Here is a 72,089-nt window from a genome sequence, read left to right as displayed (position 1 = left end):
GGCACCAATTCTACTACTGTGTTTAAGTGACCCAAACTGCAACCTCATGAAGCACATGCTCTTCCCTAGATTAGTCGATTATTTTCTTCTGTGCCTTGTTCCTGCTGATACTTCTTCCTTGAAGTCTTTTCCTTCACGGCTCCCACTATCCTGTTCTTTTTATCCAAATCACATGCATTTTTTTTTAAGTTGTAGGTCAAATACCATTTCTTCAATAAAATCTTCCCTAATTCCTTCAATTGGAATAAATCTTTCTCTAACACCTAATCACACATTTGTTCCTGTCTTTATTTCAAATGAGTAAACATATGTTGAATTCCTATCGTATATATGAATATACCAGGTCTGAACACAATGGACAAAAAATAAAATAAATAAATAAAAACAGACAAGATACCTATCTTTGTGTATTTAACAATCTAATATGAATCATTTTCCAACTTGTACAGTCTCCCCTATCCATGCATTCTGCATTCACATATGCAACCTACCATGAATCAAAAATATTTGGAAAAAAACTTAAATGTGTACAGAACATGTACTAACCCTTTTCCTTGTCATTATTCCCTAAAAAATATAGTATTACAGCTATTTACCTTGTATTAGATATTATAGAGATGATTTAATATATATGAAAAAATGTGAATATATGCAAGTACTATACCATTTTAATTCTCAGATTTTTATGTTCTCTGGAACCAATCCCCCATGGACACCAAGGGGGATTCTTTATGCATAAATCATACTTTTCCTTCTAATTATTTGTTTTTATATTTTGGCACTGGAGATCAAATCCAAGGATGCCTCCTACAACAAAGTATCAATAGTCTGTCAAGACAAAGAATTCCTAATCCAGAATGAAAGTATTATGAAGTACCATACAAATATAAACACAAATACATTGTTTAGGAAAGAATTTTTGTAATGAAATTAACATGATCACAGTAATTGTTTAATATTGAGCTACATCGTCAGTCCTTTTTATTTTTTTCGACAGTACCTTGCTAATTGCTGAGACTGGCCTTGAATTTGTGATCCTCCTGCCTCAGCCTCCCAAATTGCTGGGATTACAGGTGTGCATCACTGCACCCAAAATACACTTTTCCTTATAGACTAAAAATTTTATTTCAAAATTTCATAAATGCACTATGAAATTTTGTACTTATATGCACTTAATTCATTTTTGTGCTCCATAATTCATTAAGGATCCAGTGCTAAATTAAAAGGTAAATAAACCAGCCAGACACAGTGGTGCATGCCTGTAATCTCAGCAACTCAGGAGGCTGGGGCAGGAAGATTGCAAGTTTAATGCCAGCCTCAGCAATGTATCAACTCTTGCCAACTTAGTGAGAACCTGTCTCAAAATTTTAAAACAAAAAGTATGAGGGATGCAGCTCAGTGGTAAAACACCCCTGGGTTCAATCCCTAGTAACAAAAAGCAAAAGCAAAAAAAAAAAAAAAGGCATGGGGCTCGCATTCTAGTGAAGGAAACAGATGGTAAACAAAGAAATAAAATTTCAAACAGTGGTACATGGTAACATAGTAATGAGACGGAGTGTGATTGTGAGATGTCCTCTCTGAGGAAGTTGCAGTTTAACCTTGGTGAATGATAAAAAGAGAACCAGTCATGCAAAGGTTAAGAACGTTCTGGGCAGAGAAAACAATACACAAAGGCTATGAGGCAGAAGCAAATGTGATGTATCAGAGAAACAGAAAGAAAGCCAGTCCTCTTGAGGCTTGAGTAAGGCGAAGCACAGCAGGAGATGAAGTTAGAAAGGCAGTGGTAGGATCACATTTGATATTGCTGGCATGATACCAAATCTAAACTCACCGGAAGTTTTTAGAGATGTCATGCAGTGGGGGACCTGTCAGTGATCACCTGAATTGTGAGTAAATATTGATGAGCATATGTGGGACACTTCCTGGTGTATGTGGAAAGCAGGTGTGTGTGGAGTGCTGTTTCAAGAAACTGGAGAGTAAATCAGTGAGCAGCCAGAGATAAGAATGAGAATTTGACCTATTTTTATTACTATATCCACGGACAATACTTAGAGACAACTAACAAATTCTAATGAAATTTAGAGGTACATTTCTAATTGAAGGAGAAAGGAGGAGGCCTTTCAACATTTCTTTTTTCTCACAATCATCTACTTTCCTAGAATGTTGTTTCTCTAGATTGCTGGAAGTTATCTTGATAGGAAAAAAAACTGAAAACAGAGCATCTCCTCCTCCTTCTTCTTAATGATTACACCAGCATTGGGGGTCTCTGAAGCAGAGGGCAACCTATGAAGACTACAGGGCATTTTTCCTTAATGTTATATATCTAGAGGCAGGCTGGTTTGGACACCAGTGTTACCTGACAAATCTGGGTATGTAGGTCATTTCTAAAATTGTAATTGCCTCTTAATTTTCTTTAAGATTACAAAGGACAAGGATTTACAAAGCAAAAGACAATAGCTACACATTATTCAAGGTCTGTAAATTTATATCTAAGAAAAAAATAATTATAATACTTATTCATCCAACAAATTCATTGTGCAAGAAGCACATGGTATACACAATTCAAATCTGTTAAATCATCCATATTCCTAACATTACACATCAAACCCAGGGTCTCAGGAAAACATTGCTTGATTGGAATTCCAAATTTAAAAAAAGAATAAGATACTGATCTTTCTGGGAAGCAGAGAAATACTGTAGAGTACAGAAGTTTCTACAGCATTTTTGTGCATGCTCTGATAAATTGGGTTGTGAGGTCTTGGGAAGTTATTGGTGCGTAGTGGGAAAGAAGATCAACAAAACCCAGGAATGCTTCCTAGTACAGCCTAATCTAAGCAATTTTTTGGTTTTGTTTTGTTACAGGTAAACCCTAATACCTTTAGAAATGAAATTTCACACCTAATTTCTACTAAGAGTGATTTTACCTCCCAGGGAATATTTGGTAATGTCTAGAAATATTTTTGATTGTCACAACTGCTACATGCTACTGACTCTATGCAGTAGGGGCTGGGGATGTTGCTAAACATCCTATAATGCACAGTATAGCCTCCTACAACAAAGTATCAATAGTCTGTCAAGCCAAAGAATTCCTCATCCAGAATGAAAGTATTATGAAGTACCATATAAATATAAACACAAATACATTGTTTAGGAAAGAATTTCTGTAATGAAATTAACATGATCACAGTAATTGTTTAATTAGCTGCTTCAACTATAAGTCAATTTAAGTACCAATAAAATAATCAATTAAAATTTTGTGATGACTATGAAAAACATGTAAGTTTCATGGCATGTACAACTCAAATACATTAATCAGTCATATTTATAACTTTACATATCAAACCCAGTGTCTCAGGAAAACATTGCTTCATTAGAATTCCAAACTGAAAAATATCATACTTAAATGGAAATTGTGAGGTTTTTTTTTTATAGCTTTCAGCTTGTAGTATAGAAAAGGCTTAGACCATTCTTTTTGAGTTTAAAATTATATTACATAGTCATATGGTCAGCATCCTGTAGCTGGATACATTCGTTCCCTATAGGAAGTTTATAACTTGTAAAAGGAGTTTTATGCAGAATACAAATTGGGAGTATTACATGACTACCTCTTGAGGACACTGAGTTGTGCAAACAACATCACTTTATCTGACGTAGTGGCTTTCCATTGGTCTATCTGTTCACCCCAGGGCTGTCTGGAATTATAGATCAGGGACATCACTGTCGTACCCCAGCTGCTGCAGAAAGCTACTGGAAGAAAGGGAGATTTATGAGTATTTTGGTTATACTGAACCAAGGATACAAGAGCTATACAACAGGGAGCCTGGTGGCTTTAAATTGTAGGCATTATGCAAAAAGAAAATGCAGAGTAGGGTGTCAAGGGAGTCCTCCAGAAGCAATAGGACATCTTTTGTAAAATCTCTGAAGAATAAATTTAACAGTTATTAAAGAATACCACCCTGTTGTTTCAGACACTGAACTTTATTTCAGCAGAAGGGATACAAGGGATTTGCAGGAAAACATCTGTCATTTAACAGTGACCTCAGCACTGACAATTCAAATCCCAGTTGAGTAGAGTGACTTAACCCTTTGGGGGTGACTAATTTGGGAGCTCTAAGATTAGCAGTTTATTGATATATTCTTGTCAATTGAGGACCTTTGATGCCAAAGGGGAAAAAATCGTTAATGATGAATTCTCTTATGTGAGACATTTGTGAATTATTTCCCTTCAACTATATTAAATCATCGGGTCTAAATTTTGCTAATTTTGACCAAAACCCTATGTAAACTTTAAAGAGAAATGAGCTGATGGTAATCTTCAAAATAAGTCATGAAAACCAAAACTGAGTCAAAATGAACATTTAAAAATTTTAAAAATTTTTGTTTTTTACATTTTCCTGTAGCTTTACATAATGACTTACCAAGCCAATATTGTTTTTTTTATCTCTAATTAAAAATAAAGAAGTTCTGATTTTTAGGTAACAGTAGGAAAACTAAAAATTAAATGTTGAAAGCCAGCTAAACATGTCAGACAGTACCACCTGCTTACTTACATTTGTTTAATCTTTATAACAACTTTAGAAAGAAAGTAACTATCTTCATTTATAGATGACAAAAAATGAGGCTTTTCTTTATTTAAATGTTTTTCTTAAGGTGGACAAAATTTAAAAAATGGTACGGCTGGGGAATAGCAAGAAAGGAACATCTACTAAATCCCAAGGCTAATAAATTATTTTATACTATATTGCCATGAAAAAATACATTTTTATGTCAGACACAAAAATACTAAAATTCATCACTTGTAAGAGAAAGCATTAATACTATAAGTTGATCATGAGCTCCCTCCCTCCAATTAATATACTCATACATCCAACTGTTTACTTGATAATACCATTTAAGTGTCCCTCAGACAGCACCAACTTATGCCCCAAAATCAAATTATCACCTAAACTTGGCTCTTCTTCTCATTGTTCTTTCCTGAAGAAACAGGGTCAACATTGCATAGACTAAGGAAATATACAAAAGATAAGGAAACAAAAAATGTTAGCATTATTATCTGGATGATTGGATTCTAATTTTTATTTTATTCTTTAAATTTCTCTGTATTTCCAAGACTTTTTAAAACATTTGCACTATAATATGACCCATACTAAATAATCTTATTGTGTTGAAAATAAAAATAAAAAACAACAACCCATACCTTTCAATGAGACTTCTCTCTTCATGAGTAAACACTATTTGTATATCTGCTAGGTTTTTTGTATTTTTTTGTTTGTTTTTTTTTTTTGTCAACATATTTTTACACATTGCTGTACAAATAGATAGCTTGGAATTTGTATATTTACATATATATAGCTTTTCCTAAGTGGAATTCAAATATATGCATTATATTGTAACTTGCTTTTTCCTCTTTAACAACATATATTGGAGATTTTTCCAAGCCAAAACATACAGGTTTCTCATCATTACTAACAATATTCAATTGTGAAACCTATACCATAATTTAATTATTCCCTTTACTGCTGAATATTTAGGATATTTTCAATTTTTCATTACTACAAATAATGGTGCAAAGACCATTCTTATATACTCGGTTTTATTAATTCTTAGACAAAAAGTAAATCCCCTACATTTTGTCATTTCTGATGCTTGGATGCATCTTATCATGCTGATGGCAAGTTACCATTACTGTCAGCCAGGTCAGCCAGATGGATTTGCTGTCTTAAGTTTTTGTTTATTTTTACATTTTCCTGGAAGAATAAAAAAAAAAAAAACTCTAACCTCAATACCTTTTAGATTAGCTAGGTATCTTCCATTCATATATACTTCCAGGCATTTACAATTTCAGGCAAATACATGGCTATTTATAGGTAAGATTGATGGACTTTTATGTACATTTTAAATTTTGCTAGATGTACCCAATTTGCCCTCAAAATAGGGAATCAATCTATACAGCCATCAATCTTGGAAAGGGCTTATTTTCATCTTAAAATAGTTATTATAAATTTCCAAATATTTATCAACATAAGAGTTGCTAAATTGAAGAAACCAACTTTATTCTTTAGTCTCTTATATATTAAATATTTTCTCTCCTTGTTACTTTTGTTCATGGTGTCATTCACCCTGCAGTATTTTCTTTTCTTTTTTATTTACCAAATTCATCATACTTTTTCCTTAGGACTTTTGCAGTTTACATCTTGCTTAGAAACACCTCTATTACAAAATAAATGACTTTTTCCTGTCTATTACTTCAGCATAACATAGTACTTGAGTACTTGTGGAATTTTAACCTTTCTTTAATCCACTTATTTTCGTGTAGTGTGTTATAGGTAATATCTGTCCTCTTCCAATGTGGCTATTCTGTCTCTAAATCATCCATAGGCTTTCTTACCCTTGTTTTTAGCATATACACATTCAGATGCTAATCCTACAAAAAAAAAAAGTCTGAGGGATTAGTATTGGGGATAAAGGAAGATTTTATTCAGTGGCCAAATAATGGAGAAAATGTAGCTCTGCTCACAAATCAGCTTCTCTAATCCAAGTGATTAACAGACTACAGATTTAGGGTAGGAATGATGAGGGAGACAGGCTAATAAAGGCAAGCAATAATAATGAATTTTCTGAATTTCTGAGAATCAGTGGAGATCTCCAAAGAACTCCAAAGGTGCTGCTGGTTGTCATTCCTTTTGTGGTTTGGTGTTTACTCATGGTAGCTATTAGGTGTCTTTAGCCTTGGGGTGGGAAGAGTTGAGGCAGGTCTAGTTCAAGTTGACCCTATATTATAATTTTGGACAAATTATTTCTCAAATGTTCAACAGGTCTGTGTGTAAACAGAGCTGAACAGAATCTGACCCAAAGGTTAAGGCAACAAAAGAGCGACACAATATGAAAGCAAGAAGTGGGAAGCCTTTCATTCCATTCTAGTCATCCACAGGCCCAAACAAAGAGTTCAACATGTTTTCAGCAAAAACTACCTTCAGATCCCTGAAGAATAACACAGGTAACCATTATCTTCATAACCTATATATCAGAGGTATAATCTACAGTAAAGCTAGTAGGAGACTATTAACATATTGCCCAGCTCTGTGACCTCCAAATTAGTGACTTTTTAACCCAAGTAAAAGCAAGTGAAGCTAAAGGGTTCTTAGATTTTTCCTTAGTACCAACACTGTATATCTATATATTACATGTGTCTTTTTTTTTCTTTTGGTACCAGGGATTGAACTCTAGGACTCTCAATCACTGAGCCACATCCCCAGCCCTATTTTGTATTTTTATTTAGAGACAGGGTCTCACTGAGTTGTTTAATACTTCACCTGGCTGAGGCTGACTTCGAACTGATTCTCCTGTCTCAGCCTCCCAAGTTGCTGGGGATTAACTGCACCCAGCTACATGTGTCTATTTCTTTAATGTTTTTTTGATCTATTTATCTTCATAACTTACCTCTGTAGTTTTGTTATACATTTCCAGCAAGAGATGTAAATCAAATTTTCCTTGTTGTTCTTTATTTTTTCTTTTTTTTTTGGCATGGGAAGTTCTTTTATTATTATTTTTTTACTCTAATTTGTTATTATATGACAGCAGAATGCATTACAATTCATATTACACACAGAGCACAATTTTTTATATCTTTGGATTATACAAAGTATATTCACACCAATTCGTGTCTTTATACATCTACTTTGGATAATAATGTCCATCACATTCCTCCATCATTTCTAACCCCATGCCCCCTCCCTTCTCCTCCCACCCCTCTGCCCTATCTAGAGTTCATCTATTCCTCCCATGCTCCCTCCCCCACTATGAATCAGCCTCCTTATATCAGAGAAAACATTTCACATTTGTTTTTTGGGGATTGGTTAACTTCACTTAGCATTATATTCTCCCACTCCATCCATTTACTTGCAAATGCCATGATTTTATTCTCTTTCATTGGCACAGGAAGTTCTGAATCAGCTTAAGTAGCATAATGCTACTAGTAGTATCCTAATACCCATTCTCACCTTTTCCTATATTAGAACTTCTACTTTTACAGCTAGAAACATGATCTTAGAGAATAATTTCTAGCTTTCCTTAAAGCCAGGTGTGTTGATGTAACTATTTTAGGCAATAGAATTAATGTAGATAAACAGGCAGAATTTCTGGGAACAGTTCTTAAAGTGAAGGTGCATCTTTCTTTTTGCCCTCTCACTACACAGAATATGGACTGAATTGGAGAGGTTTTTAAGATGGCAGGCATGACCAAAGGGCTTCAGTCTCTGACACTTTGAAGGGTCCCACTGGCCCTCCACTGTCTACATGAACTTTTATGAGAATCCCAATCTTCCTTAAGCCAGTGATTTTTAATTTTCACAGCCCTAATGAATCCTAAATAGCTAGAATGATAAATTAACTGAATCACCTGAAGATAACTGACATCTAAGTAATATTTTTATAGACAGGAATATAGACAGCTCTATCTACACATAAACCTGTTCTCTAATATTCAGGCATTTTACATCCTTCATTAACATGTATAGTTTCCTCATATGGATACTGCCTTTCTCCTTTTTTATTCCTAGCTCATACATAGTTCAGGATTTTATTTTTTTGGAAATGAGATATTTTAAATTATACTTCCAACGGTCAATGCTAGTCTATAAAAAGCAACAAGAGTTTTATTTGTTGAACTATCACACAAAACTACCTTTTGTTATTCTATACTTTTTCAACTGATTCCCTTGGATGTTCTGTCTCCAGTCACCCGCCTGAAACAGTGACTGTGATGTCTCTTCCTAATGTTTCTTAGGGTTAAACGATCTTCATATTGCTAACAGCCTTCACTGTTTTGATCCTGCCATGAACTTGAATGTTTGCTGAAGCTTTCTGATAGACCTACTTATCCATATTAAAAAGGTTTAAAGGAAACCTATCCTTGAAAAAAAAAATCAAAATTTAAGTGTTAAATGTGTTTTTTCATCACCCATCAAAATAGTCATTATTTTTCCCTACTTAATGTTTTTTAAATTATAGTACTATGTTTTCTAAAGGACTGTCATGTTATGTTGCTTTCTTTGCCTTGACACAATTCTTTAATTGGTAATGTTTTCCAATGATTCTATCTGTTCCTAAGAAAGACTGGTGTATAGTTTCTTTAATGAATATTATCCTGGAATAAGAACATGTTAGTTTCTGAGGCTAAACTGAGGCGTTTCAAGATCTTGTATAATATAGACTTAAATTTTTAAAAATCTTTCTAAGTTTTTATTTCCTTTTAAATGTGAGCACTGCAAGGACACTTTTATGACTGACTGGATTTGATAATCAGTTAATTGCTACCCACTTGTCAATCATTTTATTGCACTGTAATGACAGGATGAAACCTGATTTTACCTAACAAAAATTCTTTTTGTGGCCACTTTCATGATCATTTTTTCAAGGTGTTTGAAAAGAAATATATAGTCTATAACTACTAAAATTTACATTCAAAATTCTGTTTCCTCAATTTTGAACTGACAACTTCTTAGAGCTATGTTCAACTATTTAGCTATGATGGCAAATGTCAGTATCTCCTTGTTTATCCAAAATTCTCTTTATAGAATTTGATGTTATTTAGCAAATAGGTTTTGACAGTTATTTCTGGAATTCTCGCACATTCTACAACTGCTAAAATGTCCTTCTTGTGTCTTCATTCTCAGTTGGTAGTTTGACCTAAGGTTGAATTCTAAATTTAAAATAATTTTCCTTCGTAACCTTAAAAATAGCAGTATCCTTCAGCATCCCAACACACAGAAGTCTGAGAATGAAAAAATGTTTCTTTTTAGACACTGAGATTTTTCTCTTTATCCTGAGATTACAGAAATTTTAACAGGATTTATCCTATATGACTCCATTTTCATTATTTTTGCTTACCTTCAGCCTTTTTTTTCTTTCACCAAAAATTTTTCCTATTTTTTTCACCATTTGAAACTCCTATATAAACATACACACATCCATTTGTCCAAAAATACTTACTGTACACTTACCATGTGCCTGGCACTGTGATATAATCAAGATCTTCAATGCTAAATTCCATGTTCCTAATTTCTGAAAGTTTAATTTTAAGTGGATAGTGTTTTCCAGCATCTTCCCTATCTTTTCTCATAATTTTCATTTATTTAATCTTTTCTTGTAAGATTCCTTTAGTTCAAAATTATAATTAGTACTAATTATTTCATATAATACTAATTATATTTTTTTTCCTTGCATTGTTTCCCCAAGAATTCACTCTGCTTATGTATGTCACCTATCTTTCATGTTGCTCCTTCCTAAGTGTTGTTTCCTGGTTGTGTGTCTCTATTTGCAAGACACTTTACTGATCAGTAAATCTTTACTGTAAACACATACAGTATGATTCACATGCAAATGGTAATTTTCTAACCACTATATTTTTTTCAGCATTACCTAATTTTTCCCAGCTTGAGTGAAAAAATTCCCCGGCAGGTTTTTATTGCAAGAAATCTAGCATTTTAATTTTGCAAGGAAGTAAGAATAGTCAGTAGAAAAACTGGAAAATAGACAGCTAGCAGGTTGGTTGTTTGTGGAAATATAAGGAATCAAAGCCCTCTAGTATTCACAAAACACCAGGGGAACTGGCATACTCTGATACACACACACACATACTCACTCTCTCCATATATGCTCTGTGTCTCAGTTTATTTGGTAAACAGCAAGAAATGTGATGGCTTTACCATGGAGGGATTCTGTAGACTAGCAGCTCTGAGCTAGTAACTAGAGTAATTAACTAGTCCTTTAAAAATCTGGTTACCACACTATAACCACTCCCTCTCATTCAAATGTTTTAATATATACTAATATTGCCTTTGTAGTTCTTTTTTCTGTCATGTATACAAGAGAGATCTTGTTACATGGAAAAAAAACTACTAGTCCTATTACTGACTTTACAATATGATGGATTAAATTTAAAGGGGGGATAGGGTTCTGACTCCTACAGGTCTGTTACAGATCATTCCAAAGCTTCCGTAAACTATTATGAAGAATCCCCAAACCGATGCATATTTACAAAAGGACCAAAGCTCCTGCTTTGATATGAGAGTCATAGGTACCAGAAATTTACTTGAGGGCCCTATTAATATTCTAAAATTACAATCACTTGCCACTACCTTCAGAATCACATGGAATACTTATTAAAAATACATAGCTTCCAGCTGGGTGCTGTGGTGCGCACCTATAATCCCAGCAGCTCAGGTGGCTGAGGTAGGAGGATTGTGACTTCAAAGCTAGTCTCAGCAATGGGAAGGCATTCAGCAACTCTATCAGACCCTGTCTCTAAATAAAATACAGAATAGGGCTGGGGATGTGGCTCAGGGGTTGAGTGCCCCTGAGTTCAATCCCTGGTACTCCCCCTGCAAAAAAAAAAAAAAAAAAAAACCACAAAACATTACTTCCAAAGAAAATACTCTTTAAGATGTTAGGAGCCACAGCAAAAATATTGATATAGGCACCTTTGGATTTAATGACTGCCAGCCAGCAATTCACATTCATATGGTAATTGGACTCATGCTGTTTAGCTGGGCCCATTTCAGGACTCAGGTTACTCATGTCACTCTTGTAATGGGAGAGTTCCCATTGGTTGGAAAAGGATGGTAGGAGGGTGTTCCGGGGGAAGTGGAAGCCCCCCCCCCTCAGGTAGAGGACACACGTGTGGTGGACCCACTTGTTAGGGGACGCACAGGGCCTCTCTCTAAATAAAACTTTGTCTCAGTTTGACTGGTTTGTGTTTTTGTGCCCAACCGGGTTGTAAGATTGCAAGCCCGCGTGCACTGACAGCTCAACAGGGAATCGCTCAGCAGGGGTGCAGCAGGCAGGGCTCGGCGATAGAGGCGGCAGGAGCGGAACTCAGCCGACCTGGGGCCGGGCAGCCTGCGGCATTTTAGTCATTTTGGGGTGGCACTCCAAATCCTTAACTCTACAAAAATTTTAAGAATTACTGCCCCTTTCTAACATTTTAGGTGATGTTAAGGAGGAAGAGTCAGCCAAAGAGAGCTGTCAGGTAAAGGCTACAAAAAAATGTGAAAGGTCTCTGAAGAGAAGAGCTTCATCAAAAAGAAACAGAAGGCCATCATGGCTGGTGAGAAGAATGGCATAATATGAAGCTAGAAACCTAGGCCAGGACTGATCACCATAAGGAGTTTGGATTGCACAGGTCCAAACAGAAGAAACTAGCACTACCTGAATTATTATTTTTTTTTTTTTTTAAAGAGAGAGTGGGGGGGGGGAGGAGAGAGAGAGAGAGAGAGAGAGAGAGAGAGAGAGAGAGAGAGAGAGAGAGAGAGAGGAGAGGGAAATTTTTTAATATTTATTTTTTAGTTCTCAAGGGACACAACATCTTTGTTTGTATGTGGTGCTGAGGATCGAACCCGGGCCACACGCATGCCAGGCGAGCGCGCTGCCGCTTGAGCCACATCCCTAGCCCCCTGAATTATGTTTTTAAAAGATTATACTTTGTGTGGCTGGGCACGGTGGCACACACCTGTAATCCCAGTGGCTGTTCAAAGTCAACCTTAGTAATTTAGCAAGGTGCTAAAGGGCTTGGGGTGTGGCTCAGTGGTTAAGTGCCCCTGGGTTCAATCCCCTCTACAAAAAATAATTAAAATAAAAAATTATACTTTTAATCTGTGTAGAAAACTAAGTCTAGCAGAGTTAAGAGTGGAAACAAGATTAGTTATAAGCTATTTTGGCTATCCAGCAAAGACGATGATGATTTCAGTTGGGTAATAGCAGCAGATTTAAAAAAAAGCATGCAGATAAATTCTGGAAGTAGAATAGACAAGACTACCTGATAGATCAGATGTAGAAAACAATAAAAAAAGAAGACTACAGGATGGTCCCTAGCAACATAATTTATACAATTATATGGAACATAATTTCTTTGGTTATTAGAACTATATTTTTTTTAGTTGTTGATTGATCTTTATTTACTTACTTATATGTGGTGCTGAGAATCGAACCCAGTACCCCACACATGCTAGGCAAGCATTCTACCAGTGAGCCACAATTCCAGCCCACTTTCTTTTTTAATCAAGAAAACAAGTAATGTGGGGGCTAGGGATGTGGCTCAATCGGTAGCACGTTCACCTGGCATGCATGCGGCCCAGGTTCGATCCTCAGCACCACATACAAACAAAGATGTTGTGTCCGCAGAAAACTAAAAAATAAATATTAAAAAAAAAATTCTCTCTCTCTTTAAAAAAAAAAAAGAAAACAAGTAATGCTTAGAAAACAGAAGTTGAAAGACTGTTAAAGTTCTTACACAAATTCTTTTTATAAAAGCAATGAAGATATAAACACTAAGGGGATCACAAAAATTAATCTGCCTGCAAACTACAAATCTACAAATTATCCACTGGAAAATACATGAACTTGAATTTCTAAATTAAGTATAATAACAAGATATATTTTATTACTACTTTGTAAATAATCTATTCTGTATAAAGCCTCAAGTCTTCCATAAAAATTACTACTTAACTCCTGCCTCCTCTCACTCTAAAACATTAACCTGAAAGTTGTTACACTGAATTCTTATTATAGAGGACTCTTCTATAAGAGTTTCATATCTTAATCTGATTAGAGACATGACATTTTAAAATCCCAATTTAGTGTCAAAAGAACTAAATACTAATAATAACCCAGAAAAATCTATTATTCTTTTACCTTAGCCTTTACACAATTATTTTGAAATAAAGAATTAAGAAGGTTGACCAAGTCCTATTATGTTAAAATATGAACTCCTGAGCAAAACAGGTTTTCCACTAAGTAAATATGAATTCCCTTACCTTGATTGGCTCCAAATATTTAATATCTAATATTGAATTTTTCCAACTTAAAGGTAAGCAAAACTAGTTCACCATTTAAAAAAAAATCACAATGGTCCAGGAAAATCTAGTTTTAAAAGCCTTGTTTTATACAAAGAGAAATTATCTGTGAAATTCTACAAATGCCCATACATTCATCCACTTAATGCCTTATTATCTAATACATGGTACATTTATACAATTGCCTCAAATTTTTGAAAAGCTAATTTCACTAAAATTGAACCCAGAATAAAGATTTAAAGATGCTGCTCTTTCAATTCATGTTCACAAAAGATTCATATAAGATTTGTAAGAGCACTGATTTTCAGTGAGACATACACACTGTCATTTGAAAATAAATGACTGAAGAGTAGATATCTACCAGTTTTATGTTCTCTTGTAGAATATATAGGTATACAAAACATAAGTTAAAAAGAGAATATATGAAAGAGAAAGAATTAAAAAAAAAAAAAAAAAGTTTGCTTCTTAGTTCTTTAGGCAAAAACAGCCACGATAAAAGAACTAAAACTGGGGCTGGGGCTGTAGCTCAGTGGTGGAGCACTTGCCTAGAACGGTTGAGGCACTGGGTTCGATCCTCAGCACCACATAAAAAAATAAATAAAATAAAGTTTTTAAAAAAAGAAAAAAGAACTAAAACTGGCACACTTAACTTGCATTCAAATGTATCTTCAGGAAGATTTCAAGATTTGACACAGGCAGAAACAAAAGGAAAAAACTAAAACAAGTATAAACAAAGTCAGTCACACACTGACCTCTCTTTGAAATATGCTTAAAAATATACTTTAGTCACACTTCTTAAAAATATGACTGAGAAATATTTTTCTTTAATTCAAGTCTTCTCAATCATCTTGAAATCCTTGCAAGCTGAACTCATACATTAGAGCAAATACTGATTTTAGATACTAATTTCAATGATAAACCAATTCATTTAAATTGCTAATCCAGGGATAAAGATTTTGTAAAAAAAAAAAAAAAAAAAAAAATTTTATTACTACAAAGGGAAACATGTACACAAAGCTTTTAAGCTATCTTAACGCAAATTACTAGTCAATGTCCAATGCAGTAAAAAAATACACAGAGCACAAAATACTTGCCCAATTTATCTCTTCTAGGGTAAGTATTCAAAAAAATCAATGCACACTTGAAAATTCACTCCCAAGAGCAGCTTTTAAGTTCAAATGATTAGAACAGATATACTAATAATACACATCTATTATCCTTAACACCAATAATAAAGTAATAAAAATTAAGCTTAAAAATTATACAATTTATCAGATCTAAGTTTGATAGCTATAAAAACTAAATTAGTCTTACCTTCATTTTATTAAACAAATACCAAACGTGTACAAATTATATAAAACAAATTTTAATGGGTGGAATGCATGCAACATGTATGTTAATTCATATTTTAAGCTATTAAAGTTCTTACCCTTTTCCACATTAGGACAAAAATTTAAAGCTTCTTTTAAATCTACTACCTTATATTTAATTTTCTTCAGGTTGCTCAACAGGGAAGTCAACAGGTTCTTCCTTTGCCTCTTCCTCCACTTCTTCTGCTTCTGCAGCTCCCTCTACTTCCCCTACTGCCCCATCTTCCCCCACTGTCCCTATTTCCTCCCCTCCCTCTACATCCCCCTCTCCCTCTATTCCTCCAACTTCTCCCACATCCTCTACTTCTTCCACTTCCTCTGCTTCCCCCACTTCTTCTGCTTCTTCTTCCTCTTCATCCTCCTCTTCTTCAATGGGTTCATCAATCTTTTCTTCATCCTCTTCATCTCCTTCTATTTGCTGATCCTGAGAATGATCTTGAATTTCAAAAGGATTCTCACCCTAAAAACATGAGTAATGCCTTTTAAAATCAGCACACTTGTTTTTTCCATCAGTGAAATTTTTATTTGCTGTATCATGAAAAATACTATCTGTAGTTTTTTCACTTATGAAAAGTCCATTAAATCTATGTTCATATCTATTTCAGAACTCCATACTTAAGTCACTGCTTTGCACTCCACAAACTAGAATACTTAAAAGTCATATTTTCTTCTTTTTTTAAATATTTTTTTTAGTTGTAGATGGACATATACCTTTATTTTATTTTTATGTGGTGCTGAGGATTGAACCCAATGCCTCACATGTAGGGAGCAAGTGCTCTACCACTGAGCTACAAACCCAGCCCCAAAATCATATTTTCTTCTTAACTGAATTTCTAAAATTATATGTGAAAGACAAAGGCAAATATGCAAGCTTGCTTGGGTAGAAACAGAGAACACACAGTTGTGCATCTTAAATAACTAATCACCTACTATTATTGTAGGGTCTTTTTAAATCTGAAAACTGGGTACCTTGTTTTACCTACCAGATACCATGATTTCTTTCCACATTAAAAAATAGACACCCACTATTGTGTATAGTTACAATGCACCAATGAAAAATTAACTCAAATAAATGAACAAAAGCAAAAATGAGCATAGGTCATTAAAAATAATAATAATAAATTAAAAATAGACAAGTCTTTAATTCAGTAAACATTCATAGGAATAATTTTAGCAATTATATACCTGACTCAACTTCATATAAGTTGGACCATATCACAAGACCATATATTAATGTAGTAAGAAATAGAGAGGCAGTAAAAGTTATTAAACAGGAAAATATTAGGACAGAGAGGAATAGACGAAATACTCAGGCTGTGAGTGTAGCTCAGTAGTACAGCATGTGCTTAGGAGGCCCTATGTTCAATACCCACTGTCAAAAAAGGAGAATAAAAGAAATACTAATGAGGGGGCTACACTAATAATCCAGAAAAGGACAACATAAAAGATGTGACAACATTAAAAAAAATAGGTAAATTAGAGCAGGGAGAGGAGAAGTGGGTGCAAGCAGTTGTGAACTTGAAACTCAAAATCTGAGAGAGAACGTATGAAAATGCCTATATGTGAGGGTACAGGTCAGAAGAGAGGAACTGTTCAGTACAGAAGAACCCATAATAGTAAAATATTGTCTGCCAAAAGAGTTTCAAGAAAAATTGTGATTAATCAGCAGTGTCAAAAAAGAACACAAATAAAAGTAACAAAAGGACTGAAAAATGTCATAAAAGCCAATCACTTATTAAAGCTGAATAAGGGTTCCCAACTGTTTACTTTTCCATGTTAAATAAACCATAGTATGTTAATTTTTTTAAAGGCCCCTGGATTTAATAATTGGGTCACTGGTAATCTTAGGAGAAGCAGTTTCAAAAGTGTAACACAGGGCTGGGATGTGGCTCAGTGTGGCTCACTACCTAGCATGCACAAGGCCCCAGGTTCAATCCCCAGCACCACCAAAACAAAAGGAAAAAAAAAAAATACACAAAACATACACACACTCACACACGGGAGTTTGAATAGTAAGTTTTCAAAGACTCCATCTTCATAATTTCCTGTGAAATTCACAAAATCCAGAGGCCTTGGTCCACACTCAATATTTTAATTGACAAGTATTAGAGATCTTATTAAAATTTCTGAATCAGTTTCAGACCTCCTGAATCAAAATTTCCAGGGTAGAAGGTAACCTGTATATTTGAGCAGCATTTCATAAAATGTTAATATGAAAAGTTTGAGGAAACCTTAATTCAGAAGATCTGAAAAAAAGGCCTTGAAACTTTTTACTTGATCATACCCTCATAGGTGATTCTGATTTCATTCCTCCTGGTGAGAACTACTCAGTTAAAGAGTGAATAATAAGAAGTAAATAGCACAACACAAAACAATATTTTCAAGTACAGTCAGATGAGAAGAAACACTAATATGGGGAGGGCCAAAATTCAGGAAAAATAAAGTCATTTTTAGTTTGGAGAACTCATAAGGATGTCTGCTTATAAAAACAGAAAATAAATAATAAGCAAAGTAAAAATCAGATGCAAGCAACGTAAAACAAGAGATAAGGGGTAAAATAAGAGATAAGGGGTAAAATGAGAAAAGATAATGGTAAAATAAGAACAAGAACATAGATGAAGGTCAAAAAATAATATTTTCCTCACTGATAACAAAAAAGATAAAAAGAAAAGGTACATAAATCTAAGGCATAAACTCATTTCTAATAATCTTAATCTCCCTAACAAAAGAGAAAAGAACATGGAAGTGAGGAAAATAAAGATGAAATATAGAACATCTGAAGAATGAAAGAGTTTAGAACGTTCACTACAGAAGATACAATATTGATAATTAATAAGTAAAATTACTGAGTGAAAAACTGGCAAACAGGAATGACACAATAGCATGGGTTTTTTTCTTTTCTCATCATTTTTTAGGCAGAGACTTGTATTGCCCAGGATGGCCTTGTACACCTGGGTTCGAATGATCCTCCAGCCTCAACTTCCTGAGTAGCTGGGAGTACAGATCTCATGCAACTGTACTCAGCTCCATGATACATAGTTCAGCTAACTAGAGGTAGCTAAATGCTGGGAACTGGTAAGCAGTTGAAGAACAAATAAGCAATTGTAGAACACTATTGCTTGTTGAAATGGTTGACCATGAATGTCCAAGGAAGGAAGTAAAGGTAGAACATAATGATATAACTGGAAAATGAACTGATTATCTTGATGGGGTCAAAGATTTAAAAAGGTATTTTTCTCAGGGTGAAAGCAACTGAAGGTAAAAGAGGTTTAAGCCATGATAAAAGCTATTAAGAGCAGAGGATGTTCTCAGGAATGACAAGGAACATCACAGACAGAAATGCTGAACAAAGGCAAATCAATGAGAAATGTGATTCTAGTGCTTCTTGAATTTTAACATGCATATGAATCAAATGGGTTCGTGCTAAATGAAGATTCTTACTCCTTACTCTGTAGGCATAATAAGATTTAAAATTTTTTCTTATGAGCTCCAAGGTGATGTTTAGAATGCTGATCTAGAGATCATATTTGAAGTTCTAGAGATCTCTTCAGTTCAGGTGTTTTCTCCACAATATGCACATAAGCACTTCCACCAGTGATGTCTCCCATTCCATGAAGTGACTCAATTGGATAGCCTGAAAACCCTATGTAGAAACTCCTAATTTATATTTTCTTCATTAGAAATTCATTCAACAACAGAAATCACTAACTTCTTGAAACTTTGTGATAAAGCAAGGATAAAAATCTAGTTTTTCCTCATTTAGCTATTATCTTTTTAAGCTTCTGTCTTTTTGATGCCATACCTCCCCCAAAAATTAACATTTCAATTCACAGCTGCCTTTTTTTTAATAGTGTCAAGAAAGTAGTGAACAGCAACAAGCACAATTAATTAGAATTAGAAAATGGCCCTTGAGGAATAAATCAAAAGAACTGAGATTATTCAGCTTGGAAGCCGCTTGATAATAGTTAATAGCCATTAAATATATCAGGCTTTTTCACAAGAGTAGTGAGCTGTGAATCACCACAAAAGCCAAAATAAACTTCTTTATTCTATAAAGCCAAAATAAACTTCTTTATTCTATAAAGATTTACTAAATGCAAATAACAGACTTTTGTAAATCTTCAATATAACAGGTCTCATTAGTGCAGAATGATTTTAAATATTTTGTAAATACTCAAAAACTAACCTGTAAAATTTGTTTATTAATTTCCTGAAAAACAGTGTGTGTGAGTTCATGTTTGTACAAAAACTATTTGAAGAAATTCTGTGTAAAGAAGGAGTCAAGCAGTAACATATGACGAAAACCCTGAGTAGTAAAGTGGGTCAGGGTACCCAATTTGTACTATATTTAAATATCACAAAAAGTTACTATGGTGTCACTTTTAATTACTACTATACTACAGTATTTCCTAAAAAACTTTTGCCCCCAAATCTTACCTTAACAAATCGTTCATATCGTGCCTTCACTATTGGATTATTTAAAATGCTTGTGGCAGTCAAGACACTCTCTCTTTTTATTTGTTCCTTATAAGCCTATGGAAAACAGAATACATTTGAAGGTTAGAATGTCATGCCATAAAAAGTGCTTGTATAACTAAAAACATTTTATGCTCAACCCCTTAAATTTAAATGATTTCTCTTATGGCAAATAAAACTATAGAGCAATAGCTATTGGGTTCATAATCTAAATTAAATAATAAAGATTAATATGGACTAAACATTAACCGATTTAATGGATTATGAACTTAAAACAATGAAGATTCATAAGCCAATTAGTTTCAATAAAAACAATAAATCCCTAAACACTATAAATCTAGATGTACTAGACAGTTGCTTTCTCTCCTCTCTAAGTCATCTCTCAGCCCAAATACTAATTTTCATGCTATCTCAATGAATATAATTTTTTATTAATGAATATACTTTTTAATTCTGTATTTGTTGTTTTTAGTTATACATGACAGTAGAATGTATTCTGACATATCATACACAAATGGAGTATAACTTCCCATTATTGTGGTTGAACATAATGTGTGAAGTTATACTGATTGTATAATCATGTATGAACATAGGAAAGTTATGTCTAATTCATTAACTATCTCTCCCATTCCCATCCCCCTCACATTCCCCAAACCTCCTTGTCCAATCCAGTGAACCTCCAACTCCTCCCTCCCCACCCCCACCTCTTGTGAAAGAATATTTTTCATACCACAAGAGTAACTAATTAGTCTTCCTCTAGGCTATAGGTATCACAATAATGTATTAAGCAGAGAAGAAAAGGTAATAATATAAAATGTTTGGCTGCAAAAAGCATCAAAGAATTATCAAGGGTGGGGGGAAAGGGCAAAGATTAAGAAAACACTATTATGTGCTCAAACTGCATATAGAAGTCTGGGTTAAATGAAGTTCACTTCAATACAAAATATGAATTTAAGAGACAGGTATCCTCTATTTAAAACTTAAGAGCTTTAATATATGAATCTTTAAATCTAGTTCTCAAGTGAGTTAATTTCCTACTACATCAACATTTGTATTGTTTGAAGTAAACCTGACCCCCAAAACAACAGCCAATATGCAGAAGAAATAAGCTAAAAATTTTCCAGGATATTCTTCTCAAAAAATAAAAAATAAAAACAGTAGACAGTAACTGATCATCTTAATTTTTAAATTTATTTTTCATAACCACCAGAAAATGTATCAGTTATAATCTTTACTCATTTTTATTCTAAAACACATGCCTACTCTCACAAAACCATTTTGCATCAACTATAAAAAAAATAGTTCAACAATTGATTTTCTCAATGCTTACTGTAACCAGACACCATTTTAATTACCTTAAATGTTTTAATTTATTTAATCCTTAATCTTATTAGAGAGAATCATTATCCCTCCTATTTCCTTATATATAAGGAAACTTAGAAAGAAAGATTAATTTACTTGTTACATACTGATTGAGGATTTAAACCCTGAAAGTCTTGTTCAAGAGCCCACAGTCTTAACCAATATACAATGCTGCTTCTATGAGTATACTTTTAATTATTCTCATTTGAGATTAATAGTATTATATGTAGGAAGATAGTTACAAAACAATGGCCAAAAGATAATAAAGGACTGAGAAATTTCAAGGATTTTACGATAGATCAAAACTTACCTGTTTCCCTTTGATATGATCAGGAGATTTTAAGTGTTGCTGAACTGAACTATGTAAAGCAGGAATGTACACACTGCAAGCACTGCAGTGAACAGTCTCTACTTTCATCATGTGGTCATCTGCGGTAACACCTACAAAACAAATCCTATCATTAAAAAACTAATATATTCTTTTTTCTGACAAATCAAGACTCTACTGCTTAGTTTTCATAACCATTTGTACCCCTTTTACCACAAGAAGGATAAGAGTATATAGGTTTATGTTGAGATTTTTAACACATCTCATAAATCTACAGATTTTTTAGACATGAAGATAACTGGTTAAAATTACACGGTGCAATTACATTGTACTTCCTAATCATGTTATACACTCATATTCTGAGGCCTATAAATCTATCTTCCCCAAAATATAAACGAAAACAAAGTTGATTTTGTAATAAAATAAGAATTTTTCATGATTATAAATATGGGTGGGTAGGGAGAGGAAAAGGGATGTCAACATTTGATTCTTAAGGGGAAAAAATATTTTTTTAGATCTTGAAAATGATTAGAATTTATTTCAAGGAAAGGTATAAATATATGCAAGGGATATTTTGTGTGTATTCTTAAGATACATTTTTAATTATTTTTACTAAAATTTTAAAACTCACTACTTTAATAACAACATTATGTAAATACTATTTGCCTTTTTGGCCCCACCATCAAATCTGATATTGTCAGGAATTACAAACAAGTAGAAAAGAGAACATAAGTCATAAACAAAATCACAAGCAGGGTCTGAGCACTGGGGTCTCTGCTAACCATAGAGAAAATAGCAGACTTTCTAAGAATTGCAAGCAATTTAGTATGACTAGGGCACAGACTATAATTAAGGGACAAAAGATGAGAACAGAAAAACTAAAAAGGGCCTAGGTTTAAAAGATCTTTGTGTGCCATGTCTAGGAATTTGAACTTTAAAGTGTAGAGAATGGAGAACCACTGCAATTTTCTGAAATAATAAGATTACACAGAATTAGAAATATGAAAGACTGGAAGTAAGAAAACTAGTTAGGAAAATACTACAACTATCAAGAGAACAGGTAAGGATTTCAATAAAAGCAAAATCTAAAGGAGAGGTTAAGGAACAGACTTAGTAAATATTTAAGATAGAACCTATAAGAAATAGTGCTACAAACACAGAAAGGAAAAGGTATCTTAAATCAACTCCATACTTCTGGTTTTGGTAGACGGTGGGACTACTTTTCAAGATAAATGAAGGAGATATTAGTGGGTTTTTGTTTTGTTTTCTCTGCAGGGGGCATATGCTGAAATAAATGATATAATTGTTTTGGATATATTGATTTTGTCTAACTGATGAAGAGATGTCTGTAGGCAGTTGGACAAATAAGATTGGAGTTCAGAAGGAATTACAGGAAAAGATGAATTTTCTTATAAACTCAAATGAAGGAGGCAACAGTAGGTAATAATAAATTTGTAAGCACTGAAACAGGAAATCAAAATTCACTTCTCTTAACCCACAAAGGCAAGCAAATATTTAATTATGTGCTATATCACTTTGTAGGGGAGAACAAGAAAGCTTATCATTTATGATAAAAAAGTTATGTTAAATATACATGTAAATTTCCTAAAACAATTTGCCTACTTACCTTCCATAACATCTTTTTCAATTATTTTGACAACCTCTGTTTGATTATTTGTTTGTTGTTTACGAATAGATGTTTTCTTAAATTTATTCACCATGCATTCCTAGAAAATAAAAAAGAATCCAAACAGTTCTCAATAAGCACTTCAGTATATGCTTAGCACCATGCTCATCTTATTGAAGACACAATACCTGCTCTATAAGAATTAATATCTGTTCATAAGCAGCTTACAATTTAGGTGAGTAGGCTATCATAAAATACTAAAAAATTACAAAAAGTATTGACTTTTCAAAATGTATTTTACACATAGAGAAAAAAATCAAAGACAGCTGAAATAGTGAAGAGGGCTTCTTAGGTAAATGCATATTTAAGTCGTAAGTGACAGATGGCAACCCACTGAGGAAAGAAATTACATAAAAATTTTTTTTGTTGTTGTTTGTTTGTGGTGTTGGGGTTTGAACCCAGGGCCTTGTGCACGTGAGGCAAGCACCCTACCAAATGAGTTATATCCCCAGCCCCTCAGAAAGAAATTGTAATTAAGGGACACAATTCTGCAAGGTCTGAATGATCACTGTATTTCTAATCCTCTAATAATTTTTATCACTCCTGTCTAAATCTGTTTTCTGTACAATTACCAGTTTAGCTCAAGCCTCTTCTTTCTGCATTCCTGGTCCCAACAACTTTTCTCTTGCCCAAGCCCTTACTGTACTTCTGAACTATTGCCATTTATTCTTAAATATATCATCTGTTTATCTGTCAATACATTCTATTATTGTTGCATTAAGAGTGGTATCTCTAGTCTTCAGTGCCTGACAGCATCTTCCATAGAAATTAAAAAACAAACAAACAAACAAAAAAATGCATGACCACATACTGATAATATAAAGGATGATGGTTTGGATATGAGTTGGCCCCCAAAAGCTCATGTGTGAGACAATGCAAGAAAGTTTAGAGGAAATAATTGGGTTATGAGAGTCTTGACCTAATCAGATTAGAGTATTGATTCCCTGATAGGGATTAACTGGGTGGTAACCATAGGTAGGTAAAGTTTGGCTGGAAGAGATAGGTCACTGGGGACATGCCTTTGGGGTAATAATATTTTGTCCTTGCTGAGTGGAGCTCTCTTTCTCTACTTCCCAGTGTCCTGAGCCGCTTTCCTCTGCCACGCTTTTTGCTGCCACAATGTTCTGCCTCACATGGAGCCTCAAGGAATGGAGCCAGCTGTCTATGGATTGAGACCTCTGAAACTGGGAACCCCAAAATAAACTTTTCCTCCTCTAATTGTTCTTGTCAGGACTTCTGGTCATAGCAGTAAAAAAGCTGTCTAAAACAACTAGGTTCTTTGCCTCTGACAGGATCTTTAGCAGCTCTTAGCATGATCTTTCAATTATGATAAAAATGAGTTGCTATAAGGTTCAACTGAAATAATGAATTAAAGTGGCAACCACATGTATACACAGTGGATGATAGCTGAAACTACATGAACAAACAGTGTAAAGCAATTACTTTTCTGACACTTCTGCCATTTCTGTGAGCAATGTAAAATGGTTTTCCAAATACCAAATCCAAACTCTACAGAAGACTTCACATCTAATTCTGGGTTAATTTTAATAGCTTTCTCTCAATAAAGTTAATTATTAAATTTTCAGAAACATAGAACAGAAAAGGTGGGAAACTATAAAAAAAGAAATAAGATAATTCAGATCAGATAAAAGTGCTTATCACCTCAAAAACAGCTACTTACATGCAAAAACTCCATAACAACTTTGTCAAATTTAGTTTGTTTCTGAATATGATCTAATGTTTCTTGGTGTGAAGAACTTTCCAGATGCAGTTCGATATCTTTTTCTTCAAAGGTTCGAAATTTGCAAAACGAGCATGTGAATGCCATTCTATGAAGAAAAAAAGTTTTTCTTTAAATATTACCATTTCCTCTTAGAGAATACACCAATGAAACTAATTTTACCACATAAATCATTTCCTTTTTTTCCATTTTATGACTTATTTGAATTTAACTTAAGTCAGAAAAATATAGTCTTTCTTTTACCTATTTGGACAGCACTGTTATTATACCATTTTTCATTTCTGGCTCATCTTGGAATTAATACAATTAAAAGGCCAAAGCAAACAGAGGACTATTAAATTCCAAAGTTCTACAACTTATTTTACATTTGTATCATCAACAAAGCCAGGTAGCAAACCAAACAATGTAACTCTTGGATGATCAAAAGTTCTACTCACTATACAACATTTCAGGGAAAATAATAGGCCTGGCCTAGACAAATGCATATATTTGTAAGCTGAAGAGCCATATCAGAATGAATTTCCCCATTGTTTCTACTTTATCATAATATATCATTTCTTTTTCCTTGAATTATGTCAATAGTCTCCAAAATGGTTTCTGACCACAATCTTCATTTTCCAATTAATTCCCCACACTGCTATTAGATTTATTTTCCTGGTTCATACTATGGGCTCTAGAGTCAAATGCTGGGTTTATATCCTGGCTCCTTTATGTGAGATTGAGCAAATGATTTAACTCTGGCTCAGTTTTCTTATCTTTATGAAATGAGATTTCTCATAGAGATGCCATAAGGATTAAAAAAAGAAAAATTATTACATATAAAGTCCTTAAAACAGCAATTGTTCAATTAATTATTATTATTTCCTAATCTGGATAATACCACAATTACTGCTCAAATGCTTGAATGGCTCTTGTCGATCAAAAAACAAAGTCAAAATGCTTTCAGCTGCCTAATCTCTCCTCTTTTTGACTTTATACATCAATACCTTTAATGGAATCTAAGACACAGTATGTCTTTATTAAATGTTTAAATTACATTATACCTTTTGCCCTACTGTACTCACTTTAATCTATATAGCTTTTCATTTTCTGAATATAAAAAAAACCCCACACATTTCTTTGCTTTTATCTCAAGCCAAGCACTCCACCTACACTACCTCTCACAGCTCCTGCAATCCTACCATTTCTAGATTAGTACAAATACCACTTCCATGAAGTACCCTTCCCTGATTTACCTGCACTCTTATTTACAAGTTCTTGCTCATAAAACTACCTTGTACGTCTTCTTGCACTCTTCACCATATACTATTATTTGTATACATCTCACACATCTATCCCTTTCTTCCTGGTTTCCCTTAAGCACATATACATAGTTATATTTCCATCTTCTTTATATTAAGAACATTCAAGTAATCAAAGGAACATATCACAAGAATAGTAGTCATTTACAGTCAATCTCTAATACTTCTAACTCAGAGAAAAACTGCTCTGGTAAATTAAAATAATTTGGGGTTATTTTAAAGGGTTCTTATCCTAATATGACAACTTAATTGAACTGACATTCTATTGGTTATATCATCAGGTTTTTATTTATAGTTATGAAGAAAACAGTTAAATGAAAGTTGAGTTCTTTGATTTTCTCCAAATCACAACATTTATTATATTAACATGAATGTCATATTCAAATCTATAATTTAATGGGGAAAATACTCCTAGGTTAATTAAACATAAAAATTAATCTTAAAATGCTAAATCATCTTTTGACTCCTAAACATTTGATACAAAGTATTGACTTTAATTCATTTCCATATTAAAATAACTATGCCCATTACCTCTGTAGCAAGAAGGAATTATAAGAAATGAGGAGTGGAAAAGATATTCGTAAATACCAAAAACAGCAGTCCTCTTAAAACTAAAACTTCTTTTTATGGATCAATTCTTAATAAGGTTAATCTTATTATTACTCAAATTCCAATAACAAATCCCAGGAACAACAAATCAAAAAAGAATAGATTATTAAAGCTAGATACAAATATTACACAAGTATAATTAACAGACTAAAATAAAAAACAGACAAATACAAAATAATCTGGGTCTTCAGATATAATTGAATTTTCTTTTCCACATTTTACATAAATAAAACTAATACCTATATAATTACCAAGGATTAACAAAAAGTTACCTATTTAATATGGAAGAAACTCACTCTTTAAAAAAGGATCTCTTAATATTAAAAGTTTCTCAAATTCTAAATTCTTTTAGAGGAAATTTTGGTTACTTACAAAAATATGTGAAACACTTCTTTCTCTTCTTGCTACACCAATAAGTTAACATTTAAAGAACAAATGTATATTCTAAATGGGAAATTTACTGAATTTCCATTGTAAATTTTATATCCTAGCATAAGTAGAACCTTATGAGAAGACTGCAAAGAAAATGATGGAAAAAAGATCAATGATAGTCTTTTTGAAAAAAATTCTAGGCCCCATTTTCTCTCTTGGAGGTGGCCCACTCCATGCACCCTTAGTGTTATTCCACGTCATTAAATAAGTCCTTTATACTTGGTAAAAAAAATACAAATAAAAATAAAAACTTCTACTAGTCCTTTTCTCCAATGCATAATTTGCATTTTATATATGTATTTTTCTATTTTGCCTGCATTTTTCTCCATGCTATCATAAATTTTATCATCTTCATTTTTAACAACAACCTAAAAACCCATAAAGGAATGTGTCAAAATGTGTCATCTACTTGCTCACTTTCTATAGTTGGTTTTATTTCCTGTTTAGAGCTATTACAAAAAAGTGTTGCAATGGGCATATATGTTTAGACTACACTCTCTTATGTTTTTATATTATTTTCTTGGAAAGGTTAATGGGTACAGAGAAATTTATGACGAAAGAAACAAAGAAAAATGGAAAGGGAGGGGAGTGGAGGGGAAAAGAGAAAGGGGAAGGAAGGAAAGGAGAGAAGGAAGAAGGAAGGAAGGGAACTGCTAATTGCTTTCCAATGGTAACAACATTAAACAGATTTTTTTTTTCCAATACTTAGTAATGAACCCAGAATCTTGTACATGCTAGGCAAGCATTCTGTCACTGAACTACCTCCTGCCCTTTTTATTTTACTTTGAGACAGGATTTCACTAAGTTGCTGAAACTAACCTCAAATTTGTGATCTCTCTGCCTCAGTAGCTGGGATTATAGTGCTGTGCCAATACACCTGGTGGCAGCAGAATTTTAAGTGTCTTTCGACTGTACCTTAGTTCCCAAATAAATATGTTCTCTTCACTAATAAAATAGCATATTATTATTTGCATTTTCTGGTTCCTTAAATTACTGTCTCAACATTTCTCCACAAGTGATTAACTACTGTTGTTCCTTGACCACATTAAGTACTAGACATCTTAGTTCTCATACTTTTTTTAAAAAAGTTTGAACTCAGCTACTTGGGAGGCTGAAGTGGGAGGATCAACTTGAGCCCAAGATTTTAAGACCAGCCTGGGCAACACAGGAAGACATCTTTACCAAAGAAAAATCGGATGATTTTTATCTAATTTAGACATAAGACATTTCCCATGATTATATTTTCAAGATTGTTTGCTTGTTTTGCAAGTCTGTATTTAGCCAAATTTGTTCATTATCTCACTTATTAACTTATTCAGCAACAAACTTATTAGGGGAAAAAAATTTATACCTGAAGAGATTAAAGTACTCCAATTATTTTCCTGTAATTTTCCATTATTTTTAGTAATCTATTTGGATTTATTCCAAATGGTAAACGAGAATCTAAACTGATTTTTTTCCTTATTATTTTGTTGCTTAACCAAAACCTTTTGTTTTTATTACAAGTTTACATTCCAACATATAAGGGAATCTGTTTACAGGCTACTAATTATTATATTGATTAGCCTATTACCACTTGTGTGTGTGTATGTGTGTGTGTGTGGTGCCAGAGATTGAATCCAGAGCCTCACATATGCTAGGGAAGCACTCCAGCACTGGGCTACATTCCCAGCCTTACCACATATTTTAAACTACTACAGACTTTTAATAGTCTCAATATCTAAAAAAGCCAATATCTACTCATTTATTATTCTTTTTCAGAATCTGTTTTGGGATCTAGATAGAAAAAACTTATATCATTTGGGTTCATTTTGTTGTGGGGGTGGTGGTACTGGAACTTGAACTCAGGTACCTTTTACATCCCAGGTCCTCTTCATTTTTGAGAAGGTCTCACTAAGTTGTCTCGGCTGATCTCAAACTTGTGATCCTCCTGCGTCACACTCCTGAGTCACTGGGATTACAGGCTATGCCACCACACCCAGCTAAGAACAGGATCAGCTCTCTGATCCAAAAATATCAGTAATAATCAGATTTTCTATCCAAAAATATCATTATGTCTCCGTATAGCCAAAATTCAAAACTTCATAGTTTTCTTCTGTAACAAGTATTTATTAAATAATTCTATAACAAGTCTTTCTTTTTAAAAATACTGTTATTTCTATATATTTTATATTTTTGGATTACCATTATGAATTGGATCTTTTTTCTTATACTAATAGGTGATTACATATAAATATTAAAAAGCAAAAAATTCTATATATCTTTGATCAAACTTTTTCACTTGACTTTTAAGAATTTTTTCATATTCCAATTCATAAACTTGCCTTAACCAGGAAACTATTTTTCAATAAGCCCATTTTTTATTTTTGTAACTTTACTAAAAACAAACCCACAGGCCTGAAATCCCAGCGCCTGGGGAGGCTGAGATAGGAGGATTGATAGTTCAAAGCCAGCCTCAGCAAGGGTGAGGCGCTAAGCAACTCAGTGAAACCCTGTCTCTAAGTAAAATACAAAATAGGTCTGGGAATGAGGCTCAGTGGTCAAGTGCCCCTGAGTTCAATCCCTGGTACCAAAACAAAACAAAAAAACAAACCTGTATCCATCTCCATATTTCTCACTGTTTTTTTCTCTTCTGCGCCTTTGTTTCTCTCGCCGAGCCTCAATCCGTCTCTTTTCTTCTTCTTCACTTTTAGGATCAGTTTTTGCTAGGATATCAAACAAAGAGTCAGAACTAAAAATCATTTTTTCATTTTCCCTTTTCAAGTACCAGATTATAATAAAGTATAGACATGACAAAGATTCCTTAGTGATCACAATCTAAACTGAATTCATCAGAAAAATTTAAGAGTTGAGACTACCCAGAATTTCAGAAACTGCACTGAATAAATTTCATTTGCTTTAAGGATCATAATCTTGCAATATTTGCTTTTCGTCTAGTAAATCTGTTCATTTTTTTCTTATCCTTACTCTAAGCAATAATATCCTTGTTACCTTAAATTATCTTGCATATCACATATATTTAACACTGAAGAAATTGACCCAGAATGAAAATAGAAGTCCAATGAACACCAGAAAGTCCTAGATGCAAGAATTCATATTCTTATTGTAAGAGCATGCCCAAAATTACAAAATATATAAGTTTCTAATTTTGTGATAATATGTACAAAACATAAAATTGACCATTTAACCATCATTCTGAAGTGTCCAATCCAGTAGCTTTAAGTACATTCACATGTTATACAACCATCACCACTATCTAGTTCCAGAACTTTATCATCAGTCCAAATAAACCTTAGTAGCTATTAAGCAGTTATTCCCTATTTCAACCCTACTCTAAAGTTCTAGTATCTATTAATCTACTTTCTGTTTTCTGGTTATTTCACTTAAATAGAAACAGCATTGTCTTGCCTTTTTCTATTTAGCTTCTCTTATTTAACATGTTTTCAAAGATTATCCATGCTATACTATGTTATAATATATACTGTTTTTTTTAAATCTATTCACCTGCTTGATGAACTTTTAGATTATTTCCACCTTTCTGCTACTGAACTATACTGCTACAAATATTATTATACAAATCTTTGTTTGAACACCTCTTTTTAATTTCTTAGGATATATACCCCTACAAGTGGAATTATCGGGTCTATTCAGTTTGAGGAACCACTCATCTGTTTCCCAGAGTGGCTATACCACTTTACATTTCTACCATTAGTGTATGAGCATTCCAGTTTCTCCATATCCTTGCCAATATTTGTTACTTTTTAAAAAAATTATGACCACCATAGTGGGTATGGAGTAGTATCTCATTGTAAGCTGACTCTCTTAAAATAGATTAAACCTAACAGCTAAAAAAATCCTAACCCATTTGCCCTTACACTTTTCCTTTCAGCTTAATAAACATATTTTAAACACTTGCTAAGTACACAATGGGATGTTTTAAAAATTATACAAAATCAATCTCTTAAAATTTAATATCTAATTTTTCATTATTTATAAGAGCTTAAATGTATATTTTTAACCATTTTTCAATACCCTCATGATTCACAGATTTCCCTCAAACCCTCAACGTAAAGTTCATTTACATATTACTTCAAACAAGAATTAAATTTCCCTTCCTATGCTAAAAATATTGATTTTTTTTAACCTCCAGGCAAATTAAAGAATATGGTTCCTTTCTTATTAATTTTCTATCAAACATACAGTCTATACTACTGTAACATAGGAAGAACTCATATACTGGAAAATTCAGTACATATCCTTTTAAGTTATCCATTTCATGCCTGAAAAGAGAAGGCATACCTGAAGAGAAGGCTTGATTTAACTAAAGAATTCTGGCTTCACTCTTAGCTACCCCTGTACTACTCTCAGGTTTTATTAAGAAGAAAAAAAAGGATAAGAGGGAAAGGACATATATCTACCTTAATGGTAAGTCAGTTTCTATAACAAACTTTGCAATATTTACATAACTGTAATTGTAATTGTAAAATGCATCTTTCAAATCTGTTCCAAGAAGACCAATTAGCTGAATTATCCTATTCTACTAATACCAGGTAAAATTTCTTACATGGTAAATAAATATCTATCAATGAACACACTATAAAAGGTACCCCCCAGCTGGGCATGATGACGCACACCTGTAATCCTGGTGACTTGGGAGGCTGAGGCAGAAGGATACCAAGTTCAAATCCAGCCTCAGCTACTTAGCAGGGCCCTAAGCAACTCAGCAAGACTCTGTCTCAAAAAAATAAAAAGGGCTAGGGTTATGGCTCAATGGTAAAGCACCTCTGGGTTCAATCTCTGGTATAAAAAAAAGGTACTCCACTAACTTGGTATCAGATTGTCGAAATATATTTCTGGCAGTGCTGGGGATTAAACCAGGTCTCATGCATGTTAGGCTAGTGCTCTACCACAGAACTACATCTCTAGTCCCAGAATGTTATTTCTCATTAAATAATGTAGGTATCATAACAGGAAAGTAGATTTAAGTATAGTATTTAATCCTTATCCTAAGTTTTACATTATAGTTCATATATTTTGAGGAAAGAATCTAATATTGTAACTTCAATTTTAAAAATACAAAATCAAAATGTCTATAATGTCATAATTAGGGGAAAAAGCTGTTTAAAAATAAAAAGAGGGCTGGAGTGTCCAATCCAGTAGCATTAAGTATTACTTAATGTGCCTCAGTGGTAGAGTGCTCACCTACCATGCATGAGGCACTGGGTTTGATCCTCAGCAACACATTAAAAATAAAAGATATTGTTTCTACCTAAAACTAAAATATAAATATAAAAATAAATAAATAAAAGGAAAAAATAATATAAATTTCCGTTATAAACATTTGGAAGCTTAAGAGCAGGGTTTCTGTGAACCAAAACTTGCCCTGAAACAAATCCTGGATTTAAGCCATTTACTGATTATCTGACCTAGGTGGCAAATTATTTATCTGTTCTATTCCTGCTGCATCAGCTGTAGAGAGGTTTGATACCCATACACAAACCTGAGCAAGTTCACATGAGAATTATAAAAGTAATGTACACTATGCTCTCTAACAGTGTCTAAAGTCCAATAAGCATTCAATTAGTGCCAGCTTACTATTATTAGCAATTACTAAAATCCCATTTTTAATAAAGATATTTATCAATCCTTAAGCAACTTAAATGGAGACAAAATTTAAAAAACAAACATACTGTATTTCAAAAATATATAATATAAACACAAGTTTTTAAAAAATCAGGACTTACTTAGGTCTTCATGCTTTACTCCCTCTGCCCTTTTTGGGGAAATTACTTAAAGGCTATCCACCACTTTCTTAGCAATTCTGACAGCAAAAAACACACTCTAAGACATTCACTGTAATCCTCACTACATCTTATTTTTAAAACTAAGTGTAAAAACATCAAAAACTTTCACCAGAACTTGAAAACATTCATTTATTACAATTATCTAAACCTTCTTCAGCTCCAAATGAGTTATGTAATTAATTATTAATCCTGAAGAGAGTAACTTTTGCACCTTTGTAATACCACCTACTTAAGAAAGACAAAATACTTTAGTAATAATCAAGGCAAAAATTTGAAAAATAAAAGTAATTCAATGCACAGGCAAAACATTTACTGTATACAATTTTACTATTATGTTTTCACAGAATGCTGATAAATATATTTCCTTAGCTTTTTTAATTATATCCTTGGCTTACTATAATTTGTTCAGATATACTTGCTCCCATTTAGAGATACGTCACAATGTTAAACAACAAAAGTAACAGAGAAACATAAATAAAAGTAATGAGAAAAAAAGAGTAACTTGGTTCTGTGCTTTCTTAAAAAAAGAAAAGAGCTTTATGGAATATAATTCCCCCTTCTAAATTATACGATCCAATAGTTTTCAGTGTATTCACAGATACGTGCAACCATTATCACAATCAATTTTAGAACATTTTTATCAACTCAAAAAAGAAACTGGATATTCCTCAGGTATTACCCAACTCCTCACCCTACTGCCCAAAATAATCATTTTCTATTTTCTATCTCTAAAGTCCATATAATATATGGACTTTTATGACTGGCTTCATTTACTTATCATAATCCTTTCAAGGTTCATTCAAGTTATAGCAGGATCAGTACTTCATTCCATTTTATAACCAAATAGCACTCTGCTATATGGACAGACCCTATTTTGTTTATCCATTCATCTCATAATATCTGGATTTTTATCTAGTTAGCTACTATAAATAATGCTGCTATAAACATCCATATACAATCACAAGTTGCTAAACAACCAGGCTATGTTCTGAGAAATGCATCATTAGTCTATTTTGTTATGTGAACATCACAGAGTATATTTACACAAACTTAGATGATATAGTGTACTACACATCTAAAATATATGATATATATCATTCTATATGTACTTATCATTGACCAAAACATCTTTATGAAGTATTTGACTGTATGTTTATGTGTGAACTGATATTTTCATTTATGTTTGATATAAACATAGAAGTGGAATTGCTGGGTCATTTGATGATTCTGTTTATTCATTTGAAGAATTGCCAGACTATTTTCCAAAGTGGCTTCCCCATTTTACACTTCCACTAAACGTGTACAAAGGTTCTAATTTTCCCAGATCCTTGTTAAAACTTAGTATCTTTTTTTATCTTTTTTATTCTAACCATCCAAATGGATGTGAAGTAGTATGTGATTGCAGTCTTGATTTGCATTATCTGATACCTAATTATTGAGTACGTTTTTATATGCTTATTGGCCATTTATATATATTTTTTGAAACAAATGTCTGTTCGGATTCTTTGCCCACTTTTGAGTTGTAGTTTTGTTACTGAGTTCTAACAATTCTTTATACATTCTGGATTCAAGTGCTACCCAGATGCACGACATACAGAAATAATTTTCTCCTATTATATAAGTTGTTTTTTCATTTTCTATTGATGGTGTTCTTTGAAGCACAAAGTTTTAATTTTGATAAAGACAATTTACCTATTTTTTGTTGTTCATCTTGTCTTACAAATTCCTTGCCAAATCCAAAATCATGAAAATTTATCCCTGTATTTTCTTCTAAGAGTTTTATAGTTTTAGATCTTCCAAGTAGGTCTTGCATTTTAGCTTTGGCATGTGGCTAGCCAGTTGTCAAAAATACTATTTTCACCTCTACAATGAAAACTACAGAACACTGAAATTAAAGAATACCTTGGAAGATGAAAAGATCTCCCTATCTCCCTTGTTCTTTTTTTTTTTTTTTTTTACATATTTATTTTTTTGGTTGTAGTTGGACACAACACCTTTATTTCACTTGTTTATTTTTGTATGTGGTGCTAAGGATTGAACCCAGGGTCTCGCACGTGCGAGGCAAGCGCTCTATCGCTGAGCCACAACCCCAGCCCTTCCTTGTTCTTAGGCAGAATTTATATTGTCAAAATGACCATACTACCAAAAGCATTATACAGATTTAGTGCAATTCCAATCAAAATCCCAATGACATTCCTCATAGAAATAGAAAAAGCAGTCATGAAATTCATCTGTAAAAATAAGACACCCAGAATAGCTAAAGCAATCTTTTGCAAAAAGAGTGAAGCACCAAAAACATACATTGGAGAAGAGATAGCCTCCTCAACAAATGGTGCTGGAAAAACTGGAAATCCATATGCAACAAAATGAAATTAAACCCTTATCTCTCACCATGCACAAAACTCAACTCAAAGTGGACCAAGAATCTAGGAATTAAACCAGAGACCCTGTATCTAATACAAGAAAAAGTAGGCCCAAATCTCCATCATGTTGGATTAGGCCCCTACTTCCTTAATAAGATTCCTATAGTGCAAGAATTAAAATCAAGAATTAATAAATGGTATGTATTCAAACTAAAAAGCTTCTTCTCAGCAAAAGAAACAATCAGTGAGGTGAATAGAGAGCCTGCATCTTGGGAGCAAATTTTTACCACTTGCACAACAGATAGGGCACTAATCTCTAGGGTATATAAAGAACTCTAAATGCTAAACATGAAAAAAAACAAATAACCCAATCAATAAATGGGCCAAGAACTGAACTGACACTTCTCAGAAGAGGATATACAATAAATCAACAAATACATGAAAAAGATGTTCAACATCTCTAGCATTAGAAAAATGCAAATCAAAACTCACTCTAAGATTTCATCTCATTCCAATCAGAATGGCGCTATTAAGAACACAAACAACAACAAGTGTTGGTGAGAATGTGGGGGAAAAAGTACACTCATACATTGCAGGTGGGACTGCAAATTAATGCAGCCAGTATGGAAAGCAGTATGGAGATTCCTTGGAAAACTGGGAATGGAACCATCTTTTGACCCAGTTATCCTACTCCTCAGTCTATACACAGAGGACTTAAAAACAGCACAATACAGGGACACAGCCACATCAATGTTTATAGGAGCACAATTCACAATAGCTAAACTGTGGAACCAACCTAGATGCCCTTCAGTAGATGAATGGATAAATCAAATGTGGTATATATACACAATGGAATATTACTCAGCAATAAAAGAGAATAAAATCTTGGCATTTGCAGGTGAATGAATGGAGTTGGAGAATATAATGCTAAGTGAAGCAAGCCAATCGCAAAAATCCAAATGCCAAATGTTTCCTCTGATGCAAGGAGGCTGATTCATAGTGGGGTTGGGAGGGGGAGCAAAGGAGGATCAGATGAACTCTAGATAGAGCAAAGGGGTGAGAGGACAAGGGGGAACGGGGGTAGGAAAGATGGTGGAATGAGATGAACATCATTACCTAAGTACATGCATGAAGACACTAAGTAGTGTGAATATACTTTGTATACAACCAGAAATATTAAAAATTGTGCTCTATATATGTAATATGAACTGTAATGCATTCTGCTGTCATATATAACAAATTAGAAAAAAAAAAAAAACTATTCTCTCTCCATTGAAAACTCTTGATGCCCTTGTTATAAACCAGTTCTCCACAGATGTCCGGGTTTATTTCTAGACTTTCAACTTTATTCCACTGATCTAAATACACTGTCTTGATTACCATCACTTTGTGGTAAGTTTTGAAATCATGAGGTTTAAGTACTTACACAACAGGAATTTTGATAAAGATTGTGATGAATCTATAGATCAGTTTAGAAAGTAATGTCATTTTGACAATTTTGTCTTCTAACCTAGTTTAGTTTTTCCATTTGTTTAGATTGAATATCTTACAACGTTGTATAATTTTCAAAATTTAGTTTTGCTTTTTTTAAAAATGTATTCCTAAGTAATGTATTATTCTTGATGCCTCTTTTTTTTTTTTTTTTTTTTTTTTTTTTTTGAGATAAGGTCTCACTATGTTACCAAGGCTTTTCTCAAACTCCTACGTTTAAGTGATGCTATGACTACAGCCTCCCAAGTAGCTGGAACTACAGATCACATCCCCCTGCCTGGCTTGATGCTATTATGAGTAAAACTTTAATTCCATTTTCAGTTTGGCTCAAAATTTTGCACTGGTCAATGAAATTATGGCATTTGCAGGTAAATGGATGGAGCTGAAGAATATCATGCTAAGCACAAAATAAGTCAAACCCAAGAAAACCAAAGGCTGAAGGTTATCTCTGATAAGCAGATGCTAATCCATAATGGGGTGGGAGTGGGGGAGGAAGGAACTTTGGATTGTGCAGAGGGGAGTGAGGGGAGAGGAGAGGATGTTGGGGATGGGACAGACAGTGGAATGAGACAAATATTATTACCCTAGATACATGTAGAATTGCACTATCTGTGTGACTCTACACCATGTTCAGAGAGAGAAGGAGAAGCTGTGCTCCATTTGTGTATAATGTGTCAAGATGCACTCTACTGTCATGTGTAACTAATTAGGACAAATTCAAAATTTAAAAAAAAATTTGCACTCATCAATATATAAATAGAAATATCTCTAAGAGTCATCATGTCCAGAAGATTAAAAGCAAATGAGTTTTCTAGAACAGTTTTCCCTATTGCCAAAGGACCAGGAAAACTTTCTTTGTCCTCACAAAGAGATTCTGACATAACAAACCACTCTTCATTAACAATGCCTTCAACAAAAACTATAACAGCCAATTAAGGGGTGTGAATCAAAATTATGTGTATTACCTTTTTACAAATACAGATGTTCGGGCCCCACCTCACACAACTCAGAAAAAAGATCTAGACAAGGGTGTGTAAATTTAAAAAGTATTTCTGGGCAGTCATGACTAATTAATAACTATACTAGGGATTCACAGATCTAATGTGCATAGTTATAATTATTATGCAGCTTTTCTACATAAACACTGAAAATTACCTTAAAGCAATAAATTTCAAAAAATAAAGAGTATCCTAAACCATAGCAATTATGTTTTCTTACTTACTAGGCGATTTGCTGAGGCTCATCTTCTCCATAGGTTTTGCTAGCTTAGGTTTCTTGATAAAGGTTCCACTGGGCTTATTAAATGGCTGCATCATTTTTCTCTTTATTCCTCTTGCAGCAGCAACTGTCACACTGGTGGGTTTGTTTTGATAGTCAACAACAATTCCAGGTCTATGAATGCTTCCAAAATCACCCATATGCTGTAAATTTGTGAAATCAAAAAATATCAGCATATTGTCCAACGATAAAATATAAATCATATAAAATTTTCACTTTATCTATTTACTAGTTTTCACATGAAAATTCCCTGAAATGTGACTAAATTTTACATGTCCACTTGGAAAAAACACATTAAAAAGCTTTGTAAAGTATTACATGAACTTGAATCCAGTGAATTAGTGTTTTTACTTCCAGTAGAACAAATGTGAATATTTCCTACTTTTTAATTTTTACAATTCAAAATTATCTGAGATCATGAACAACATATGTGCCTGTCAGAAGGTTACCACTTGTACAACTCTCTGACAACTCCTCTTCAGAGTTCCTAATTGATGTTTTTCCATGAAAAGACCTTAAAAGAAATCTTTATTTTACTAAAACCTGGCTAAAAGCTAAGATACACAAAGAAGATCATATTTGTAGTTTGAAGTAAAAAAGATCCAGAAATCATTTAGGATTTCTCCCTGCTGAAAAAGGGAATTAGAAGGCGAGATGGAACATTAGTATGAAATAGGAGAGTTAAAGCATAACCATGCATCAACTTCCAAAACACACTTCAGATAAAGAATTGCATCTGACGTTCCATTCACATTCTTACCTAGAGAAACATTCTGACCCAGAAGCCCAAGAAGCAAAAGTTTACAGACGAAGAGTCATGCCACCAAACGACTCTTTATATCCCTTCCTCTTCTCTTACCATTAGCAAACTCCACTACACCAAGAAGTCACATGTACACAGAAATTTATTCTGCTAATCTTACTTTTAGAAGGTAAAGATTAAGGAGTAATCTGAAGAGAAGGACCCAATGGGAATTGTACAAGTGAAGATTAAAAATGAAGATCCTACTTGGCTCATCTACTTGGTTAACAGGAGGAAAGAAAGAGAAGTCCATTCAGACTAGAATGTATGTAAATACAAAGTACAGAAATACTTGATTTACTATCATGAAAACAAAATTGACATGTGAGGTTCTTATTAGGAAAAAAAATCCTTCACCTAACATATTAACAATGTTAAGTGTTTTCCAATTTCCAAACTAGAATGAATTTTCAATTTCAAAACCCAAAGCAAGTCTATTACCACTCTGACTACTTTCAATTAACCTACAATCATCAAATATGGTGGAAGAGCAACACAGTTGCTTACACTTGTATATTATGGCTTAGGTATACCTAACTAACCTAGTAGTTTCATATTAATCTTTTTTGGTAATCTATGTAGTCACATCAGAAAAATCTTTGTTAACTATCCATTAAAGGTGCAATGCATTTTACATAAGTAAAGAGTAACTGTTAAAACTGCAAAATTTCTACACAAGTATGACAAACTATACTGTCGTACCAAGGGCTAATGAACAGTTGAAAATATGTGCTCTACTACATTTTTTATTACAGGTACTTTCCTCTGCAAAGAGAATATTAAGAGCAATTGCCTTCCAAAGAAATTCTTACATTATAGCAAAAATACAATAGTCTTTAATACGATCAAACTAAATAATCCCAAAATCTACATACACTTACTAGGTAAAATTTTATATCAATCACATAACCTAAAAACATAAAATATAATCTCTATATTTCCTGAAATTAAACACCTGAGGACTAATATATATACTCATTTAAGTAATAATTTACAAAATATTATTGTCTAGGAAGGAGCCATAACCATGTCTTACATTTTATAGGTAGAAAATTATTTCTCAATAGTAAAGCTAGAGACACAAGGGGAAATAAAGCAACCACCAACAGGACATACTGTAAGACAATAAGTTATCAAAATTATACTGACCACAAATCATTCTACAATCTATTATACACATCGACTTCACCATGCTCTCCTGATTTATCACCAACTTTTAGTCTCTTGTGTTTAAGGTGAAACATAGAGCTCTAAAGAAATTCTAACTGCTAGGGTTTAGTAACAAAGCATAAACATTTTATCATACATTGCACCTTTAACCTACTCAAAAGCTCAAAAAGGGTTCAGTTACCTTTTACAATAATCCAAGAACTGTCCCACCAGCAAAACTGCTAGTGTTTACAAGGAAAAATGCAACTCCTTTTAACCCCTTTTAGACCAAACCTAACATCCTCACCTTTTTAATAAAGGGAGATATGGCATAATTTTATGAACATTCATCTCAAACTGCCACCTATTTTCTGAGGTGCTAGAAAAACTTTTATAGTCAACCTAAAACTTATGTTTATGACTCAGCTTTTGCTTAAAATACACTGGGATGAACAGTGTTTATTCTAGTTGAAAACCATGGTCTTGAAAGGGTTTAAAAGAGTTGACTAGTGAAAAGAATCTGAAAAGATTCTGTTGTACTTACTCCTCGGCCTCGGCCTCTGCCTGTTGATGGTCCTCCAAAAGCATCATAGTTTCTGCTTCCAAACGTACTTTCAGGATAAGCAGGCGTTCCTCTCCCCCGAGAGCCTACAGGTGCAGGCTTCATATGGGGTGAAGAAAAACTGCTGTAGGAAGAGTAATTCTCTCTTCCTCTGTCCTCCATAAACCCAGGCCTCAATTTTGAACGGGAGTAAGGTGCTTCCCAGCTAGACCCGCCCTGGTTTCTACCTCCGAAAGAGTCAAGGCTATTCCGGTAGGAGCTCTCAAATCGACCACCATAACTACCTCCGAAGCGGCTTTGTTCGGGTTCATTAAAACCATAGCCAGATCTGTACAGATCTCGCCCACCCAGAGAAGACCTGGAGTCGTAAGACTCATAAGGTCCAAACCTGGAAAAGTTGCACAGTAAGGGAAAAAACAAAAGTAAGCTTACTAATGTTAGACAATTCAAAAGACAAATTATCAGATGACATTTATCAACTAAAATTCATTTATACCATACTGATTTGCACAGTTCTACTTTTGTTCACACTTGATTAGGGCTGGGCAGTTCAACATGACACCAGATAGAAAGCTATCTGAGTCAGTTTCTAAATATGAATTGATAATAGGAAACCTTAGCTTAAATATCTGCTTTTTAGCAGCATTTCAATTTGATGAAGAAAAGATTAGTCTGTGATTATTTAAGCCCAGCCCTAGTCTTAGAAAAGGTCATTTGCTAAAGTTCACAAACTATTCAAACTTTCTTTGACACCATCCCTAAATTGAAAATCACAAAGCATTTACAATGTTTTGGCTTTCCATTGGGACACAAATTGAAGACTAAATAGATGTAGGCTATTTGTGACAGAGAGCGATCCTTTCGCACCCCCAATAATCTATTATCACAAAGCTGCCTCCTTGTGTCTGTAATAATCAAAATTTAAGGAATTATCTCAGGTTATAAAATTTTGACAATCTGCCAAACTTAGGCCAAGGTGAATAATCAATCCCTAATCACTTTTTACTTGTAGACTAGTAAACCTAACAAATCTAGAAGGATAAACATATAAACTAAAACATAAAAAGTAAAAGATCACCAACATATACCCTCTGCATATGAATTTTCAAGGCAGATGAGAAAGAACACATTTTAAAATGTCTTCAATTATTTGAAAAACTATTTCCTATCAGAAAATTATCACATTAAACTACTCTAAAAAAGGAGAGCACACAGTCTCCATGTTTTAAGTCAACAGAAAAAAAAAAAGTCATCCTACTTCTCACAAAACTAAAACATGGATTACAAAAATTACTTGTTATCTTACAACACAGTTTTATAAAGGCCCACAATTACATGAGATAAACGATAACATCTACAGAAACAGTTTATGCACACATTACATTTACAACATAATAGGGCAATAACTGACATTTCCAAGCATTTAAATGTGTTACATTACTTCAATCAATTACAGATCACTATATAGAAGATACTATTCATTTCTAAATACTAGTAGTCATATAAAAATTATTCCTCTTCTCAACTACGTATTTCAAAACTTCTTCCACATAAGAAAAAAGTTAACTGTTCATTTTCTTGATTTTTCTCTACTATAAATCATAGTGGCACACTTGAAGCAGAAAGAAGAAAAGTAAGCATCATTCGGTCCATCATTAAGGAATCCGGATCCTTCAATTTATGAAGAAGGAACGATGATTTCAAATGTCTCCTAACTTAGTTTTACTTAATATTCAGCAGGAAGCTTTGTGCCTCAAAAAGTAGACCCCCCTTTCCTGAAATTCAGTCAATCCTAAAGTCTGTAGATAAACTTAAGTTTTACAAAGTATCAACCATGATATATAGATACAATCTAGACTGTAATCGAAGGTACAGTATATGAGGCTTTAATACAATGCTCCTAACCTGGAGAACAAGTGTTTTGTAAACAGTAACTGCCAATAAATAACCTGGATATGATTTGAAGAACACTCTTATTATCACAATATGCTCTTACAACTTACTTTAGAATTTAAAAAAAAAAACTTTCTGAAATGTTTCTTATAGAAATTGAATGTTGCTAAACTGATTCACTTAAACCCATTCTCCGGCTTTACATAACACCCCACATTTGAAAAGATATTTTTTCTTTAATTGTTAAGCTTCACAAGTAATATTTTTAGAAACAAATTTTCGTATCAGTTGTTCAGACATTTTGACTGGTAAGGAGTTAAAAGTAAAAGTTAAAAAAAATTCACTGCTGAAGATAGAATATCTTACTCTATTATATTGAAATGATAATAGTTAGCTGAGATTTCTGTAAAATAATGTCTGGCAGTGCTCCTGAGATAATTTTTATGAGCATTAACACCTTTAAATATTTAAGGTGATTATTCAATTCTAAACAACAAAGTTCAAGAATTATAACATGCCTAAAGAATACTTAAAATAATATATCCAGAATCTTATAGTTGTCTAATTAATTGGCCAAGTGATTAAGCAATTTACCTGCTACCCCCACCACCACCACTGTGATTGTCCATGCCATATGACTGGTTTAGGTAGGAATCCATGGATCTTTGACCCCCATAGGATCCATGGCCATAGTCACGATCCATCCCTATAAGAGTTTAAAAAGAAAAAAATTAAATGATGCTCACCTTTACTGGCACTCAAAAGAAGAATTTTTAGATAAATATCCTTGAATGTCAGACCTCCATAAGATCCAGGGCCATAATCGCGATCCATTCCTAAAAGAGAGTCAATGAGGAAACTTTAATAAAATATATCATTTTCTTCAGAAAACTTGGTATAAAACAAGATATTCACATCAATCACCTGAGATAATAATTTTGTCATTAATTAAGCTAAACTCATATATGAGACATTGAAAGAGAACACATCAAAACAACTACTTGCTAACAAAGCTTTGTATTTCAGAGAAAAGCATATTATCAACTACAAAATTCTATATTAGAATTATTTTTAATTTAACCAATACTTAATTGACTAAAAAAACTATGTTTACTATAAGTCTTGTATTTGGTATTACAGCATATATAATTAATAATACACGATTCCTATTCTCAAGATAAGTCAGCATTTAATAAAGTGAAAAGAGATGATTTTTTGTCCTAAGCATGCTGTGACATAAGCCTACTGTACTTAATCTTCTGCATTTAATTCTCCTCAAATGTCTAAAAACTCAGAAACAGCTACATTTTTTACTAGCTCCATTCACATTAACTGAAACAGATATTTTAAAAAAGTAAAATCACAGACTGGGATCAATCACTGGCACCATGTCTATAAATAATGACTCAACAAACAACAAACACTCAAATTCTCTTGAATAAAGGATATGAATATGAATTCTAGCAATACAAACACTAAAAAATGTTGTGACACAACAAGGGTATTAGGTATATTTTAATACACTGCAATTCTACCTATATCCTAACCTCTGATATGAAAAATAAATACAATGAGGTAATAAAATTAATTTACATTGACTATAAAAATTTAAAATTAAAACTACTATTTAAAATGTTTCCTATAAAGTCACTTAAAATGCCTCATTACTACCCTCCCCATATTTTATGTACAACAGTGAATACAAATACTTGAATTTATATTTTTAAAGCATTACTTATAATAATTTAATATTTCTAATAATGAGAAGAACTGAAAAAATTGAGTTTTTTGTCATTTTAAACCTGGAAGCAACCTAAACTATCAAATTTAATCTTCTCATTTTATAGATTTGAGAAATGTGAAATGATTTCCCCCAAATCTTGTAGACATACTCCTGTCTAGCTTCAAACTGTTGTTTATATATGAAACATTTTCTTCTACCACTTAAACACCTGCTTAGTGAAACCTTCTAATTTTTAAAGTCTACTTGAAATAACCTATCAATAAAATGTTTGCTGATATTGTCTCTCTACTATTTACAAAAGCCTGTATATCTTATGTGGTGCTATCATTTTAAGTCTTACATTCTGTTGTTCATGCCTTATCTTAAACACCAGTTTTGTGCTAAGGATCTGATTTTTTAAGAATCTTATGTTTCAGAGAAACAGGCATGAGTTTATTAGTAGAGACAGAAAAAGGGAAAAGGGAAACATTCTCAAGGGAAACGGGCAGGTCCTCTAAGAGAAGAGAGAGACCACTAATTTTTTTATATATCTTATAGGAATAGTTCTCATGAAATGGTCTGCTGATCCCTGGGATTTGCTAAGACCGTTTTTCTAGGGATTCACAAGGTCAAAAATATTTTAATAAATAATAATAAGGCATTATTTGCCTTTCTCAGGGTGTTGACATTGAAGGTACAAAGTACTGGTGGGTAAAACTGCTGGCATTTCAGCCACAAATTAAGGCAGTAGCTGGCACCAGACTTAATATCACACACCCACAATGAAAAAAATAAATAAAAATATTACTTTCACTTAAACGTGTCCTTGATGAAGCAATAATTATTTTTATTACATCATGATCTTTGATGTAACATCTTTTTTTACATTCTATGTAATGAAAGAGGAAGTATACATGAACCATTTCTGCAGCCTACCAAAGCATCCCAGATCCTTCCAAGAAAAGCCATCCTCAAGTGTTTCATTTATGAATTAAATTAGCCACTTTTTACTAGGAAAGTGCTCTTTTCTAGAAAGACTGAAAGTCAAAAACTGGTTTTCAGACTTGAGCATGTAGCAAACATTTTCTCAAAAATGAACGAAGTAAACTGTTGCTTCAAGGAAAACAACTAAAGCTAAATGTTACTTGTTGCCAATGATAAAAATCATACCTTTAAGTGAAAATTAGAATTAAAAAATTTTTTATCAGTTTGACGGCGTGTCAATACTTCAATGTTTTTCTGATAAGACTGTTGTTAGTATTAACTGGTTTTTTAAATATCATACAATAAAACCTGTCTGCATAATGCAGCAAATGAATATTTTATAAATATTACAGAATCATACATGGTAAAAAGGTCCATTCAAAGTACAAGACATACCAATGGATTTTAATATAACAGAGTACAAAACATTTAGCAATATAAAAAAGCACTAATGAGATTTTTTACATCGTTTGTTCATACTAAGGCTTCAAATACAGTACGTTAATTTATTCATGGAACCTCTCATTTCAGACTACCCATATTTCAAGTGTTCAATAGTTTCCTATGATAATGGCTACCACAGTATGAGCAACACATTTCTACATTAATAAAATAGTCAATTATTTGTCTGAAATGTTTTAAGATGTAGTATAATACACAACTGTTTTTCTCCTAGAGATAACAATTTTGAGATAAAGTTTAACATAAAAAATGTTTTCCTCTAAGGACTCACATTAAAATATAATCTTAAGGACTGGGGTTGTAGCTCAGTGATAGACTACTTGCCTAGCACATATGAGGCACTGGGTTCTATCATCAGCACCACATTAAAATAATAAATAAATTAAATTGAATACACACAGGTATTGTGTCCATAAAAAAAAATTTTAAACATATATAATCTAGGTTTAGTCAAACACAGAACGCAAAAAAATCTTGTTGTTTTTGCCCTTTTTGAGTTAGCAGTGGCTGCCTCTGAGTACTAAATCCTTTAGTTATTTCCTTTTTCTTTAATTCTGTTTATTTTATTTTACTATGCTATCATAGAATAACTAACATTTACTGAACACTTTTATGTCAGGCACTATAGAGTACACAAAAAATAACAGTTCTTTTATCTCTTTACTATTAGTGTTAGATAAGAGAGCAATTTACTCAGGACTTAATAAAACAGACCTATTAATTTGAATGAAATCCATGCTATTGCTTGGATCACAATCATAGATTCCTAACTGGTTTTCCCACTTCTACTTTTACTAGCTTTTTGTTTATTCTAAAGACAAAAGCCAGAAAAATTCTGGCAAATTTAAGTTATATCATGTCCAATGCTCAATATCCTCCAACAGCTTCCATCTTATTCCAAGTAAAAGGCAAACCCCTTAAAAAAAAAAAAAAAAAAAAAAAAAAAAAAAAAACCCAAAGGTCATATATCAGTGGTTCTTAATCAGGGGCAATTTGGGGCTCACAGAGACACTGGCACTGTCTGAAAGCATTTTTGATTATTACAACTGGGGCCAGAGAACAAGGATGCTACTAAACAAGTGTAGGGTATAACTTGAACAAACATACTTTGAAATAGCTCCCCAGAGGACTCTAATAATTACCCTCTGATGAGAACCACTACTGGAACTAAAATTAAGAAAAAAGAAGTCAGCATTAAATCTCTTTTGTAACACTGTACATTCATAAGGAAAAAAATGCCTGGCCCTGAATGGTTTTGCATTTCACCTCCTTTTTTAGACTGTAAATCCAATTCTTCAGGTCTTCTGTCTTTCCAAATCTCTCTTTGGTAAAAGCACAAGACCTACTCACTTCAGTTTAAAATCCTGAGTTCACTTTTCAACTAACAAGACATTGCCCCACAACAAAAAATTATCTAATTCAAAATGTCAACAGTGTCAAAGTTGAGGAAATTTACTCTATATGATCTGCCCCATTACCTCTTCTCTTCCAACATCCCTTGTGCATTCCAGCTACACTATGCTCCTTGCAGTTTCTAGAACAGGTGTATGCTAGTTTATGTACTTTGCAGCTTGCCAGGCCAGGAATACTCTTCCCCTATTGGCACTATTCACTACTCACCTCTTTCTGGTCTTTTCTATAGCTTCCCATATATATGTAAATTACCTTTGATTTTCAATGCCTTCTGGCTACACCTCACCTCTCTGGCCTTAGTCTTCAGATTGCTCAGCAAAAATAATCTATTCTAGTCAAACCAGTTAAGTCTCTGAGAAGCACAGTATACTCACTCCTAGCTTTGTTCATTCATTTCCCTCTACCTGGAAAGTTCTTCCTTTTTCTATGGTCTATTTATATAAAAAGAGTTATTATGAATAAAACGGAAAGCATGGAAACGCTGGAAATATAACTTCCTTTCAAAAAATAGTATGGAGGAAATCACATTTTCTCTGATGCCTTATACTTCATTTCAGTAGAAAGCTAGAAAATATGGTGCTAACAATGAAGTATATTGTTGGTTTCATTGGGTACCTACATATCTTTTATTTCCTGAAGTTCTTTCTCTAGATAGCCCTCAAGGTTTGCGTCTGAGCTTAAATGTCACCTGTTTTGTGAGTCCTTCCCCAAATTCTTTAAAATCACAACTTACACATACACACCTGTCCCCCTTTCCTACCTTATTTTTCTCCCTAGCATTTTTTACCTAGCAATTTTAACATACAACATTTGTTACTTTTTTAATCTTGTTTTCTATTTGACTGAAGTGCCACACAGGAAGGAATATTTATCCTTTTTTTTTTTTCACTTCTGCAGTCCTAGCTCCTAGAAAAATATCTGATACACAGGAGTCACTAAATAAATATTTGTCCAATGAAGTCAAATCAAATTCCTAAAGTTAGTCACTGTGATATGTAATTAACTAAGACCTCAAGTATTTTCAATTAGTGGTCTTTAACCAGAGGTGAAAGCCAAAATAATTCATTCAGAGTACTTTTGCAACACATATATAGTCAGGGATAGCTTGCCCTAAAACTAAGTTTATGAAGTGTAGGGTATAACTTGAACAAACATACTTTGAAATAGCTCCCCAGAGGACTCTAATAATCACCCTCTGATGAGAACCACTACTGGAACTAAAATTAAAGAGACAAAAATTCAGCATTAAATCTCTTTTGTAACACTGTACATTCATAAGGAAAAAAAATGTCTAGTGCTGAATGATTTTGCATTTCACCTCCTTTCTTTAGATTGTAAATCCAATTCTTCAGGTCTTCTGTCTTTCCAAATCTCTTTGGTTAAAGCACAAGACCTACTCACTTCAGTTTAAAATCCTGAGTTCATTTTTACTCAACCCTATCAAATTTTTACCCATTATTAGTCAGCTTACAAGTTCTATTAATTTTCTTAACATCATCATCTTTAAAATCTAAGGTCTTCTGGCTAGGACTGTGGCTCAGCAGTAGAGCACTCGTCGAGCACATGCAAGGCCCTGGGTTAGATCCTCAGCATCATATAAAAATAAATAAACAAAATCAAGGTATTGTGTCCAACTACTTCTAAAAAATAAATATTAAAAATAAAATAAAGTCTAAGGTCTTGGGGCTGGGACTCAGTAGTAGAACGCTCACCTAGTACGTTCGATCCTCAGCAGCACATAAAAATAAAATAAATGTATTGTGTCCAAATACAACTACAAAATAAATATTAAAAAAAAATCGAAGGTCTTAAATTCCCTACATCTGAATTTGTAAAGTTTTCTAATTTTCCAGGTCCCAATCTAACCTATGCGTGGCTATGTTGAAGTAAACTAAATTTCCTTTGGTAACTGTACATCACTTTTCCTCTCAAAAACATATTCTTAAGCATTCATTTAATATATATTGACTATTTCCTACATGTTGAGCCTTTTTTATACATCAAATCCAAAGTTTCTCTTAATCGTTAAGAGATAATAAATTAAAACTGCATGGTAATTATTTCTATAAAATGGCAGTCTTCTTAGTAGTTCATCTACTTACGTTTTATTTTGTGAGCACATTATATTCTCTACCATAGCTGGATTTTGCCTTTCTCTGGCAGATAGGATATCACTCCTTCAAGTATTTCATATAATGCTTTTTTAACCTTTTTAAATTGTTCTATGCTCTTTTTTGTGTTATTATCCTCTCTGGCAGGGACTTAACTCTAATAACTATCAAAATAACATTCAATTCTATTCTACATCTCTCTTGTGATTTTATCTAGCTAGCACCTAACATCATGCTTATGTCAATAAACAAATCAGTCTTTTCATATACTTCTCCAGGCAGCTCTTATATACCAACACATTTGAACACACTGAGAAAAAAATGGCCTCAAAAACAAGATGCAGCTGCACACACCGGTAATCCATCCCAGCAGATGGGGAGGCTGAGACAGGAGGGAGGCTGAAACAGGAGGATCCTGAGTTCAAAGCTAGCCTCAGCAATTTAGCCAGGCGCTAAACAACTCAGTGAGACCCTGTCTCTGAATAAAATACAAAAAATGGCTGAGGATGTAGCACAGTAGTTGAGCACCCCTCAGTTCAATCCCTGGTACCCTCCCCCAGCCATCAAAAACAAGATGCATTATTGTAAAGATATACAGAACCAAGCCAGTAATCCACTAAATCTACGTTACTAAACATCAAAAAAAGACCTCCACAAGGATGGTGGAATGTGATAGACATCATTATCCAAAGTACATGTATGAAGACACAAATTGGGTGTCAAAATATTTTATATATACAGAAATATGAAAAATTGTGATATATGTAATTTAATGTGTAATGCATATATATGTGTAATATAATGAATTGTAATGCATTCCACTGTCATTCATTCACTTATTTATTTATTTTTAAACCAATTTTAAAAAAAGACCTCCACTATACTGAGAATGTAGTCAGTCTTTGAAATAAGTTAAAATAATCATAATATAAATAAAAAGACAAAAATTCAAACCAATTTGAGTAACCTTTTCTGATCCTAAATGATAGTATAACAACACTGAAACCTAATAAATCACAAGCCAAAACAATGTTTGAAATAAGGTGGGACTGGCTTTTTCCATTGCCTCTTTACTTTTATGGATATGAAAGAAAAAAACAAAATGCATTCCCTCAACAATTTTAATAGCAAATGAAAGAGAATACTTACCATTAAAGCCCTGATAAGTATTCCTGCAAGCAGAGTGTGTGTAATCTATGAAGACATATTTAACAAAAAGGAATTAGTGCAGTATTTACAAAAACCCAAAATTATAAATCCATCTATTAACACGATTTTTAAATGCCATTGACTCAATTATCTGAACAGCTGGGGCACAAATAATTACCAATATTCATTTGGGAAAACATGTATCATGTTCTTCACTACCTAGCCAAATGACAGGTTCATCATCCAAGTTATGCCAATGTAAAAATTAGTTTGTAACACCTGATATTATAATAGCAGCCAAAAGAGGGGATTTAGTATTGATTTATATTAAGTAACAAAAGGGCAGACATATTATGTATCAAAAATGTAAAAATCAGATACATCTGAGAATTGATTCTATGTTAACAAATTGTTTTCAAAGTTAATATTTCTTTTATCATTTAATTTGCTCTCTAAAGATTTCAAGATCTTATCAGAGAAATGCATATTTGAGTTTGTGCTACATCTACCCAAGATGTACCAACACAAAAAAACCATACTGCCAATTTCTTTGTCAAAAACTAATTTCACAAAGTTAAATTCTTAAGTTTACAAGTGATGAAAAGAATAGAATTCAATTCAATGGTCATTTGGATACAAAAGAACACTACAACAGTACACAGGATTATATTCAGATAAACCCTTTAAGTCAAATTCCATCTTGTAAATACAGCAAGGTGGCTGAGGATGAGCAGTGATGGGCAATTACAAACACTTTATAGCTGTAGGCATATGGTGAAAAGAAAGAAACAATAACAAAAGAGTTATTCTATCACTTTTCCCATACTTAGATTTGGCAGTTTTAACTATCTGTCTTATGAAAACAAAAGATCAAAAGTTCATTCAATGTTAAAGATCATTTTTTGGTGGGATTGAATGCATACAATTCCTAGTGATTTGGTTTTATTTAGAAGTGCCCGGTTACTCAGGATTAATTCCGTGTAATAATATAAACTCTTTCCCATGTCTCCTTAATGATGTCACTACATACCATTTTATCTTGATGCTCAGTCCTATAAAAGTTGGACAAGATTTGAGGACAACCAAAATAATTCTACTATGTGACCCTGTGAACTGGTGTCAGAGATGATTGAAAGGTCTTGTAAAAATCCCGATTATTTAATCAGTAAATCCAACACAGGCTGCTGTGTACTGATGTGAAGGGCGTCTGATGCTTGCTGTGCCAGAATTTTGATTGACTTAGCACAAGCTTAAAAAAAAAAAAAAAAGTGCTTTGGTTCACAAATGTACTGCCTATTAGGTATTTAAGTCTAGGTAATTTAGGGGGATGAAATATCCCAGTTTGCTAACCAGGAAATAGACTGCTTCTCGTTCGGTATAAATATCTACCTAAATATGACGCCCTTCAAACTCATCTTGAACTAAGTCAACCAGGAACAACACCGCGTACAAGCTTCTGGAAACTGTATTTAGCAAGAAGTCACCCAGGTTGAGGATTAACTAAACGGGCGATCACGGTCACCACCCCTTGGGGCCAAAGGGAGCCACGCTGGGGCGGCCCGCTCGCCCCGCTGCCCGAGGCCGGGAAGTTGGAGGAGTGGAGGCAATCTGCACGCCCAGGGGGGCAGGGCGATTCCGGGGCCCGAACCCCGAGGCCCTCGCGCTCCGTGCTCTTCCTTCTCCGCACCGAGATCGGCACGGACCGCTCAGATCCCCTTTAGCAGTGGTCACCCAGGCGGGCCGAATAGCGGCGCGTGGGTAGGCGAGGAGGCCAAGTCCCGGCGCTGGGCCCGCGGAGGGCGGGTGGCCTCCGGGCCGGCAGAACAAAGCCCACACGGCCATCTTGAGACGGTAAACAGACCCCCAGCACAGGCCACCCCGCCTCCCGCATGCCGCGACCACCAGCCCGAGGCGGTGCTTACCGTCCTCGAAGTCCATGGCGGAGGCTCCGGGCTGACTACCACGGCGGGAATAGTTGAGCTGCAGCCCGCGGCAAGAGCTCGCGACCTACCGTCCCACTAGACCAGTTCACGCGACCAAAAGCGGCGCTACCGGCCGGGGAAGCCGCAGGCCACAGCGAGGCTGGGGGCGGGGCGGGCCGGCGCTGCCTGCCGCAGCAGCGCGGCCTGCGATTGGTTGGCGCGGGGTGATGGGCGGGCCTCTGCGTGGGGGCGTGAAGCAGGGTCGCTGTCACTCTCTAAACACCCTGAGCTACCGAGTGTGACGGAAGGTGAAAAAGGAGAGCCGAAGACTGGAGGGGATTGCTGGAAAGTGAGCTGAGTGTTCTGGAAGGGCTGGCTGTGGCCCGCCATGTTTGAACCTGGCAAAAGCGAAAGGATCTGGTGGGAACATCTTCCTCCTGCCCGAACTAATAAAACCACGTGCCAACCTTCTGCTTTTTATTGGCTAGTGATGACCGATCAGAAAATTTTTTAAGTACTTCTCAAGTTTCTGCCTTGGAGACACAGAAGTCTGGAACGTGCGCAGAAGAACAGATTACTGAACAGAAAACAATTATGGAAATGATCCAAATGATTCTGAATTTTAAGGTGCAATTAAAAGAACTGTAAAAGTTCTCAGGGTTAGATTTGTGGTCCGAGTAATTCAGAACTTGAATGGCCCTCACAAACACACACACACACACACATTTTAGTATTGTATTATTGCCACTTTGGAAACAGTGTTAGGGACATAAGCAAAGTTACCCATGGGGCAATATGGGGGGGGCGGGGCAGCTGTTTTGGTGATTCTGACCCTGGAATGTCTTGAACCTCACTTTAGAAACTTTTTTTTCCCCACAGAGCAAATGGTGGCAACAATAAATTCATCACCACATAGGAAACCACCAATGAGACTTTGCTTTAGTCAAAGGGGGCAGCCTCCTTTGAACTGGAAGTGAATTGGAAGGAAAATTCGCAGGTATGTATTATTACTGTAGCTCCATATCTGAACAAAGCATTGTTTCCTTCTCATCATTTTCCTTCTTCACCTTGATTGACTCATCCTGTTCTCCACCCATTATTTGTTTTCTTCTTTTTACCCCTCCTGTACATGTTTTCTGTTCACCTGAGCTGAGCATGTTTAAAACTGAACTCATAATTTCCCTTCTCAAACCTGCTCATCCTCCTTTATTCTTTCATCTACTAGTGGCATCATGAGCAACCACCCACTAATACCCGCCAGAAGGCGGCGAGTCATCCAGTTAACACTCAGTCTTCTCCCAGCCTCCCATCTGCAATCCATACTGAAGTCTTTCATCTATTCATTACCTCCTAAAGTTTTTTAAAGTTGTCCCCTCCTCTTCATCCCCACTACCATTACTTGAATTAAAACTCTCATTATCTCTGTATGCATCTGTTGCCTTAGCTTCCTAATTAATTTCTCTATCCTTCAGCCTCTCCTGTTTTCAGCCCCCTCAGCCTGCAGTGATATAAAAGCAAACCTGAACATGTCATTACACATCTCTAGCATGGCTTAAGTCTAGGCAAAGCTCCTTAACCTAGAACATGTGCAGCAAGATCTGGCCACAGCCTGACCTCTACTCTCTCCCTTTATTTTCCCCCTTCTCTCTCCCACACTATTCCTTTTAATTAGCAGTTTCAGACTACTGGCTTCCAAAACATCCCTTTTTTATGCTTTTTTATGCTACTGAACTTTTGCTCACATTGTTGCCTCTTCTTGGAACATCACCTGGTTAAATCAAGGCATCCTCAAAACACAGCTCAGGATTTGCCTTTTCTAGGAAACATTTCCAGACATCATCCCTGCCCTCTTGGTCAGCACCTTTCAAGTATTACTATGCAAGCTATTCACCTACGGACTTGTTAAGACAGATTCACATTCAGTCAGTCTGAGATGAGGTCAGAGAGTATGCATTCCCAACCTATAAGGGCGGCTGCTGCTGGTGGCTTTGTTCTCTGTTACAGCACTGTCTCCCATGCATCAAGTACTCTGGTGTTACATCTTTTCACAATCAAAGCTCTTTATTTATAGAATAGTCTTCTGGAGCTGGAGATGTAGCTCAGGGTAAAACACTGGATGAACACATATGAGACCCTCAGTTCAATCCCTAGTACCCCCCTAAAAGTCTTCTTGTATCCTTAGTACCAAGCACATATTTGCCAAGTAAAATTGAGCTCTCCACTCCCTGTTTTTAAATCTTTTTCTTGTTTTCATTTTTACCCACAGCTTCCTCTGGTAAAGGAATGGTCTTATAACCTAAAATCTTCAGATCTTACCATGACTAGAAGGAAATAAACATTGGGTCAACTGTATTTTGTGTAACACACACACACACACACACACACACACACACACACACACACCCTTCTACCTTGAAAAAGAAAACTGCCAGACAAGGAATTCTTAACTCCAGAGGAAGCCTGGCCATAATCACATGGACAGCCAGGATACATATAGCTCTTCGCCCCTTTCTTCCTCTTTCCCAAATAGGAAAAATGTTCTTTCACAGATGGTCATACCCCAAAGATACCTTGCAATTAATGCAAAAGAGGCCATCAAGTTTTTCATTGACTCACTTATTCAACAAATACTAATTGAGCACCACCTATATGCCAAGCATCATTTTCTCACTTCATTGTCATTGTTCACCCCTACCACCCTTACTTTGGAGAGTCTAAATGGGACTACCTGATTCCCACTTTGCTAGACTCACACACTTTTACCCCAAGATCTCAATCTTTTGTACAAAATCATATGCCATTTTGTTTTTCATATATTTTACAACAGGTGGAAGCTGGGGTGTGGCTCAGTTGTAGAGCACTTGAATAGCATGCACAAGGCCCTGGAATCAATTCCCAGCCCAAGACATAAACATACAAAATTACAATGGTTCATAAATCCCAGAGCAACAAAGTCTAATGGGAAAAATAAAAGAGGGTTTTTGTTTTGTTTTGTTTTTTACTTTGCAGAGTAGCAAAAGATATGGGGGCTGAAATCAAAAACAAACTTCAGGGACAAGGAGGAAATAGAGGTCACACGTAGGACCTGTTCCTAAGGGAGTTGTCAGAGAATCTCCACCCCCGAACCTGAAAAGAACTCACTGAATGGACTCCTTGAGGACACAGAGAACTTTGTTCCTCAAACTCTTAACCTTTCTGCCTATATAACTTTTGTTTCAACAACCAGCACCATCAGCTGTTCCCTGAACAACTCTGTATTTTCACATTTCTGTACCTTTGCTCAAATTATACCTTGCTGCTATTGCTGAGATGACTTGCTGCTTCCTTCTGCGTTTTAGGTTCACTATAAATGTGGCCTCTTTTTAAACCTCTCCCCAATCAGAGTCTCATTCACTTTATGTAACCTTATTAGCAGTTTCACAGTCGGATTCTTGTTATAGTAAGTGAGCTAGTTATATCTTTCTGTAGCTCCTTGCTTATCCTTTTTGAATGTGAAAACCCTTCTCTGTGCCCTTTAGGTGGCTTATACATAGCACACTGACTCTACGTATGTTGAGGGAGAGGAGCACTCACTAAATCACTATTGAGAAAAAGACTTGACTGAAATTGGTTGCCCAGAGATTCATCTGCACAAAACTACATTGGAGCTTGGGATATAGCTTAGTTGGTAGAGTGCCTGTGTCACATGTACATAGGCCCTGGGTTCAATCCCCAGCACCACCAAAAAGAAAAAGAAAGGAAAAAGAAACTACTAAATTATATAATTATTTTGGAGAGTAACAGTGGAGTTGAGACCAGTTTTCACAATGCTTTCCTATTTTGCCTCCAAGTAATTATTATTCCCATGTTCTTTATGGAATCCAGAAACAGTAAAGGAATAAACTCAAGACCTAAGAATTACTGTCTTACAGCAAAGCAGTCAAACTTAAAAGCAATTCCCACTGAGGACTCGAAGGACTTATCAAAGGAGAGTTGGTTACAGGGCCATACAATGGAAAACTGAAATCAACTAGTACGATGGTGTGCAACGGAATGTGTTTTATACATATGACAAGGTGTTTCTCCCAGGTTTTAATATAGAACTTCAAAAAGCTGTGGGAATCTCTGCCAGTTGAAAGGAATAGCAATAAAAATAATTAACCATTATTAAGCCCTATAATATAATTATGCTTTTAAAGGTACTTTACATATATTAACTCATTTTAGCCACCTAAAAAAACCCTATGATGCAGTGGCTAATAACATCCCAAACTCAGTGAGGAAACTGAGACCAAGAGAGGTAAAGCTACTTGCCCAACGTCACACAGCTGATAAAGGGTAGAGCAGAGATTCCAGCCCAGCCAGGCTGGTTCCAGAATCCAAACTTATACGTATATCTATCATTTTGAAGTACTTACTATGCTATACTAAGCAGCTAATTGTGTTCCAGAAATTTTGATGAACACCCTGTTATGTGCCTTATTTCTGATCGTTACAATGAGGTAGGCTGTACCCTTTTCCAAAGGAGGAAAACTGAAGAGAAGTCAAATAATCTACCCAACAGTACACAACAAGTAGTTGCACACTCCGTATTCATGATAAATATTATACAGTCAGGCATAGGTCTATTGGTAGACCCAATATCATCATCAGAGTCCTAGGTTTAAAAAAGAAATGACCGATGGTTTCACATCATTCTGCATAATGTGGACAAAGAGAACTACTTAGGAAAAGAAGTGATCATGAGTGCTTTGCCCTATGCTCCAGGCCTTCCTCAAATTAGAAAAACCAAACAGCTTTGTATGAATTTCCTTCCCAAGAAAGCAGGGTGAAGTTCCAAATGCACAGGTGCTTTCAGAATGTAACAGTTACTTTCCTGTCTCAGCTACATATTATATAAAGTATGCACTTTTTGGAAAATGAGGTTAATTTTCTTTTAGGGATTTTCTGCCATTTCTTTTATACTACTAATGTGTTTTAGTCTGCCACAAATTTTAATTGTCCAAGTAAGTTGAAAGCAAGCTGGCTGTGACATCTGTCGACTGCACTGGGGTCTACAAGGAATCAAGTTCTTCCGTTTGGATGTCCCAGTCTTGTTGAACAGGTCAACCCACTTGGCCCTGTTTTTCCCAGCAAATAATGATCCTCACGAAAGCAAAGATTTCATCTTCATGTCACCAAACCCCTAGAAGCATATCTGGCACATGGTAGGTTGTTGATGTGTATTGAATAAATAAAAAATAAAAATACCTACAGCCAGATCCTGTATTTATATAGTTCCATTATACATTAAGGCAACATCTGGAAATAAAAATACAGACATATAACATTTAAACACAAAGGTATGCAATCTAAACCACTTGTAGAGTCCTTCCCGACGATATAGTTTACAACAGAAAAGGGCACAGTCCTGGAATAGCCAGTAGAGGGCACCATACACCAAATGTAGACAACAGAATTTGGGCACAAGTTCTAGTTTCTGGTGATCTGAAGGTTCTCAAATGAACACCATGGTAGAGAATACTCACGTAGGCCTATGTTCTGCAGGTACCTGTATTTCTATTAAGGTGTAATCATAAATATAAATGTTCCCATTTGCCTTCATTACCTTTCATTTTTAGAGATGACTTTGAAAGCATGAAACAATGCAAAATGCTTATTTATTAGAATGATAAATTTTGAAAAGGAAAATACAGAATTGCATATGGAATTGTATCATTGCTATGTTAAAAATTTTTTAAAAGATAGAGTATAGAAATAAAATAGAAAAAAAATCCAAAACATGAATAGTGATTCTATTTGTAATGACCTTTTCTATACACAGGCATGTTTTATTCTTCTACATTCTCCAAATTTCTTGAGCACTTTGATAATAGAAAATATGTATTTGACATAAAATAAGATGCTGTATTTATTAATGACTAGTATCTATTAAAAGTTGTCTTTAGTCAAATACTGTACTTACTATTGTGGAGACATAGTTAAGGTGGGGGATGGGGTGTTCCAGTGGCCATTTGAGTCACTCTGGAATCCAGGGCATTTTTTAGTAAGCACCAATACTCAAGCATCACTTCAAGGATTCTGAACATTTCAAGGATTCTAAACACAGTCATCAGTGTTTAATTATTTTCAAGACATTCTAAGAGATGCTATTTGAAATAAATTATTTTGTGTTTTAGTAACTTGTACTTGAGAAAATGTCAAGTCTGTTAAAAGAACTTTAGAGATTGAATAACCACACATTCCCTGAATGATCTATGTTGAGAAATGGGAAAACAACTGCACCCTGAGTCAGGGCTGGTACAGACACGTGTACATCCTGCAGCTCTAAAAGCTGGCTTGATTCCCTGTAACTACCCTGCAGCCCTTGGGAGATAATTAGCTAATGACAGTAAAGGGCTTTTAAACTTGAAACATGTTGTATAAATGCTAAACACAGGAAATACACAAAGGATTTCCCCTGATTGCCAATACTTCTCAACCAGAGACAATTTGATGAAATCTTTTGGTCAATTTCTCTTCTGCACCTAAAATCTTTCTAATCTGTCATCTAAGGGAAACAAAAGGAGTTATTTTTCAAATGACTTTCCTACAAATCAAAGACCTAAGAAGATTACATCTTTCACTCTCTTAGAAGTGAGATGTCTGCCTTAACAAAACACCATATTATAAAGTGGTTTGTGTGGATGTAGTTTAGGCAGTGGGCTGGTTTGCTTGTATAACTGAAGAAATACCCTAGATATCATCTTTTGGGGCTGTTTGTTGTTGTTTTGTGTTTTTGTTTGCTTGTTTTTTAAGATAAGGGATTCACTATGTTCCCCAGGATGAGCTCAAGTGATCCTCCTGTCTCAGCCTCTTGAGTAGCAGGGACTTGAGTCACACACTACTATGCCTAGTTCATCTTTTATTTAAAAGCAAATAATCATGTGTGTTCGGTAGAAAATCACATAGAATGAAAGAGCTCCAGTGAAAAGTAGCTGGTTTCCCCCCACCTGGTCCAGTTTTAGCTTATCTGCAAAGGAAACCTCTTTTTTATCTGGTGTGAGATCAATAATATTTACTTCCGGGCTGGGGATGTGACTCAAGCAGTAGCGCGCTGGCCTGGCATGCGTGCGGCCTGAGTTGGATCCTCAGCACCACATACAAACAAAGATGTGTGTCCGCCAAAAACTAAAAAATATATATTAAAAAATTCTCTCTATCTTATAATAATAATAATAATAATAATAATAATATTTACTTCCACCGTACTCTATATCTCTTCTTCTTGGTTTACCAATGTAGTTGGCATTAGTAGATTCCACAGTATGAAAATGGACATGCATCACATCCTACCTTTCTCCTCTCTGCTTTCAATGCAACAGTAGTATTTTATTTCCCCATAGGAACTAAACTTTTATATATATAAATATATATAAAATATACATAAAATATGACATAAAATATATAATATGTATACATAATACATATCATGTACATATAATATGTGCATACATTATATGTTATATATTATATAATTGTCTGTATTCATATATTACATAATTATATATAATATGTATATATATCTCTATTATATGTACATATAATATATGTTTATATATATTTATTTATATATATTTTTAGGGGGTGAGCAGGGAATTGAACTCAGGGGCACTTCACCACTGAGCCACATCCCCAGCCCTATTTTGGGCTGAGTTGTTTAGCACCTCACTAAATTGCTGAGCCTGGCTTTAAACTCATGATCCTCCTGCCTCAGCTCCCCTATGCCAGACGTTGGGATTACAGGCATGTGCCACCGCACTTAGCCTAAACTTTTATATTTTTAAATAAATATTCAAATTTCTACTTCTTTTAATTTAGTATTTGTGGATTTTATAGAATAAAAGTAGTGGTTCCTCTTCCCATTCCTCCACTCTTCCTCTGCTTTTCATTTTTTTCCAGCTACACTTTGCCACTAACAAAATTGTTAACATTTGCATTGTATGCTGTAGCCATTAAAAAAAGAAAATCATTCTCTGCTTTATCTTTAGGTTGACTTTAGAAGTTAAAAACCTATCTATTTCCTTCCAAGGTAAACTATGCCAGAGGAGGAGAAGGAAGTGATTTTATATCAGAAATGCCTGGCAAACACCAGGTGATCAAGGTCAACGTCAACAATGATAAGTCGGGTATAGTATATACTCTTGGTCGAATGTGACAAAAATGGCACTTTACCTTTGTGGTCTTCACTAGAGAACCAATAACCACATCCCAATTGTAAGAAAAAATGTCAGATAAACCTCAAGAAAGAGATATTTTTAAGCCTGGTCATAGTTTGCTCCATGTACAGTTTGTGACTTAATTGCTCAAACTTTTTTTCTCAAGTTTCTAATTGTCATTTTATTTTGTGTACTCCAGCTTGTAGTATTTTCTGCTCACTTTTTGTTTTAATCAGGGATTGAACCCAGGGTTACTTAACCACAGAACCACATCCCCAGCTGTTTTTTGTATTTTATTGGAGACAAGGTCTCACTGAGTTGCTTGGGTTCTCACTAAGTTTCTGATGCTGGACTTGAACTTGCATTTCTTCTGCCTCAGCCTCCCAAGTCACTGGGATTACAGGCGTGCACCACACCCTGCTGGCTGCCCATTCTATTTTAATAGGAAAAAGAACACAGGAAATTTATTATATGCCTAAGACACAGGAGTATTAGATTCCTTCCTGTCCATTTTAACCATTCACTTTCCACTTTCACTTTCTTTTAGAAATTGGTTGAAATTACCAGCCTGCTGGTTTCTATTTCTATATCTCCCCAATACATACTAATTTTTTTAAATTTATTTTTGTTGTTGATAAACATTTATTTTATTCATTTATATGTGGTGCTGAGAATCGAACCCAGTGCCTCACACATGCCAGGCAAGTGTGCTATCATTGAGCCACAACCCCAGCCCCATACTGATTTTTTTTTTTTTTTCTGTACATGTCTACTTGTATTTCAGTGGAGCCTCAGTTGAAGATAACTGCTTTTAGGTTTCCTCTTCTCTCTTGACAGGGAAACTTACTTCACCTTTCCTATGGTTTTATCATCATTCCTTACAGTGGGTATATTAGTAGCTTTAAAAATGGAAAAGTAAAGCCAGGCACACGACCTGTAGTCCCAGCTACTTAGGAGACTCAGGTGGGAAGACCACCTGAGCCCAGGTGTTAAAGGCCAATCTGGACAACATAGCAAAACCCTGCGGGGTGGGGGGTAGGGAGGGAGCGTCTGGAGCCTTATGGTTTTGAACTTACATTGGCTCCTTTAGGAAAGGGAAACAATTCTTTTGATCTATCAGTGGCTTCCTGCTACCAAATATTTCTAAAAGTAGATTGCTCAGATTGATACAATTCTCTTCCTTGTTTTAAAAGAACTGCATGATTATAGGAAAATGATTAAATTTAACAGAAACTTTCCTTGATCATTTTTAACAGATCCCTCCCTAAAGCACATGTTGTGCTTTCAGCATTGACTTGAATGAGGCAGGCAGAACTAAAAGAATCACAGAGGGGAGGTGAAGTTGTCAAGTCTTGACATGTATTTGGGGATCATTTGCCTTTATTCCCAACTTTTCAGCTGAGGACAAGAAGACCTGGTAAACTGAAGGTACTTGTCCAAGATTACTCAGCAAATAAGTGAAAGCATTAGTGTAAGAAAACAAGTCATTTTATTGTGTATATTTCAGCCTGTGGCATTTTCTGCCCATTACACTTTATTTTAACAGGAAAAAGAACACAAAATTTATTACATGCCTAAGGCATGGGAGTATGCGGCTCCTTCCTACTCATTGTAACCATTCATTCTCCTCTTTCACTCTTTCAGAAATTTGTGAAACTCTCTGGTCTGTTGGTTTCTACCCCTCACCAACGCACACAGGTTACTCCCAATAGCCTTCTGACACATACCCCACCCTAAGTCTTGAGAAGCTGTTTTCCTTTTGCTTCACTCCAATCACCTTCCTCCAACCACATCCTTTTCAGGAATTACGAAAAGAAAAACTTAGAGAGGAGGGCAGGCTGGGAAGAAGAGGACTGCTGCTGGGATGGAGTCAGACCTGCTTTTTCCAGGGATCTACCTGCTAAGGCTGGGATCAGTGAACAAAACTTGTAACTTGGGAAATTACCCTTTTCTCCTCTCCCCCCACCCTTACCCCAAGGCTGCCTGAGAGAGAGTTGATACAGATGGCAGCTGTTTTTGACAAACATGTGTCCTGGCCCTAGAAATGAGAGATCTCTTTTACAAAAGGAGTTAGTAGATGTTCCTGTTTACATAATACACTGTTCTCCCCAGAGCCTTCTTATGTCCTGTCATATTGGTATGAATTACCAGGGGAGAAAGGTCATAATTTTATGATGTTTAGTCCACTAATGAGGCAAAAGAATGTTTTCTCTATTGTTTAATTTGTTTATTGCTTTTTGCTTCAGGAAATCAGAAAGGAAAATGTTAAGAGTATACTTGACTATTCATGTAATTTTACAAATGCAAAGTAATGAGGAAGAAGTCCTCTTCTACGTCCTATAATGGCCGTCTCTAACAGCTCTGACAAATAAACTCTCATGTGTATCTCTACCTGCTCTCATCTTTCATTTCTCGCTTACCCGCCTCTCTTCCTCGCTTTCCCTTCACAGGCAACCTGCATTACCTTGGCACTAATGTATTATAACTGTAACTGTCTCTGAGTCCCATCTGAAAATGTAACCAGCTTTGTGAGGCACTGAGGGCTCACTTCTGCATGCCTCCATTGAGTATCTTTAGCTGTGAGTCAGCAAAGTTTCTTGTTTAGGAGGGACAGCCCTAATCTCCCTTAGCAACTTTTGTCCATCCTTTCAGATTCTTGTCTTGTAAGCTGTACCTTCTGTAAGGTCAAGCACCAGTGATCAAAAGGAGGCAGGTTAAAAGCTGCTGAAAAAGGCTTTATTGAGATTCGCTCCTGGGCAAGATGCTCCAGAAAAACAGAGTGGGTACCGGGGAATCGCGCCCAGGCTCAGCTGGATTGGAATTTTACTGGGCTTAGAGCAGGAAGGGAGGGCTTGGGACAGGAAAGGGAGGTTTTTAGAGTCCCTTGTCCTCCTGGGGTTGGTCGGGGGATCTTGCTGAGATCCATGTCCTTCCAGGATTCATCAGGAGACCCTGCTGATTGACAGGTGGTTGAGACACCATCACTGCTTGTTTGTGGGCACCTGATTGGTTGTTCTTTTGTCCACAAGCAGGTTGCATAGTGCTTTGTTCCCTTAGCCACCTCAAACCAACCTAACACCTTATCAGTTAGAAAGTTCAATATTAGGATCTTCTTTTTTTTTCTTAAGAATAATGGCATTTTTTCATGTACTTATTGATTGATTGTATGTCCTCCTCTGAGAAGTGTCTGTTCAGGTCCTTTGCCCATTTATTGATTGGGTTATTTGTTATCTTATTGTCTAATTTTTTGAGTTCTTTATATATTCTGGTTATTAGGGCTCTATCTGAAGTGTGTGGAGTAAAGATTTGTTCCCAGGATGTAGGCTCCCTGTTTATCTCTCTTATTGTTTCTTTTGCTGAGAAAAAACTTTTTAGTTTGAGTAAGTCCCATTTGTTGATTCTAGTTGTTAACTCTTGCGCTATGGGTGTCCTATTGAGGAATTTGGAGCCTGATCCCACAGTATGTAGATCATAACCAACTTTTTCTTCTATCAGATGCCGTGTCTCTGATTTAATATCAAGCTCCTTGATCCATTTTGAGTTAACTTTTGTGCATGGCGAGAGATAGGGATTCAGATTCATTTTGATGCAAATGGATTTCCAGTTTTCCCAGCACCATTTGTTGAAGATGCTATCCTTCCTCCATTGCATGCTTTTAGCCCCTTTATCAAATATAAGATAGTTGTAGTTTTGTGGATTGGTTACTGTGTCCTCTATTCTGTACCATTGGTCCACCCGCCTGTTTTGGTACCAGTACCATGCAGAGGAGGACATACAATCAATCAATAAGTACATGAAAAAATGCTCACCGTCGCTAGCAGTCAGAGAAATGCAAATCAAAACTACCCTAAGATACCATCTCACTCCAGTAAGATTGGCAGCCATTAGGAAGTCAAACAACAATAAGTGCTGGAGAGGATGCGGGGAAAAGGGCACTCTTGTTCATTGCTGGTGGGACTGCAAACTGGTGCAGCCAATTTGGAAAGCAGTATGGAGATTTCTTGGAAAGCTGGGAATGGAACCACCATTTGACCCAGCTATCCCCCTTCTCGGTCTATTCCCTAAAGACCTAATAAGAGCATGCTACAGGGACACTGCTACATCGATGTTCACAGCAGCACAATTCACTATAGCAAGATTGTGGAATCAGCCTAGATGCCCTTCAATAGATGAATGGATAAAAAAAATGTGGCATTTATACACAATGGAGTATTACTCTGCACTAAAAAATGACAAAATCATAGAATTTGGAGGGAAATGGATGGCATTAGAGCAGATTATGCTAAGTGAAGCTAGTCAATCTTTAAAAAACAAATACCAAATGACTCCTTTGATATAAGGGGAGGAAACAAGGACAGGGTAGGGACGAAGAGCTTGAGACGAAGATTTACATTAACAGGGTTGAGAGGTGGGAGGGAAAGGAAGTGAGAAGGGAAATCGCATGGAAATGAAGGCGATCCTCAGGGTTATACAAAATGACATATAAGAGGAAAGGAGGGGTAAGACAAGACAATACAAATGGAAGAAATGATTTACAGTAGAAGGGGTAGAGATAGAAAAGGGGAGGGGAGGGGAGGGGAGGGGAGGGGGGATAGTAGAGAATAGGACAGACAGCAGAATACATCAGACACTAGAAAGGCATTATGTCAATAAATGGAAGGGTAACTGATGTGATACAGCAATCTGTATACGGGGTAAAATTGGGAGTTCATAACCCACTTGAATCAAACTGTGAAATATGATGTATTAAGAACTATATAATGTTTTGAATGACCAACAATAAAAAAAAGAATAATGGCAAATGTAAGCTTTAAAATTAAATTCCAAATTGTAAAAATTCTTCTTGAGGCTGAAATGAAATATTCAAAAATCTCAAAATGGGACTGGGGACATAGCTCCGTGGTAGAATGTGTACTTGGCTTGCACAGACAAGGACCTTTGTTCCATCCCCAGCAAACACAATCACCCTGTACCGTCCAATGCACACACACACACACATAGAAAAAAAAAAACAGCAACAAAACAAATCTCAAAATAGTTTGTACTCACAACAAATGAATGCCTAATAAGAATAATGAGATAGTCATAGAAAATATATTTAAAAATAAAGAATAAGGTTGGGGTTGTAGCTCAGTAGTAGAACACTTGCCTAGTATGCACAAGTACCTGGGCATTGGAAAGCGAGACAAAGAAAGGGAGAGAGAGAGAGAGAGAGAGAGAGATAATAGATGGTTAGTATAGATCTATTAATAGCATAGAAGCATTGGTATAACAAAAATATTGATGGACAAGCTGGGAAATCAATATAGATTTGAGTATTAAATGATCTTGATGTACAACAATTCAGTTTACATTTCTAGGTTAATTTTGTCATTGATATACAATATTTCTCAATGTACCAATGGAAACTCACAAAACGTGAGTAGTGGATGGACACTACAGCACATGAACACAAGTACATCCAGGGTTTGGATCCCATCTCTGCCAAAGTGAACTTTTACAAGTTTCATTCTGAGATAGTTTATCTATAAAGGGGGATAATAATGGTATGTTTCATAGGCCATTGTTGTGAGGATTAAATGAAATAATCCATTTAGCACAGTGCCTGACATATAGGTAGCACTCAGTGCTTTCATCATCATTCTGACTTTAGACAACCTCCTTTCCCTTCTTTAGGAGTCTCACCGTCACGGTTACAAAGGGTCTTGCAGGTGTGTGTGCAATGTGCCTGCACATGAGAGTATGATCTTTCTGAAAGAACTGTGCTTTCATTCTTTTTTTTAAAATATTTTTTAGATGTTGATGGATCTTTATTTTATTCATTTATTTATATGTGGTGCTGAGAATTGAACCCAGTGCCTCACACATGCCAGGCAAGCACTATACCACTGAGCCACAATCCCAGCCCTGTGTTTTCATTCTTGTAGATTACTCGTTTTGGTAAATGATATTCTAATATGAATGGTCAGTAAAGTTCTAATATATTTCTTTTTCTCTACATTTCCCACTTAAGTCACATTTTAAAACAAAGGTTTAAGATGGCATTTAAATTTCAGAGTCATGAGGACACATAAATACAGCAAATTCTGTTATCTAAGGCAATTTTTTCAAGGTGTCTTTTTAAACTCTAACTCATAGTTGACAATTTTCAAGGTAACTGAAATTTTGTCTGCACTCATCAGTAAAACTATGCTGACCACTGTTTACACACACTCTTTCTCCCTCCCCATCTTTATCTCTGTTTTTAAAAATATTTAAAATAAAATAAAATGTTTAAAATAAAAAATTAATGGACTTTATTTAAATTAACTGCTTTTCCACATTGTTAAAAAAATAAAACACAAGTTTTGGAAGAAATATTTGGAATGCATATATCTGACAAAGACTTGTGTCTAAAATACAAAAGAATAAGGATACAACAACCTAATTTTTTTTTTTTACAGAGAGAGAGAGAGAGAAAGAAAGAGATAGAGATAGAGAGAGAGAGAATTTTTTAATATTTATTTTTTTAGTTTTCGGCAGACACAACATATTTATTTGTATGTGGTGCTGAGGATCAAACCCAGGCCAGGTGAGCGCACTACTGCTTGAGCCACATCCCCAGTCCCAACAACCTAATTTTTTAAATGGGCAACATATTTGAACAGATGCATAATAAAGCATATCAATGGTCAAATGCTTGTGATAGATGTTCAACATCCTTAGTCATGTAAATGCAAATTGAAGTCATAATGATATATTACTATGCATCCAATATAGAATAATTAAAATTAGATATATAGACTAGTTGGACCTCTAATACTGATAATAGGAAAATAAAATGGCATGATCTCTGAAAAACAGCTTGAAAGTTTTTTTGTGAAGTTTATATGTAAGAAAAATTAAAACTATGTCTATACAGAGACTTTTCCACAAATGTTCATAGTAAGTTTATTCATAGTAGCAAAAATTGGAAGCACTCCATATATCCATCAACAAGCAAATGAATAAATAATTGTAGTGCATCCACACAATGAAATTCTACTAAGTAATAAAAAGAAATGAACTACTGATAAAGGCAACAGCAAGCATAACAGCATGATTTTTTGGTTTGTTTGTTTGTGCTGGGGATTGAACCCAGGGCCTTGTGCATGCAAGGCAAGCACTCTACCAACTGAGCCATATACCCAGCCCCAGCATAGATAAATCTTAAAAACATTATTCTAGGGCTGGAGATGTAGCTCAGTGGTATAGAGCTTGCTTAGCATGCACAAGGCCCTGGTTTTGATCTCTAGCATCACAAAAACAGAAAAGAGAAGAATATTATGCTAAGTGAAAGAAGCCAGACTCAAAAAATGTACATTCTCCATATATAAAACTCTAGAATATATAAACTAGCCTATAGTAATAGAAAGCAGAGCAATGTTACCTGGTGCCAGGAATAGAGATGGATTTTGACTATAAAGGGGCATGAGGGCACTTTTTGAGGTAATGGAAACTTCCCATAGCTCTATGTGGTAGTTGCATGGTGGATACATTTGTCAAAACTTATCAAATTGTATACTTCTAAAGATTTAAATTTATTGTACATAAGCTATGTATTCAATAATTTAAAAGAATATAATTTATCATTTTAAAAAATTAGAGCACTGTGAAGATGTCACTGGAGAATTGAATATAATAACAAAGAATAGGAAGTAGCCTAATAATAATTAATGAATGCTTAGAGAAATTATTTATGATGAATCAATACTATAGAACAAAATGTAACCATTACAAAGTTTGTTTGAAATGGAACTTTATGACAAAGTAAAAAGGTAACAATATGAATAATATGATCTCATTTGTATAAACATATTTTGCATCATATTTTCCAGGGAATCTATACTAATCTATAAATTTGATAATTGGGAGCTTAACTATGAGGTGAGCCATTTGCAAAGGGATTTTTAACTTTTCCATTTTTCAGTGTTGAATTTTTACAATAAGGTAGTTTTACACACATAATCAACAGAAACAAATGATACTTTCATTTGGGAAAATTAAAAGATAATTAGGGATAGATAGCTTTGCACACTCCAGGCATCATTATGAACATCTATCATTTTGTCATCTCCAAGTGGAGAGATATTGATTAACAGGGATTCCTATTTGATTAAATACCAATAGACAGGGTTTCACTCGATGTTGCATAAGAAAATATTCTGCTCAATTCTTCCAGCAACCAGCTGAAAAAACATGAAATGGAATTGTGGAAGGGAAAAATATAATGACTAGACTTGGCAAGGTAGGGGACTTCCATGCCTAATCACTTTTCCTTATTTTTTCTAAAAAACAGTTAATATCTTTTAGTCTAAAAACTGAGAGCATCTGTCTCTACATCCTTTTCAATGATACTTCCTGAGGGCAAAACTGACAAAGACCAGGGCATTGAAACACAGTTTTCTCTCCAGTCTTTAGAATCTTCTTGAAGAAATAAGATTTTATGTGGCAGTGATGGGGGAGAGGGTTAGGGATTGAACTCTCGGGGCCTGTAGCAAGCGTCCTAGCACTGAGCAACACCTCCAGCAGAAATGAGAATTTTGACAATTCCAAGTGTTCAGACAAAACACAAAGATGCCCCTTTGCATAAGAGACGGTGTCAAGACAATCCTGAGAAACTCAGCTCAGTACAGCATTATTCTCTGGAGGGACTTTCAAAATCCTGTCATCTTCATGTGTCTTCTCAACTCTGCAATTAAATATTCTCTTATTGCCTTCAGTAGTTTCCCAAGTCTAGACACTGTAATTATCATGACAATCCTTCTAATGTCCTAATTAACAGAGAATGAAAAGCCCTAGAAGAAGAAAGTCAGGATCCCAGCAGTCACATCAGCCAATGCCAATGAGCAAATTAGCCAAATATAGAGGAGAATGATTCATCTGCTTCTCCACTTTCCTATCTCTCATTGCTTGGCTTTTCTGTATCCTTCTCAAAGGAACATATCAAAAGTTTGCTTCTATTTTTTTTTACCTCCTTTTTAATCTTTGCATTCCAAATGGCTCTGCATAGGCCCTTCCTGACCATCAGAATTTAGCAGATGGTCTGTACTGAACCAAGACATTCCAGTTTGCAGTATGTTTTTGAAAACTACTTTCTATGGATAAAACTACAAAGTTCTGCAGCACACTTTAATTAATTCATTTTTTTTTAATTTGGATGGCTTGTACAACCTTTTTAAAAATTTTTACAATTCGTATTACACATATAGAGTACAATTTTTCATATCTCTGGTTGTACACTAATTAATTCATTTTTATATGACAAACTAAATGTGGGCCACCTGAGCCTATTCAGACAGGACCCTAGTTTTGGCTTTGGGACAGGAGGCTTTAAAGTATTAGTTCAGGGCTGGGGATGTGGCTCAAGTGGTAGCGAGCCCGCCTGGCATGAGTGCGGCCCGGGTTCGATCCTCAGCACCACATACAAATAAAGATGTTGTGTCCGCCGAAAACTAAAAAATAAAATATCAAAAATTCTCTCTCTCTCTCTTTAAAAAAAAAAAGAATCTTTAAAAAAAAATAAAGTATTAGTTCAGCCAAGCTTCCCCCTCTCTGCCTTATTAAATAAGGGGACCTGGTAAACCCAACAACGAAGCTGCTATATACCCTTGTCAGTGCCTTCACCCTCACTGGCTACCTCTGTAGTGAGTCAGAAGATCCAGGGGTTGCCAGATGCAGTTTTGCTCAAGATCAGGGCCACTTTTCATACAAAGGGCTTGATATTTACCGGCAGCGGCAGGATGTTTAGTTAGGAGCCAAAATTCCCCAGGAGTTTAATTCTGTGGGCTGAACTGCCCAGCCCTTCTGGGAACTCACACCCAATATCTTATTACTTCTGCCTATTCACTGTCACTTCTCTCTTTTCGGCTCTCACTTCCTTACTTCCTGTGTGCTTTTCTCTTTGTCTTTAAAAAATTTTGAAGATGTAGTGAAGGAGGTGGCACTCATTGGGGAGAAGAGGCTCTGAATAAATAGAAAAAGGTTCCTCGATTCTGTCACTTGTTTTACACACACACACACACACACCCCAAATACTCAGAGCCTTTTGAGAGCCTAGCAACCAGGACTCCTGGTTAGCCACCTAGCCACCTCTGGATGTCCCTTAATGCAGGATAACAGGAGATTCCAGCTCACCTCACTCCCCCACCCATTGTATCCTGTCCTTGTTCTCTTTCTAGATGAATGGATGCCCTTTCCGAGAAGCTGAACTGTTCAGAATGACTCAAGAGGTTATTCCCTTTGATAACAATATCATTAGTATAATATTAAACAGTTTACAGAGCACTTTTACTTCTGCACTTATCCTCCTAAAGCCTCACCACAATTCTATGAGATAGCTTTAATTGTGATTTTTGTGTATGGATAAGGGAATTTGATTGTCAACTGGTCAAGGAAATCAGGCACATGATTTGATGGTGCTAGGACTCAGCTTAAATGCACATTCCAGGGACTGTGTTATAAGATAATCACTTTTAGTACGAATTGCTACATCCATAACATCCAGGATCAGAGAAGTCATTTTGGTTGGGCTAGTATCTGTGCAAAAGCAATTGCTGAGTGGACCAGAGGTAGATATCTGGCCCAAAGTGGTCTGTTCATCGTTTGGCTCATGCTTATGATTATGTCTTGGGGCAGAGAGTTCTACTCAAAAGGCAATGCCAATGAGCAAAGTCCTTTACACTACCTGTCTCTGGCACTTGAACTGAAGAATTAGTAGTCCTATTGATTAAAAAAAAAAAAAAAAACTGGAGCGGGGGTGGGGGTAGGGGTTGGGGGTGGGGGAGTAGGTGGGGAGTGGAACATTACAAGAGAAAACACAGAGATGACAAGAGGGAGAGTTTACTGGCCATGAGAGAAACAAAAGGAACAGCCAGTCCCTGGAACTGCCTCAACACTGATCAGCTTTCTGGCTGCCATTTGTACATCTATGATAACCTTTTCTCTCCTGGAAGCCTTCAGCCTCTCTCTTCTCCTGGAGACCAAGGAACCCTTTCCACTCTTTCTCAAGCAGTGATTTTTTTACTGACTTAACCCAAAGCATTAGCCCATGTCAGGTACCCACCAGGAATATATGTGAATGACTTATGAGAAGTGGCTGTTCTGATTTTCCTCTCTGCCCACAGAGAGGTTCTGTCCAAGCCAATAAACCCAAGTCATTGCAATCTCTCTGATTCAACTGGTTAGGCAGGGGACATGCAGGACAAGCTACCGAGTCCAGGTGTCTACTAATCTGGCTCTTTGAGGATCAGTTTTACAAAGATCAAAAATTCTGGCGCAGGGAATATACTCCGTAATAAGGTAGACATTTAGTTTTATTTTACAAACTCTAAGATTGTGTCTCAAGGGGAACGATTCTTACAAATAAAAGGGCTTTTTCAGTAAGAGAATGCTTTTGAAATTCTGCTGCTGAGTCAAATCTGTTTTATAAACCCCTCTCGAGGCCATCTGTTGGGAAGGAGGGAGTCACACAGGACAGGGGGACTTTCTATCTCAGGGAAACTCTTCCTCAGGAGGCTCTGTTTTCCACTCACTTATATCTGACAAAGGAAGTACAATCTGACAACACCTGAAACCAGTTTGTGTACTTTTGCCATCCGACCCCTCCCCCCGCCCTGCCACTTTACATTTT

At 35.0% G+C, this 72,089-nt stretch overlaps 1 protein-coding gene across 2 annotated transcripts; it reads right to left on the bottom strand.

Moving 5' to 3' along the window:
* Positions 1-15,170: 15,170 nt before the first annotated feature.
* Positions 15,171-52,403, bottom strand: Znf326 (zinc finger protein 326). 2 transcript variants are annotated; one of them, XM_077791307.1, is made up of 12 exons: positions 52,263-52,403; positions 50,341-50,385; positions 43,299-43,334; positions 43,093-43,204; positions 40,588-40,993; positions 38,037-38,235; positions 29,750-29,861; positions 24,755-24,902; positions 23,014-23,113; positions 21,369-21,499; positions 19,658-19,753; positions 15,171-15,680 (listed from the first exon to the last, which is right to left on the bottom strand). In XM_077791307.1, the coding sequence occupies exons 1-12, from the start codon at positions 52,276-52,278 to the stop codon at positions 15,336-15,338; spliced, it is 1,746 nt and encodes a 581-aa protein (XP_077647433.1). In that variant the 5' UTR covers positions 52,279-52,403; the 3' UTR covers positions 15,171-15,335. The 2 variants fall into 2 exon arrangements, with proteins under 2 accessions (XP_077647433.1, XP_077647434.1); XM_077791308.1 differs by lacking the exons at positions 40,588-40,993; positions 43,299-43,334; positions 50,341-50,385; positions 52,263-52,403 and having other exon boundaries at positions 43,093-43,144.
* Between the last annotated feature and the right edge of the window lie 19,686 nt (positions 52,404-72,089).

This window comes from Urocitellus parryii, chromosome 11, assembly GCF_045843805.1.
Source record: "Urocitellus parryii isolate mUroPar1 chromosome 11, mUroPar1.hap1, whole genome shotgun sequence".
In the NCBI taxonomy this organism is placed as follows: Eukaryota; Metazoa; Chordata; class Mammalia; order Rodentia; family Sciuridae; genus Urocitellus; species Urocitellus parryii.
Note: the sequence above shows the minus strand (reverse complement) of the source record. Positions and strands in the feature narration are given on the sequence as shown.

Coding starts and splice junctions, on each gene's coding strand:
- Znf326 (XM_077791307.1), bottom strand. Junction 43,335..50,340: donor TACTTATCAGGGCTTTAATG/GTAAGTATTCTC, acceptor ACTCTCTTTTAG/GAATGGATCGCGATTATGGC. Junction 24,903..29,749: donor AAATATGGAGATGGATACAG/GTTTGTTTTTTT, acceptor TTTTCTTCATAG/AATGGCATTCACATGCTCGT.